The 72,089-nt window shown below is 45.0% G+C and overlaps 1 protein-coding gene and 2 pseudogenes across 1 annotated transcript in view; 1 reads left to right on the top strand and 2 right to left on the bottom strand.

Annotated features, from left to right (window-relative positions):
• Positions 1–15,916: 15,916 nt before the first annotated feature.
• LOC129151405 (GTPase IMAP family member 2-like) lies at positions 15,917–32,389 on the bottom strand (annotated as a pseudogene).
• Positions 32,390–43,949: 11,560 nt separating this feature from the next.
• On the bottom strand, positions 43,950–46,109 carry LOC129151489 (GTPase IMAP family member 2-like; annotated as a pseudogene).
• Positions 46,110–60,120: 14,011 nt separating this feature from the next.
• The window catches only part of LOC103304936 (GTPase IMAP family member 6-like), a 13,359-nt gene continuing 1,390 nt past the window's right edge, over positions 60,121–72,089 (top strand). Inside the window, exons 1-3 of the mRNA XM_054726140.1 lie at positions 60,121–60,294; positions 62,279–62,363; positions 70,887–72,089. The exon at positions 70,887–72,089 is cut by the window's right edge and continues 1,390 nt beyond it. Coding sequence (XP_054582115.1) covers positions 60,175–60,294; positions 62,279–62,363; positions 70,887–71,680 — 999 coding nt within the window. The 5' untranslated portion in view covers positions 60,121–60,174 and the 3' untranslated portion in view covers positions 71,681–72,089. The remainder of the gene's footprint in view (positions 60,295–62,278; positions 62,364–70,886) is intronic.

Raw genomic sequence — 72,089 nt, 5'->3', positions numbered from 1 at the left:
CAGTGGCTGCGCCTGTGCCTGTGGCCCAGGAGAGGGACAAGTCACCTGCCCACAGTCCCCTGCAGCTGCGGCCAGCCCAGGCAAAGCCGGACCAGGTGCTGGGTGCTGGGTGAGGCAGAGGTGGTTAGGGGAGATCAGGCCAGCATGGGAGTAGTTAGGGGCAATAAGGCAGGCAGGAAGGTGAGCAGTTAGGAGCCAGTGGTTCTTGATTGCAAGAGGCAGTTGGACATCTCCCAGGGGTCCTGGATTGGAGAGGGTGCAGGCTGGGCTAAGAGACCTCCCCCCATGCACAAATTTTGTGCACCGGGCCTCAAGTATATCCCAAGAAACCAAAAATACCAATCAGAAAGACTATATACAGCACACTTTACAATAGCTAAGATCTGGAGATGGCTCAGGTGCCCATCAACAGATGAATGGATTAAAAAAACTGGTACACTTACACAATGGAATACTATGCAGCTTTCAAGAAGAAAGAACTCTTAACATTTGTAACAGCATGGAGTGACCTGGAGAGTATTATGCTAAGCAAAATAAGCCAGTCAGAGAATGATAAGTGTCAAATGATCTTACTCACATGTGAAATCTAATGAACAAAATACACTGATGAACAAAATAGATACAGAGGCATAGAACCATGGAACAGAATATTGATTCTCAGAAGGAAGGTGGTGGGTGGGGGTGAGTGGGACAAAATTAACCAAAGAACTTGTATGCATAAATGGATAACCTATAGACACAGAAAATAGTGTGTTGAAGGCCTGGGATGGGTGGCAGTGTCAAGCTGGAAGGGATCAATGGGGAAAAAACATTACTAATGTAATATTTTCAACAGTAAAGATTTAAAAAAAAATCCCTTTAACATATGGATAACAGTAGGCAAAGAGTATGCTTTTTCTACTGCATACTCCTACCCTAACAATTTATAGAATTCCACAAAGCACATTTCCACATTCTACCAGCATGTCTTGATGGTCACATGCCATTGTCCTTGCTCTTCCCACTTGAAATTGATTTTTCATGCTCCACCCCATTTTCCCCCCAATAGGATATAGTATATCACTCCCTTACTTCCCTCAAAGACAAATCAATTTCGTCTGTACATTTATCAAAAGTTAGCAAAGGCTCAAGAATAAGAGAAGCACCACAGAAAGAAGCTCATCATTCAGAAATAGTCGCTCCCAGTGAGACAGATTTGGCTTCACTGCAGAATATGGGGCCCACTCTGTCTATTGATTTCATCATTGGAGTTCCAGACAATATTCTAAAACTCCAATGATGAAACATCCTATTGTATCACTAACTTATAGAAGCACATAATGAACCAAAGAGCCACACATACCTTGCAAGAAAAAAATATAAATAAAGGTTTAATATAAAAAAATGTCTTTAACTGCTTTGTAGTTACATTCTTGTAAATGCACTCACTTATTCTTACCCTTGCATTCAGGTTAATGCTGTAGATGAGGCAAAGTAACAAGTTCTGCTCTTGAGAAGCCGTCTTAGGTCGCTGCGCAGAGCCACCCACCCGCCATCCCACCAGCTGCTCCAAATATCTAAGTGAGATTTCGGTTTTGGGTTGCTCTTCCCTTGTGTATTGTGAGCAGCCAGCCACCATCTTGGCGTGGCAAGTCCCACCCCTCTCTGGCCCCATGATCTGCCGTGGTGGCCACCATTTTGAACCAGTAAGTCCCGATCCCGCAGGCCCGGCCTGGTGTGGCCACCAGCCGCTATGCTCCTTCTCCTCTTCTGGCAAACGGCCCGCCACCTGCTCCACCAGCCCCCTCCCTTAATTCCTTCTCAGACCCAGGTCCAAGATCCATACATGGCATTTAAGCTTTTAATGCCCAGGAGGAGCAGGCAGAGTAAACCCACCTTCGATAGGAGATGAGTCTGCAAACCCAAGCCTTGCTACCTTTGAGGCCGATGGAAGCCATAAATGGTCCAAAGGGGACTGTGCGTGGTGGGGGTGCAATGAGAGGACATATTCCAACTGGAAGATGCTTCCAATGCGGAAATGAAGGCCACTGGGCAAAGCAGTGCCCTGGCCCCTAGCTCCAACCAAGCCCTGCCTGACGTGCGGTCAAAACAGCCACTGGAAAAGTGACTGTCCCAGGAAAAGTGAGGGGCCTACTGCATCTCAGTGTAGAGGGGCCGTCCTTCCAGGTCATGACCCACCGCTGGCCATGCTGGAACTGGCTGAAGATGCCAGGACTCGACGACACCCATCACCCTCGCTGAGCTCAGGGTAATGCTCAAGGTAGCGGATAAGCAGGTCTCCTTTTTGGTGGATATGGGGGCTACCTTCTTTGTCCTGCCCTCCTTTTCTGGGCCATTGTCCCTTCAACAATCTCGGACATGAGTATTGATGGCACAAATGCTCTGGCCTCAGCGCCTTCTCACCCTGCCCTCTCCCCCTCTCCACCCTCCCTAGAGAACAACTTTCTTGCTGGCACAAGAAACTTAGATCTTTATCTCTAGGAGAAAAAAAAGTGTCAGTTTTGAACTCAAGCAGTTAGAGGCCTGTTACCTCCTCTCCCTGCCTTTTCTAAATATTTTAAATAGCATACAATTTTGAAACATTAATTGCTAGACATGTTCAGAAATATTTAATGGAAGAAAGGAAGAAAGAAAGAAGTTCTAAAGTTAACTGTTGACAAGAATTGTAAAAGAATTGTAAACACTTGGACGGTCCTGCCCCAGGGGTTCACAGACAGTCTTCATCTTTTTGACCAGGCCTTATCCAGAGACCTCCAACAATGCTCATTAGAACCCAGCGCTCTTCTCCAGTAAGTAGATGATCTCCTTCTCTGCAGCCCCTCCCTGGTCATGTCTCAGAGGCATACAGCTGGCCTCCGCTGGTACGATTCTTCCACCATTAGGTCCCAAACTTTGCTCTCCTAGCTAAGCCCTTATACTAGGCCACTAAAGAAACACCAGTAGACCCCCCTCTCCTCACCCTCCCTTGTTCGCCAAGCTTTTTCTAACTCTGGGATACTATTCTGGCTTTTCTCTCTCTCTCTCTCTCTCTCTCTCTCTCTCTCTCTCTCTCTCTCTCTCTCTCCATCTCTCTCTCTCTCTCTTTCCCCTGGACATTACTAAGCCTTTACAACTATTTACTGATGAAAGACAGGGAATAGCTATGGGGGTCCTCACCCAGCCCCTAGGGCCAGCCTTGGACCTTGTAGCCTACCTATACAGACAGCTTGATCCCATAGATTTGGGGATGTCAGCCCTGCCTCCGGGCTCTGGCTGCAGCTGCTGTTCCCATCAAGGAGGCCCAGAAGATTTGCCTCCAGCAACCCTTACAGTTCTTCTCCACCCATAGACTACAGGATCTTCTGTCACACCAATCCTTATCTCTCCTTGCCCCCTCTCGCATGTAGGAACTCCATCTCCTGTTTCTTGAGAATCCTGACATGTCCCTAACTCAGTCCCCAGCCCTGAACCCAGCCACTCTCCTTCCCACTGCCTCCACCCAACCTGTGGCAACACACTCCTGCCCTGAGGTCCTCAAGGCCCTCACGCAACCTCAGGCAGGACTCTCAAATCTTCCTATCTCTAATCCTGACTTAACTCTGTTTGTGGATGGAAGCTCATGCCTAGACCCCCAGGGATGTCAGAAAGCTTCCTATGTGGTAGTAACACTCCAGCGGACACTGGAGGCGCCCTTCATAAATAACAAGATCGCCCTTCCCAAGGCTCAGGTAGAGGGCCATTGCCAAACAGGTCCACAGGTCTTTGAACATTGGACTGCTGACACTTTGGAGGTTCCTTGAACCCCTCTTTACCTTGCCCACACTGCGAGAAGCAGTCATGAGTGCCTGCTCCTCCTGCTCCACATGTGCAGCTGTCTCACCCCAGGGAGGAATGCGCCCCAACTTTCCTACCCATCAAATGAGGGGATACCTTCCAGGACAGGACTGGCAGGTAGACTTCACCCATATGCCTTCTTCCCCACAAGAAGACCAAATATCTGCTTACTATGGTAGATACCCTGACAGGGTGGGTAGAGGCTTTCCCTACCTGCAAGGAAACTGCTGAGGTTGTGGCTGAGACCTTGATAACACACACAATCCCTAGGTTCGACCTCCACACCTCCATACAATCAGACAATGGCCCAGCTTTTATATCAAGGGTCGTTCAACAGGTTAGCACCTCACTTGGCATCTCCTGGAAACTTCACATACCCTACTGCGCACAATCATCAGGTAAGATAGAGAGGATCAACAGCCTCCTTAAAGACCATCTAACTAAACTCTCTCTAGAAATTTTCAGCTCATGGCCAGACCTTCTGCCCATGGCCCTGACCGGGATCCGGGCTACACCAAGGAGCCCCACCTTTTTACCTGCCCTTACTCAGGCAACTGCTCCAGGAACACGCTGACAGCTGACAAAGACTCCTGAGGACCAGCCCTCAAGCTGCAAGACTCATTCCTCCTCAAGAACCTTACCCCCCAGGTTGTATTTCAGCTCCAGGCCCAGAAAAGCAGAAAAACCAGACAAGTGACACTGTGGCAGCCTCAGGACCAGCCTTTACCTCCCAAGTGACTCAACAGGATCACTCTCGAGACTTCACCAACCAGTCCCTTGGGAAATTATGCTACTGCACTCCTTGTCCAGCCTCCCATCATTAGGCAAACTGGTGTCTATTCCTTTAATTTTGCTCTTTAGCCCCTTTCTCATGTGCTGTTTCACTAGTCTTTTGCAAAATAGAATGCAGGCGTTCACCAACCAGAATGTGGGATAGATCTGGCCCTGAATTCAGAACCTAGCATCAGAATCCTTGAGACTCCAGGTAGATGCCCCTAACGAAGCCCCCTCTCAGCAGGAAGTAGCTATGGAAAATGGACCTTCAGCCCCTGACCTTGCCCAGACTCTCAATTTTTTTATAATATCATAAAAAGCCTGGAATGTGAGATCTTCCCTCCCCGCAACTGGTGGGCAGAGTTATGATGTTACCAACAACTGCTGCTGAGACATCCCCAAACATTGAACCACCAATCAGCGCATGCTGAGTGGCCCGGGACCCTCCATTCCCATTCCACCCTGGGCCCAATCCCTTCCTGTTCCCTTCTATTAAAGGATTCTTCACCCCTCCACCTGTGCTGCTCTCCTCTCTCTCTCTCTCTCTCTCTCTCTCTCTCTCTCTCTCTCTCTCTCTTTCTCTATCCCCTCATCTCTCTCCGTTTCTCCATCTGTAAAGACAGCCCAGTTGGGTCCCTCATTCTCTTCCTCCTACTCTAATCTTGGTTTCTATCTCCTCCGTAATGAATCTCGCTCGTTACTGCAGAATAAACATCCCTTTTAATATGTTTTGGCTTCCGACTCCCGTTTACTGTGCCTCAAACCTTACAGTAACTAAAACCAGATAGAAACATAAGGTGCACCCATCCTTAAAGAAAGAACCACATAAGGTGACACCCATATTGAAAAAACATTTTCCTTGAGGGCACTCCCCAAACCACAGCTCAGGAAGTGACCAGAAGTTCATTATCGAAAATACTTCTTGTTTCCCGAACTTGGAGAGACAACTTTTTGCTCTATCCTTATTGCTCTATCCTTCTGCTTCCTTTCTACTATAAGATGAGGGGTGTTCCCCACTCTGAGGATCTAGACTTCCACTGTATAATATGTTAGTTCCTAGCAAATAAAGGGGGGCCTTGTCCTGCAAATTGGAGAAATGATAGAATATAGACAATCTATTCTAAAGAACATACCTAAGTTTTGGTGCGATGGTAAATGGGATTGCTTATTAGTCTCTGTCTGTAAGTTCACTATTGGTGTATAGAAAGGCCATATATTTCTTGGTGTTAATTTTGTATCCTGCTACATTGCTGAATTCATTTATTAAGTCTATTAGTTTTTTGATGGGGTCTTTCGGATTTTTTATGTACAATATCATGTCGTCTGCAAATAAAGACAGCTTTACTTGTTCTTTTCCAATTTGGATGCCATTTATTTCTTCTTCTTGTCTAATTGCAATGGCTAATCCTTCCAGTATTATGTTGAACAGGAGTGGTGAGAGTGGGCATCCCTGTCTTGTTCCTGTTCTTAGGTGAAATGTTTTTAGTTTTTGTCCATTGAGTATGAAGTTTGCTGTGGGTTTATCATATGTAGCTTTTATTATGTTGAGGTATGAGCCTTCTATTCCCACCTTGTTGAGAGTTTTTATCAAGAAAGGGTGTTGGATTTTGTCAAATGCGTTTTCTGCATCAATTGATATGAGTATGTGATTTTTATCTCTCAATTTGTTTATGTAATGCATCACATTGATTTGCGGATATTGTAACATCCTTGCATTCCTGGTATAAATCCTACTCGGTCATGGTGTATGATCTTTCTGATGTACTGCTGGAGCCGATTTGCTAGAATTTTGTTGAGGATTTTGGCATCTATGTTCATGAGGGATATTGGTCTGTAATTCTCTTTCATTGTGTTGTCTTTATCTGGTTTTGGTTTTAGGGTGATGCTGGCTTCGTAGAATGAGCTTGGAAGTGTTCCTTCCTCTTGCATTTTTTGGAATAGTCTGAGGAGGATAGGTTTTAGTTCTTCCTTGAATGTTTGGTAAAACTCCTGTGAAGCCGTCAGGCCCCGGGCTTTTGTTTGCCGGAAGCTTTTTGATGACTGCTTCAATTTTGTCCATAGTTACTGGCCTGTTGAGCTGTTTAGATTCTTCCTGATTAATTTTTGAAAGGTTATATTTTTCTAGGAATATGTCCATTTCCTGCAGGTTTTCCAGTTTCTTGGTACAGAGATGTTCGTAGTATTTTGTAACAATCCTTTGTATCTCAGGGGGTCTGTTGTTATTTCACCTCTTTCATTTCTGATTTTGTTTATTTGGGTCCTTTCTCTTTGCTTCTTGGTGAACCTGGCTAGAAGTCCATCAATCTTGCTTATCCTTTTAAAGAACCAGCTCTTGGTTTTGTTGATCTTTTGTATTGTTTCTTTGGTCTCTATGTCATTTATCTCCACTCTGATCTTTGTTATTTCCTTCTTTCTGGTTACACTGGGTTTTTCTTGCAGCTCTTTTTCTAACACTTTGAGTTGTAGCGTTAAGTAATTTATTATCATTGTTTCTTGTTTTTTTGCAATAGGCTTGTAGAGCTATGAACTTCCCACTGAAGACTGCTTTCTCTGTGTCCCATAGATTTTGGATTGTTGTGTTTTCATTGTCATTTGTTGCCATGATGTTTTTTATTTCTTCCTTGATCTCTCTTGTGACCCAGTCCTTGTTTAATAGCATGCTGTTTAGTCTCCATGTGTTTGATTTCTTTGGATTGTATTTATTGTAGTTGATTTCCAGTTTTATGCCACTGTGATCTGAGAAGATGCTTGATATAATTTCTATCTTCTTGAATTTGAAGAGACTTTTCCTGTGACCCAGCATATGGTCTATCTTTGAAAATGACCCAAATGCACTTGAGAATAATGGATATTCTGTGGCTTTGGGGTGAAATGTTCTGAAGATGTCAATTAATTCCATCTGGTCTTGTGAGTCATTTAGGGTTGATGTTTCTTTGCTGATTTTTTGTTTAGAGGATTTGTCCAATGGTGATAGTGGGGTATTAAAGTCTCCTACTATGATTGTATTGCTATTAATCTCTCCCTTGATATCCTCCAGGAGTCTTTTTAGGTATTAGGATGCTCCTATATTGGGAGCGTATATGTTTACCAGAATTATTTCTTCTTGTTGGATTTCTCCCTTTAGTATTATGAAGTGGCCTTCCTTATCTCTTGTTATGGCTTTCACTTTGAGGTCTATTTTGTCAGATATAAGTATTGCTACCCCAGATTTTTTTTCACTTAAATTTGCCTGAAAGATATTTTTCCATCCCTTCTCTTTCAATCTGTGTGAGTCTCTTTTTCTGAGGTGGGTCTCTTGTAGACAGCATATATGTATGGGTCATGGTTTTTTTTCTTCCATTCAGCCACTCGCTGTCTTTTGATGGAAGCATTTAGTCCATTTACATTTAAATTTATTACTGAAAGGTATTTGTTTGTAGTCATATCTATTTTTGTGTCTGTATTCCTTCTTAACTGTTTATTTCTTCTTTTTACAGTATTCCCTTTAGCATTTCTTGCATTGCTGGTTTGGGGGTGAGAAACTCCCTGAGCCTTTTTTTGTCTTCGAAAGAACCTGATTTTCTCCTTCAATTTTGACTGATAGCCTTGCTGGATATAGTATTCTTGGATTCAGTCCTAGGAATAAACTTAACTAAGGAGGTAAAAGACCTATATGCGGAAAACTACAGGGCACTGAAAAAAGAGATAGAGGAAGATGTAAACAGATGGAAGAACATACCATGTTCATGGATTGGTAGAACCAACACCATTAAAATGTCCATACTTCCCAAAGCAATCTATAGATTCAATGCACTCCCCATTAAAATACCAATGACATATTTCACAGACCTTGAAAGAACTCTCCAAAAATTCATCTGGAATAAAAAAAGACCCCGAATAGCCACAGCAATCCTGAGAAAGAAGAATAAAGTAGGAGGGATCTCAATACCAGATTTCAAGCTGTATTACAAAGCCACTGTTCTCAAAACAGCATGGTACTGGCAAAAGAACAGACATATAGATCAATGAAATAGAATAGAATATCCAGATATTGACCCAAACTACTATGCTCAATTAATATTCAACAAAGTAGGCATGAACATACAATGGGATAAAGACAGTCTCTTCAATAAATGGTGTTGGGAAAATTGGACAGATACATGCAAAACAATGAAGCTAGATCACCAACTTACACCATACACAAAAATAAACTCAAAATGGATACAGGACTTAACCATAAGATGGGAAACCATAAAAATACTAGAGGAATCCACAGGCAGCAAAATCTCAGACATATGTCAAAAGAACTTCTTCACCGATACTGCCCGTAGGGCAATGGAAGCCAAAGAGAAAATAAACAAATGGGACTACATCAAAATAAAAAGCTTTTTTACAGAAAAAGAAACCATCAACAAAACAACAAGAAAGCACACTGCATGGGAGAACATAATTGCAAATGGTATCACTGATAAAGGTTTAATCTCCGACATTTACAGGCAGCTTATACAACTTAATAAAAGGAAGATAAATGATCCAATGAAAAAATGGGCAACGTACCTAAATAGAATCTTTTCAAAAGAAGACAGAAGGAAGGCCAAGAGACACATGAAAACATGCTCAAAGTCACTAATTATCCAAGAGATGCAAATCAAAAAAATAATGTGGTACCATCTCACACCTGTCAGAATGGCTATCATCAACAAATCAACAAAAGACAAGCGTTGGCGAGGATGCGGAGAAAAAGGAACCCTCGTGCACTGCTGCTGGGAATGCAGACTGGTGCAGCCACTGTGGAGAACAGTATGGAGTTTCCTCAAAAAACTAAAAATGGAACCCCCATTTGACCCAGTAATCCCACTCCTGGGAATATATCCAAAGAAACTAGAAACACCAATCGGAAATGATATATGCACCCCTATGTTCATAGCAGCACAATTTACAGTAGCTAAGATTTGAAACAACCTAGGTGCCCGTCAGTAGATGACTGGATCAGAACTGTGATACATCTACACAATGGAATACTATACTGCCATAAAAAAGAAGGAATTCTCATCATTTGCAGCAACCTGGATGGAATTGGAGAACATTATGCTAGGTGAAATAAGCCACTCAATGAAAGAAAAATACCACATGATCTCACTCATTTATGGATACTAAAGAACATTATAAACTGATGAACAAAAAGATAGATATAGAGACAGTAAAGCATCAAACAGACTGTCAATTTACAGGGGGAAGGTTAGGGAGAGGTGGGGGAGATAAGAGATCAACCGAAGGACTTGTATGCATGCATATAAGCAAAACCAAAGAACACAAAACTCTGGGGGGTGAGGGCATGTATGGTGTGGGGTGGGGGGACAATGGTAATATATGTATACATATAATACCTAAATTTAAAAAAAAGTGAAATGAAAATAAAGAACATACCTAAGTTGATAAGTTTGCCATCTGTGGACAAAGCCCTAGGTATAGTTATAATATGAGAAGTTGATTCTTTAGGATGTTATTTTTCTCCTGTATTTTATGAGGCATGGGCATGCTTCACAGACACCTGGAAGGCTTGTTAAAATCAGTTTCTCATTCAGGAGGTGTGGGATGAGACCAAGCCTCTGCGTTTCTAACTAGTTCCCGGGCATTGATGCTGTTCAGGGACCACACTTGGAGAGCAGCTGCACTCGAGCCAATATCCAGTGTGTGAAAAGTAAAAAGGGAAAATCACTTCATAATCTTTCGACATTTCCCAGTGTTACCAGCTGCTCCCAGGACTCTAAAGACCCTTCTCGCCTCCAGGAATCTGGAGGGAAAGCTGACACACTAAAGTCTAGGATGGCCTAGTAAAGGGGAGTGGAAACCACAGCAGGGACCAGAGGCCAAAGTTAGAGGTCTTTATCCTTCTGTCTGGATGGAAGGGAGCCATATGGGGCCACCTGACAACCAAAGATAAGAGGCCAAAGGAGTCAGACAGCAGATTCCCTCCCTGTGCCGCCCCCTACACCCCCCCGCCCCGCCCACACACACACACACACACACACACACACATACACACCCTAAAGAGAACTTCCTGGTCTGCCTAGAGAATGAAACAGAAAAGAAAATGCAGGTAAGGTCTAGTCTCCACTGGCTAAAAGTCTGTTTCCTCTGCTTCAGAAAGAGGAAATAATATTAGAAAGTGGTCACAACTGGCCCAAGGGAGAGAGGACAGTCTGTTTCCTGTGTTTCCAAAGAAAAACATATTAGTATGAAGTGCGTACAATAGGCCAAAATTGAGAGAGGGCAGTTTGTTTCCTTTTTTTGAAAAATAAAAAATAATAGTAGGGAATGGTTTCCCATCCTGAAAGAGACCAGCCCCTTTCCTTTTGGAGAAGGAGTTAATTGATGAAGTGTCACCCAGGGTTTCTCCCTCCTGGGTGTGGGGAGATAAGCTCTTCCTCTTCTAAAGGTCAACAGTCAGCTTGGTGCAGTACTGCTCAGGGCTGCCTGTGGGACCCTCCCTATGACTTCCCAAATCTCCACTGAGGAAGCTAAAAGCCACAGAATGCTTTATACACATTGTCATAGTGGAAACCAGCTAGAGAAGTGAAGTTCAAATTTATATGAAATGGGGTGAAACACAGAGAGGGCAGTGACACATGATTGAGAACATAAAGCAAGAGGAAGTGAGCTCAGGTAGTTCCCGAAAAGAAGAGAGATATTTGGGACTCTCTATGCTGTGGAACTGTCCCTCGAACCAAGTGTCCCAAATCTCCACAGGGTAGGGTGACACATATTTATTGAGTGCCTCCTGTACACCAGGAATGTAGTCCAAAATGCTGAGCAAGGAGGAGCCCCCTGGCACCCACTATGGTGGCAACATATTTTAGTCCACTGAGACAGCAAATGATCCTTTATAATAAAAGCTTAATATACAAATTGCCCCTTGACTGGGAATTTCACCAGGAGTTCAAATGGGAGTTGGACTTGGGGTTGGGGCTGGCCCACCAACCACCCGAGGCCCCTCCTCCCCCCGGACAGGCCTGCCCTGATCTCCCCCCTCCCTACCCCTAACAACCACAATCAGGGACAAGGCCAGCTTTCCAACCACAGGGAGGCCCTGGCTGGTGGCAGCACGCATGCAGCCAGGGGAAGGGAGGCCCCAGCTGGCAGCCAGCACCCACTAGGGACCCTACTGGTGCACGAATTTCATGCACTGGGCCTCTAGTCAAAGTATAAGTAATATATTAATACATTGCTGTGGGAATACTCAGAATGAAATTGGTGTAAATTTTATTGATGTCTTGAATGAGATAGAAATGTTTCTATAATAAAGGTCAGATAAAAGGTGAATTCTCACATGGATTATTTGGCTGCTCTGAATCCTCTGTTGTAAACAGGCACCATGGATTTTCCCCACTGTGTTCTCTGCATCATAGGGAAGGGCCTGTAGGCATTCCTATCACCCCTTCTCGAACAGGTTCCAGTTTGGGTTTGCCCCTGGGGTCTTCAGCTGGTACTCCATCATGAGAGGTTTAGGCCAAATATGGATTAAAATTCTTACCTGACATGTTCAAAGATTTAAAAATATCTTTACCACCAACTTGAAATTTCCCCCCTGAGTTTACAACATTTCTTCATAGATTCGGGAATTCTTTTATACATACAACTGGAGGCCCAGTGCACGAAATTCGTGCACGGAGGGGGGTTGTCCCTCAGCCCAGCCTGTACCCTCTCCAATATGGGACCCCTCAAGGGATGTCTGACTGCCCAGTGGGATTGGGCCTAAACGGGCAGTCGGACATCCCTCTCCTAATCTAGGACTGCTGGCTCCCAACTGCTTGCCTGCCTGCCTTCCTGATTGCCCCTAACCGCTTCTGCCTGCCAGCCTGATCACCCCCTATCCACTCTGCTGCCAGTCTGTTTGCCCCCAACTTCCCTCCTCTGCTGGCCTGGTCACCCCTAACTGCCCTCTCCTGCAGGGTTGATCACCTCCAAGCGCCCTCCCTTGCAGGCCTGGTCCTTCTCAACTGCCCTCCCTTGCAGGCCGGGTGCCTCCCAACTGCCCTCTCCTGCTCGCCATCTTGTGGTGGCCATCTTGTGTCCACGTGGGGGTCAGGATCTTTGACCACATAGGGGCAGCTATATTGTGTCTTGCAGTGACGATCAATCTGTATATTACTCTTTTATTAGATAGGATAGAGGCCTAGTACAGGGGTGGGGGCCAGCTGGTTTGCCCTGAAGGGTGTCCCTGATCAGGTGGGGGTTCCCTTGGGGTGTGGGGCGGCCTTAGCAAGGTGCCTGTGGTGGTTTGCAGGCTGGCCACGACCCCTGGCAACCCAAGTGGAGGCCCTAGTATCTGGAATTTATTTTCCTTCTACAATTGAAACTTTGTAGCCTGGAGCGGAGCCATGCCTGGGGCTCCCTCTGAGGCCGGCAGCCATTTCTGTTGGGGTTATAATTGGAATTCTGTTGCCTTAAGCGGGTGGGCCTGGCCAGCTTGTGCGGAAAGCTTTGCTTCCCCTGTTGCGGCCAGCAACCCTGGCCTGCTCTCTCAAGCTCCATTCTGCCGCCATTTGTTTGAATTTGTTTACCTTCTATAATTGAAACTTTGTAGCTTGAGTGGAGGCTTAGGAATGGAAAGGGCAGGTGGAAAGCTTGGCTTCTCCTGTTACCTAGGAAACCTTGCTCTCTGTGGCTGTAGCTATTTTGGATTGGGTTAATTTGCATGCTCGCTCTCATTGGATGGTGGGTGTGTCGGAGGTATGGCCAATTTGCATATTTGTCTATTATTAGGTAGGATGCTCTCTGGGCAGTGTCTTATATCTCACTTTTCTTATAGCTCTAAAGAAAACTACTTGGGGAAAGGTTTGCAGATGGGGGGTGCACTGAGAAAAGAGCAGGGAGAGGAGGAACCATAATTGACACTACCAGGAACCCCAGATTCACCCCAAATGCTCACTATGAGACGCCACACTTCCTGTGGGAGTCCCAAGTGGAAAACATCAGATGGAGGAACTGAATAAAAATAAGAGGGAGAAGAGGAATCTGTAATGAAACAAATTTCTTGAGTAATCTTTTTGGGAGGAAAGAGAGGAATTTCAACTCAGATGCTGCTCCCATATGGTCACCTGAACACAGCTGCATTCCTGGGCACTTGGAACTCCTTAGACAATGGAGACTAAAAGTATTTTTAAAATCTAATTTAATTAGCCCTTTTGTTTGTTTTGTATGTGCCCCTCATTTCAGACAATGAAAGGACATTCTTTAATCCTCTTCCTGTTTGCCATACACAATAATAAACTCAAAATGGATAAAAGACTTAAATGTAAGGCATGAAACCATAAAAATCTTAGAGGAGAATATTGGCAGTAAAATCTCAGACATTTCCTATAGCAATATATTATGGATACATCTCCTAGGATAAAGGAAATTAGGGAGAAAATAAACAAATGTGACTACATAAAAATAAAAAGCTTCTGCACAGCAAAATAAACCACCATCAAAATGAAAAGTAAACCACTGTATGGGAGAACATATTTGCCAGTGATGCACCTGATAAGGGGGTAATATCTAACATATATAATGTACTCATACAACTCAACAAAAGGAAGGCAAATTAAAAAACGGGCAGTAGACTTGAAGAGACATTTCTTCAAAGAGGACATACAAATGGACAAGAGACACAAAAATGCTCAAAGTTACTAGTCATCAGAGAAATGCAAATTAAAACCACACTTGTCAGAATAGCTATCATAAAAAAAATTAACAAACAACAAGTGTTGGCAAGGATGTGGATAAAAGGGAACACTAGCTCACTTCTGGTAGGGATGCAGATTGGAGCAGCCACTATGGAAAACAGTATGGGATTTCTTAAGAAAATTAAAACTAGAACTTCCTTTTTTCCCACTGATCCCACTTTTGGGAATATACCCTAAAAATCTCAAAACACCAATCAGAAAAAATGTATGCATCCTTATGTTCAGAGCAGTGTTATTTACAATAGCTAAGACATGGAAACAGCCTAAGTCCCTAATCAGTAGATGAGTGGATAAAAATGCTGTGGGACATTTACACTGTGGCAGTCTATACAGCTGTAAAAAGGAAAGATCTCTTACCCTTTGGGACAGCATGCAGAGACCTAGAAAATATTATGCTAAGTGAAATAAGCCAAACCGAGAAAGACAAATATCATATAATATCACTTATTTGTGGAATCTAATGAACAAAATGAATTGACCAACAAAATAAGACCTGAAACATGGAGGCATGGAACAAACTGACATACCTTGATGTGGGATTGGGGGATGAAAAGAGATAAAATAAAGAACTCATATACTTATTTTGATAGCCATGGACACAGACAATAGGGTAGTGAAGACATGGGTGGGTAGGGGAGGAAGGGAGGGGGAAATTGGAGATATCTGTAATACTATCAAAAATAAAAATATATTAAAATAAATAAATAAATAAAACTGTGTACATATAATCAAAAGGGAGACATAATAATTTAATAAGTGCACTTTAGGCCTTTGCAAAGTTGATTATATTCAGTTTTATGTGTCTTTAAAACTCTTCTGAAGCCACAGGATTCCTGTGGAAGGAAGTTTTAGTTGCTGCTCAGCTGCAGGTTCCTTTCTTGCCAGGCTACCTGCATGTTTAGACCTGCACTGTGGGTCCTGCCTGGCCTGAGTTGGAGCCTGGCAAGTAGCAGCAGAACAGGACTGAATTCTCTCCTGTTGGCACCTCACAAGGAGAAGCCAAAGGGAGACAAATTGAAAAATGTGTTGAATACCATGTCTCTGGTCAAAGGACTTAGATGATGAGCTGGTCCTCAATCCAAAAGTGTTCAAGTTTCTGCAGGAAACCCTCCATCCCACCCCAAAGCCTTCAGAATATCTCCCCTGGGGCTTATGTGATTAATTGTTTTGTGTGTAGAAATCAACTCTTATGACTGATGCCAGATGTGTGAGTGTGTCTGCGTGTAGTTAGTGGGCATAATTGGTGTCATTGTTGAAAGGACAGAATTAAAGACATGGGATCTCAGGAGCTTTACAGCTTATTTATTGTTGTTATTTTATTACATTCAGTAGCAATCATAGTATTTTAAAGAAGAAAAGTTTTCAGGAAAATAAGTCTGCTTTAGACAGTTTCAAACAGGAGAAATTTTATGTTTACAGCTTTCAAAAGGTGTTGGTATTATATGTCAAAACAAACAGTAACTTAAAATAATTTGGCTCATTAATAAATTGAGCAATGTTAAGAAATAACACTTTGCAGAATCTCAGATATTTACTCGTTTCAGGCACTGCATTACACAGAGGAGGCCCTGTGATTCACCATTGTATTCCAGTGATGAATAATTACTGATCCATCACTGTCATCTAGGAGTCTTGCATTCTGCAACAATGGTCTTTCTGGGAAATATCAATAATTTTCTGAGGATAATGGACAAATTGCACATACTACAGAATAAGCAGTAAAAAAATTGCATATTCTGAGCAATACATAAAATATCAGAATTAGAAATCTGACAAACAACCAAATAAAATTTAGGCCTCTTTTCAGGCAATTTTCCTTGGCCATGGTTGTGCGAGGTCTCTGAATTCCCATGTACTTTTTAAGACTCCCTTTGAAATCCTTTAATCCTTCCTCTGACCGCTCAGGTCCACATTCTGACCCTGTCACTAGGCTGTAAAGCTCATTGGTATAGTGGTCACCTTTTTTCTCCATCATCAGGCCCTCAATCAAGTCCATTAGCTCCTTCACTTGGTTATCCCGATCACTCCCTTTTGCTCGGTTATTAAAGCCACATGCTCACCTCCCACACGCTGTCACCAGCTTGCCTAGAGCTTTATTTTCTGAGTTGTAGATGTAATACATCAAGGATTCTCCACCGAGGTCTTCCTTGTGGGTGAAGAGGATAATTGTGTGTCTCATGGCATCCTCTCCAAAGATCTCCTTGACCCTCTGTGCGGCCTGCTGGTCCTGGGTGGTGAATCGGCCCCACTGCGTCACCAGGAGTAGCACATGGGGTCCTGGGCCAACAGCAGGTAGCACCTGTGCACGTCTGTGTACAGGAGATTAGAGTGGTCCTTCCCAGAAAACATATCTGGCATGTCAATAATGACCATCTCTCTCTCACCCCAGCTTCCTCGACTTTCACTAGAGGCCTTAGTGAAGGTATGGGGGCACAGCTGGGACACAAAGGCTCGCTTCCCCAGGATGCTGTTCCCTGTGGCACTTTTACCAGTTCAGGTTTGCTGACCAGGATGATTCTCAGCTCTGATCCTCTGCTGGGTTGGTCCTGTTGAGAGCAAGTTTACTGTGTTATTATTGTACTGATCATGCCAATGGAATATTTTTAATGATCATGAGTTAGTCTCACATTATAAGAAAATATACTCTCGCATATATTGCATTTGTGAAATAGAAGCTAACTAACTCCTTATCAAATAAAATAAATTAATCATGGAAATTTTTGTTTTTATTAGAGCTGTTCCTTCTAGAAAAAAGACATGGGGGGGTGTTTATAAGGTTTTATTTCCCATATTTTTTTTCTGAATAGACTGTAATAATATGAGATTTTAAAAACAGAAACAAACAAATATTAAAAAAATCCCTACAGTAAATAAATGAGTACTTTCAAAAGGATGGACAGGGACATTAGTCTTAGAGTCATAGAATCTTAACTCAACACAGCAAAATGACATTTGTTCTAGTGGCACAAAGCCCACTCAACTCAGAGACAGAAGATTTCCTATGTTCATAAAACTGCAAAGAGTGAATGATGTTAGCAAAGAACATTAGTAACCAAAGTTACATTACAGACACACAGACAAAAAGTCTCTTAAAATTCAAACCCTGAGTTTCTGGCTGTTGATGTATAAATGTTCCTGCAATCCCTGACACATGTTCAGCCTGCCCACAAACAGCTGGGCCCCCTGCAAAGTGGGACGTGCCCCATCTTTAAACAGATTGATCCAAACAATAAAGACATAAAAAAATTAACAGAAACACTCTTATATATAATATTTACAAGCGTGTATGACCCACAGACACCACAGAATGCTCTGTATTAAAGGAAAGTACTAAACCAGAGTAATGTCTCCTGTTCCTGAATTGGGGGCTGTTCCTCCCCAGAACCTCAGCATTTTCCCAATAGACTATTTTGGGAGAACGTGTTCCCTAGATCTAGAATTTCTGTTTTCCACCCTTGGCAGGTCTTTTGTGAGCTTTTGTGTTCAACCTCCCTTTGTCCAGGGGAATCTTTCTGGAACATGTGTTATCAGCCACCTGTATTGTTCATACCCTCTTCCCACCCCCCACATCCTGTTTCTTCTGAGGAAATTCAGTAATGTTCTGGCCACCTATTGTTTTTGTGTGTGTTTTTTTCCTATAGGCATATTTCCTGGGGTGAGGGGTTCGGGGAGGAATGGAGTGGAGGCATTTATTAACTTCAAAATAGTTTTGAGAGAGACTCTAAAATTTCTTATTTATTTTCATTTTTTTGGAAGAATTTTTTATACTTTTCATTATAAGTTTCTTATTTACAAATTAAGATATGCTTCCCATATAGTCATTTAGTTTAATTTCAAAGCAGGCATTTTCTAATTTCTGCATGCAAAATATTAATGTAGGTACCCAAAACAACTGCATTTTGGCCATTTTGAAGTTGATATTTTCTAGTTAAATCTTCCCATTTCTGTAAAGCACTTGCAAGTAAAGACTTCCTATTAGGAGTATTAAATGAGGGCTGGGGTTTGGGACCTTCTGGCCTTGGAGGCACAATTTCCCATGCTAATTGTTTTATTTTTATTTTATTTTTGGATATCTTAGTCTGAGCAACTTTTCTAGACATGTTATGTAGTGGTTCAAGTGTGGCCTTATTTTCCCTCCTGGTTGTCTAAAACAACAGGAAGGGTTTGGGTCCCTGGCAGACCAAGCCTTATGGTGGCCCCCAAGATAAGCCATTTAGTTAATTACAGTTGCATTGGGATTTCCCTATGGGTCTCCTGCATTTCTGATCCTCCACAAAGATTCTTAGTCACCTAAAAAGACCCCAGAATCAGACTGGAGGGAGGATGTGGCCTTTATTTTCAGAGCTGAACAAGTTTAGCTCATTTATATGGTGAAAGTTTTTTGCTCAGACTCTTAGAAAGCAATTCCAATTGAAAAATCAAAATGAAAACCAGCCATCCATTTTTATTTCTCCAGTCCTGCCTTAGCCTGGGTTCTGTCAACCCTTAACCTGCATTGTGTCAACACTTAACCTGGGTTCTGTTAACCCAGGTTCTACCTCAAGTATTTTAAAACACAGCTCAAATAAAGTCAGATCATATACCAAAAGTAAGGGAAGGTCCTGGATCCAAGAGACAACTCAACCAAGTTCACCCAATGGGCAGGGAGCCAGTGGGCTCAATGTGACCTTTACTGGATCCTAGCACTGGGTCTGAGACCTCTGGATGGTCCTGGATGAGCTTCTTTGAAATCCTGCCAACTATGCCAAGTAATGTTAACATAAACACATTGAAATCTGTAAATAACTTTTGTGAGCTTATTTGAGCCAAACTGTCGACAATTGCTGGGAAGCAGTATCTCAACGGATTGGGATAAGTGCTCCAGAGAATGGCAAGCTTTCATCTATTTTTATACATTGCAATCAAAGGAGGAGACATAGGTGGCTTACATGAAATCCATTGGTGATAGATTAAAGAGGCAGAAGAAAGCAAAGCGGGAAAATGCTGGGATTGGATAAAAAGTACAATGATAGACATATTCTTACGTAGGCACAGAATAGTCAACAGTCAACAATTAACATGATAACAATAACAACGAAGGACACCAAGGGGTCTAGAAAAAGGTAAGTTACAAGTTACACAGACATTTCAAGGATATGTTATCTTAGATGCCAAAAGATAGATAGGCTCAGTTGATCTTGTCAGTGAAGATACCAGCTTAGGATGTAACTACCCACCATAACTGCTTTTAGTTAAAGTTTAATTTCAGACCATTTTTGTGGTTACTTTAGGTCTCTGAGTTTGCAAGACTGCCATGCAGACCTTCCCTGAGATTGTCAGGTTAACATGTGTCCTCTTCTGTGCAGTTTCAATCAAGTTTTTAACTACTTTTCCCTGTATAAAGACCACAGTCTTCCTGGATTTATTCATTATGTGCTGAAAGAAATTATGTGTAACCAAGGTTTCTGAGACCTTTGTGTGCTTTCTGGTATAAAAAATAAAAATCCCTTTAGAGATCCCAAAATGGGAGCAGAATTAATGGAAGCTACACTGACACTCTCCCAGGACCAAACTGGAATTACAACTAAAATACAGAAAAACATCCTGAATAATGAACTGAAGACTAGCTGGAGAGAACCCTAATAACCAAGGATGGGAAATGAAGACCACATCAAGATTGGTAGGAATCAAGAAGATATAAGAGGCCTGGATGGGCTCCCACAGAAAGCAGCTGAAGAAAATTTAGCTATGTGGTTTTCTCAGCTAAGAACTCTGTCGTCTAAACCCCAAGCTGGTTCCCCCAGCCCAGAGCACCAGAACTGAGAAAAGTGCCCACATAAAAACTGGTTGTGAAAAGCAGTGGGGTTTCTGTCTGTGAGGGAGACACAGCTGGACATGCAGGCATCCTCTTAAAGGGCCAACACAAAATTTTGTATGCAGCCATTCATTCACCTTGGGCTTCGGCAGAGGAAGGGCAGAGTGGACTAGAGCCGTGTGAGCAGAATCCAGGGTTGGGACTCTGGGGTAAGAGCTCAGAAGGCAGCTGCCCTGGTTTCCTGTGCTGAGTCATTCCCTCATACTGCAGAGGACATCTTTCTCAGGCAGACATTTACAATCCAGGAAGCTTTTGCATGGAGAGCAAGCAATTCACCCACCTGTTAGAAAACCTCTCTTCCCACACTGAGGTTCACCAGGACTGAACAATGATCAGACTGCAAGCAGAAGTGGGACTTGGCAGGTTTGAATATTTGCCTGATGTAATTCTGGGCCCAAGCTAAGAAAATCAAACCTTGGTGCATATCTTGGTCCATTCCAAAGGCACCCAGCCCCAGCAGAGGGAGACACAAACTGTGGGTTGCTGATAGCTCCTAACAGGGTACTCAGGATCAGTCACAAACAATGTCTGACATTGTCCTGTCATAGAGATTGGGAGTCATGGGTGATCTACCTAATACATAAACACAAACACAAACAGGCAGCCAAAATGGGGAGACAAAAATACAAGCCCCAAATGAAAGAACAAGGGAATTCTCCAGAAGAAGAGCTAAATTAAATGGAGATGAGAAATTTATTACATATAGAGTTTATAATAATGATTGCAAGGATGCTCAACAGCATGAGAAAAGATTTAGAAACTATGAAATATGACCAATCAGAAATGAAGAATTACATAGCACTAATAAATGACAAATTAGAAGGAATGCCCAGCAGATTAGGAAAAACCAAAGATCAGGTCAGTAAGTTAGAAGACACGGTAAAAAAAAAAAAAAAAATCACTCTCAACCAGAGAACCAAAAAGAAAAACAATAATAAAAAAAATAAACAGGAAAATAACTTAAGGGAGCTATGGGACAACGTGAACCATATCAATATTCATATCATAGGACTGCCAGGAGATGAAGTAAGTGAGTAAGAGATAGAGAACCTGATTGAAGAAATAATGGCAGAAAACTTCCCTAACTTGGAGAAGGAAAAAGTCACACAATTTCAGGAGGCACAGTGAGTTCTAAGTGAGAAGATCCCAAAGAGGCCCACACCCAGACACATTATAATTAAAATGCCAAAGGAGAGAATCTTAAAGGCAGTAAGAGAAAAGCAATTTGTTACCTACAAAGAAGCTCCCAAAAGGCTGTCAGCTGAGTTTTCATCAGAAACTCTATAGGCCAGAAGAGAATGGCATGAAGTATTCAAGGTAATGAAATGCAAGGATCTAAAACCAAGATTGCTATATCCAGCAAGGCTATCATTCAAAATAGGTAGTAAAACAAAGAGTTTCCCAGAGGAAAAAAAAAGTCTAAATGAGTTTATTGTAGAGAGTGCTGGGAAGGCACATGAGCATTTCTTTAATTATTGTCAGCTGAGTCCAGTGGCGTTGGCAGAGCCATGTCCTGAAGACATACCATGCCAGGTACGTCGTTGTCAGCTTGACCCTTAGCTTAGGTGCCAGGGGGTGGGTTTTATTATCTAAGTTCAGCCAGATGCAAGGAACAGACACAATTATCTGGGCTTAGCCAGGAGTGACTATTACAAAGAAGCCACTAAAATGAACAGTTATAGCTTGATCTTTAACCATGATTTCACATAATTTTCTTTGTTTTAAACCCTAATAAAACTTCCTAGAATTATACTGTATATAATAAATGGGCTGCACCAGCTCTGGGTCACTGTCTCTCCATCAGAGGGCCAGCTGTCCCACCCGGTCCCAGCTTTCTCTACTGTCTCTGTGTCTGTCTCTCTCAATTCCCTGTCACCCCTACTCAGACTCCTGTCTGCTCTCTAGCTGCCCTGGATGCAATAAAGAGAGAAATACTTAATAGTTTATCTCCAGCAAACTAGCACTGGAAGAAATGCTAAAGGGACTGCAGTAATGAGGAGAGACAGAGAGAGAGAGAGAGAGAGAGAGAGAGAGAGAGAGAGAGAGAGAGAGAGATAGGTATAAAAAAAATCATCCCTGGCTGGTTTGGCTCAGTTACTAGAGTGTCGGCCTGTGGACTGAAGGATTTTGGGTTTGAAATTGGTCAAAGGCATATGCCTGGGTTTCAGGAGGCAGCAGATCAATGATTCTCTCTCATCATTGATGTTTCTCTCTCTTTCTATCCCTCTCCCTTCCCCTCTGAAGTCAATAAAGATATATTTTAAAAAATAAATCAAATGGCAATAAGTACCTATCAATAATAACTTTAAATGTAAATGGATTAAATGCTCCAATTTAGATACATAAGGTAGCTGAATGGATACAAAAACATGATCCTAATATATGCTGTCTAAATGAGACCCACCTCAGAACAAAAGACCCACATAAGGTGAGAGTTAAGGGATGGAAAAATTTTTCCATGCAAATGGAAATGAAAAAACAAAACCAAAACACAGACTGAAGTAGCAGTGTCATATCTGACAAAATAGACTTCATAATAAAGGCCATCAAAAGAGATAATAAAGGTCACTACATAATATTAAGGAATTGATTTAACAAGAGTATATAATCATGATAAACATATATGCACCTAATATAAGAGCACATAACTATATATATATATATATATATATATATATATATATATAAATATATATATAAAACTTCTGGAGAACTTTAAGGGAGAGATTGACAACTTTACAGTCATAGGAGACTTTAACACCCCACTGACTTCACTGGATAGATCTTCCAGACAAAAAATTAACAAGGAAATAGTGACTCACTAGGACACACTGGATCAGATGGATTTAATTGGCATTTATAAAACATTTCATCCCAAAGCTGCAGAACATACATTCTTCTCAAGTGCACATGAGTCATTCTCAAAGATCGACTACATGTTAGGACACAGAATAAATTTCTACAAGTTCAAAAAGATTGAAATAATATCAAGCATCTTCTCAGATCACAATGGAATGAAGTTAGAAGTCAAGTACAGTAAAAACACTTAAAAACATTCAAACACATGGAGGCTAAATAACATGTTATGAAATAATGAATGGGCTACCAATGAGATTAAGAGAGAAATTGAAAAAAAAACAAAAACAAAAAACTTCCTGGAAACAAATGAAAATGAACACACACCAAGCCAACATCTCTAGGACCCAGCAAAAGCATTCCTTAGAGAGAAATTCATTTTTCTTTTCTTTTTTTTTTTAAATATATTTTATTGATTTTTTACAGAGAGGAAGAAAGAGGGATAGAGAGTTAGAAACATCGATGAGAGAGAAACATCGATCAGCTGCCTCTTGCACACCCCCTACTGGGGATGTGCCCACAACCAAGGTACATGCCCTTGACCGGAATCGAACCTGGGACCCTTGAGTCTGCAGGTCGATGCTCTATCCACTGAGCCAAACCGGTTTCGGCTTAAATGGATTTTATTGATTTTTTTTACAGAGAGAAAGGGAGAGGGATAAAGAGTTAGAAATATCCATCAGCTGCCTCCTGCACACCCCCTACTGGGGATGTGCCTGCAACCAAGGCACATGCCCTTGACCGGAATCGAACCTGGGACCCTTCAGTCCCCAGGCTGACGCTCTATCCACTGAGCCAAACCGGTTTCATTTTTCTCTAACAACAAAATCATTTTTCCCCAAAACAAGAAAAATTATTAATAAACGATTTAACCCTACAACTTAAAGAATTAGAAAGAGAACAAGAAAATTCCAGAGTAATTAGAAGTAAGGACATAATAATGATTATATCAGAATTAAATGACACAGAGACAAAAAAAAAAAAAAAAAACGGAACAAAAGATCAATGAATCCAAGAACTTGTTGTTTGAAAAGATAAATAAGATTGATGAAACTTTAGCCAGACCCATCAAGAAACAAAGAGAACTCAAAATAAATAAAATCAGAAATGAAAGCAATGAAGTAACAGCTGGCACCACAGACGTACAAAGGATTATAAGATAATACTGGGAACAAGTATATTCCAACAAGCTGCACAATGTGGATAAAATGGACAAATTTGTAGAAAAATACACTCTTCCAAAACTAAATCAGGAAGAACTAGAAAACCTGATTAGGCCAATAACAACTGATGGAATTGAAGAAGGATTAAAAAACTCCCAGCAAACAAAAATCCTGGTCTGGACTGAGATTCACAGAGGAGTTTTACCAAACATTCATCGATGAACTGGCACCACCTATCCTTCTCAAACCATTCCAAGAAATCCAAGAGAAAGGAACACTTCTAACCCATTTCTACGAGGCCACCATTATCCTAATTCCAAAACTGGACAGAAACTCTACAAAAAAAGATAATTACCAGAAATATTCCTGATAAACATAGATGCTAAAATATTAGCAAGTTGTACCAGCAATGTATTTAAAAGACAATACCCCATGACCAAGTAGATTTTATCCCAGGAATGCCAGGCTGGTACAATATTCACAAATCAATAAGCATGATACATCACATAAACAAAATGAAAGACAAAACCACATGATCTTATCAATAGATACAGAAAAAGCTTTTGACAAAATCCAACACCCATTTTGACAAAAACTCTCATCAAAATGGGAACAGAGAAATCATACCTCAATATAATAAAGGCTATATATATCAAACGTACAGCCAACATCATACTCAATGGGCAAAAACGAAAAACATTTTTCCCTAAGAACAAGAACAAGGCAGGAATGTCCACTTTCACCACTGGTATTCAACCTAATACTAGAAGTGCTAGCAACAGTGACCACACAAGAAGAAAGCATAAAAGGCATCCAAATTGGAAAGGATGAAGTAAAACTCACCTTATTTGAAGATAGCATAATACTGTACATAAGTATTAGAGGGAAATTCATTTTTCTCTAACAACAAAAACATTTTTCCACCAAAGACTCCACCAAAGAACTGCTAGATTTAATAAATGAATTTGGTAATGTTGCAGGATGCAAAATTATCACCCATAAATCGATGGCATTTTTATACCCAATAATGTAGTCTCTAAAAGAAAAACTAAACAAACTTTTCCATCTACCATTGAAATAAAAAATTAATATACTTAGGAATAAACTTAACCAAGGAGGTAAAAGACTTGTACTCAGAAAACTACAGGACATTGAAAAGAAAGAGATACAGGAACATATAAACAAGTGGAAGAATACACGATTTTCATGGATTGGTATAATTAACATCATTAAAATGTCCATACTACCAAAAGAAATCTATATATTCTATGCAATCTCTACTAAAATGCTAATGGTATGTTTCGTTGCATAGAACTAGTACTCCAAAAATTCACAGAGAACAAAAAGACTGAATAGCCACAGCAATCTCGATAAGGAGGATATTAGCGGGGTCACAATACCACCTATCAAGTTCTACTACAAAGTCACTGCAATTCAATCATCCTGGTTCTGGCACAAAAACAGGCATATAGATCAATGGAACAGCACAGAGAACCCAGAAATAGACCCAAGCCATTACATTCAACTAATACTTGACAAAGGAGATAAGAACATACAATGGAATCAAGACAATATTTTCAATAAATGGTGTTGGGAAAATTAGACATATAGATGCAAAACAAACAAACAAAAAAAACAAAACACAAATGGAACTAGATCACCAACTTACACCATATACAAGAATAAACTCAAAAGACTTAAATGTAAGTCTGGAAACCATAAAAATCCTAGAAGGAACTATAGGCAGCAAAATCTCAGATATCTCTCATAGCAATGTATTTACAGATACATCTCCTAGGGCAAAAGAAATGAAGAAAATAAACAAATGGGATGACATAAAAATAAACAGTTTCTGCACAACAAAAGAAACCGTCACAAAAAGAAAGGAGAGTCTACTACATGGGAGAACTTATTTGCCAATGACACATCTGATAAGGGGTTAATTTCCAAAATATATCAGGAATTCATACAACTTAACAAAAGGAGGACAAGCAATCCAATTATAAAATGGGCAAAGGACCTAATTAGACACTTCTTCAAAGTGAGCATGCAGAAGGCCAGGAGACATAAAAAAATGCTCAGAGTCACTAATCATCTGAGAGAGGCAAATTAAAATGACACTGAGCTATCACCTACACCTGTCTGAATGGCTACCATCAACAAAGCAGCAAACAAGGGTTGGTGAGGATATGGAGAAAGGGGAACCCTAGTACACTGCTGGTGGGAATGCAGACTGGTGCAGCCACTATGGAAAACAGAAATGAGTTTCTAAAAAAATTAAAAATGGAAATCCCACCCTAGCCAGTTGGGCTCAGTTGATAGAGTTTTGGCCTGCAAACTGAAGAGTCCCAGGTTTGATTCCAGCCAAAGGGATATGTCCGGGTTTCAGACTCAATCTCCAGTTGGGGGTGGGCAGGAGGCAGCTGATCAATGATTCTCTCTCATCATTGATGTTTCTATATCTCTCTCCATCTCCCTTTCTCTCTGAAATCAATCAATAAATATATTTTTAAAAATATGGAAATACCATTTGATCAAGGGATTCCACTTCTAAGAATCATCCTACCTTATAATAGAGAAACATGCAAATTGACCGCACCTCCACTATGCCCATGATTGGGCCTGCAAGAGGCTGGGGGCGGGACTCCGGGTGGCCTATCTGGCCATTGAGAAAACCAAGATGGTGGCGCCAAATCCTCTTAGTTGCGGGGGTCCCGGGGAGCTATGGCAACCCTAGAGGGACGTGGCCGGGCCCAGCCAGGCGCCTCCCGGGGGTCCCGGGGTGGATCGTGAGGGGGGGGCGTGGCCTGGCCCAGCCAGTCGCCTCCTGGGGGTCCCGGGGTGGATCGGGACCCCGGGGGGCGTGGCCGGGCCCAGCCAGCCGCTCCAGGGGCGGGGTCCCCCAGCGATCGCCACCCTGGCCTAAATGGCTGGTGCTGAGAGGGAACAATGGGGCCAGTGGAAGGAGCAGGTGGCAGTTGACCACCGAGGCCATCTGCAGCAGCCGGATGCAGAGCTGGGGTGCACGTCCTCCAGATTGGCCTCCGTGGGGCCCGTGTCGCACCCATAGTAGCCGAGTGGGCATGCTGGCATAGTAGCCCCAGCATGAGGCCAGCTTCCCAAGCCAGGCTGCAGAGGAAGGGAGGGCCTCTGGGCTGGGAGCACTCCCCCACCCCAGAGGACAGGGCACAGCGAGGGAGCAGCAGAGAGCTACTAGAGGTGGTGGGTGTGGTGGCCTGGCTTCCAAGAGGCTAGCTTCAGCTGCTGTGGGCTGCGCTGAGGTGGCTGGTGGTGGGGGCAACTGCTTGGGCGCATCCGAGGCTGGGGCACTGGGAGACGTGGGACTGCAGCCCAGAAAGTGAGGCTCCAGAGGACCTGGTCACCGACCCCCGGCATTAAAGCCGCCTCCTACAAGATGTATCCTAGCCTAGGTGTGTGGGAAGCAGGTTCAGGAACCTCAGCAGAAACACCCTGCCCACCTGGGCGGGTACTGCTATAGTCCACGTGGCCTGGGCAGTGTAGAAAGCGCTACCTTCTCCCAGGTCCTGTGCTGGCACCGCCGCCTCGCTCACCCTCAAGCCCCCCTGAGTCCTGACAGCAAAGTGTGTGGGGCATTCTGCAGGAGTTGTGCCATTCTGGGTGTTTTTGCCCAAAGACACACTTTGGGATGAATTCAGAGCCACATCTCACTTCCCATGAGACTGGAAGAACCATGTAAAAGGATTTTGACAAAAGCTTTCCACATCTCTGTTTATTCTTTTGAATCCATAAAACGACCTTAAAAAAAGCATCCGGGCCACCTAAGAAAGAATGCTCTTTCTGGCCAGAGCACGCAGGATTCTTTTGCCCAACAGGTTAAAGGGAGCAGAGCTGGCACAGTGGGAATGGCCCTGGTGCCCTATGAGGAGACCTGGGGAATGGGGTTCCCAAAATTCCACAAGCCTCTTGCCACCTTCTCCTTTGCAAACCACACCATCCAGATCCACCAGGACTGGAGGCAACTGGGAATCACAGCCATGATTTGGGACATGGTGAGCAAATCTTGAGGGGCCTCTGAAAACATCTGCAATTGATTATAAGACTGGTCTTTATTTAAAAAGAAATAAAAGAACAGCTTTGTGGAGATATAACCCATATACTGTACATGTCACCTAAAGTGTACAATGAACTGGTTTTTTAAAGTAAATTCAGAGTGGTACAACCATCACCATGCTCAATTTTTAAATATCTTCATGACCCATCCCCTCCAAAAAAAACTTCTACCCACTGTAATCACTTTCCTGATCATCTTCCCCAAAATAGATTGCACTTTAAAGGTGGGTAAAGGAAAGTTGAGGGAAGTTAAAACACTGCACAAAGGATATTGTAAGATGACAAAGCCCAAAGTGAAGATTATGTTTTTTTTTTTTTTAATATATATTTTTAAAATTTGAGAAAAGGAGAGGGAGAGAGAGATAAAAACATCAATGATAAGAATCACTGATCAGCCGAAACCGGTTTGGCTCAGTGGATAGAGCATCGGTCTGCGGAGTGGAAGGTCCCAGGTTCGATTCCGGTTAAGGGCATGTACATTGGTTGCTGGCACATATCCCGGTGGGGGGTGTGCAGGAAGCAGCTGGTCGATGTTTCTCTCTTATCGATGTTTCTAGCTCTCTATCCCTCTCTCTTCCTCTCTGTGAAAATTCAATAAAATATATTAAAAAAAAAAAAAAAAGAATCAGTGATCAGCTGCCGCCCACAGGCCCCCTACTGGGGATTGAGCCCGAAACCCAGGCATGTGTGCTCCTGATCAGAATCAAACCTGGACTCTTCAGTCCACAGGCCGATGTTCTCTCCATTAAGCCAAATTGACCAGGGCCATGTGTTTTCTTCAAGTTCTGCATGGTTGTAATGGTCCCCAAATCTATACTAAAAAAAGGGTAATATGCTAATTAGAGTGGTTGTCTTCCAGACATCTTTCCAGACAAAGCCGCAGTGGCTACAAAGGCCAAGGCTCAGGCAGCCATAACCAGCTGCAGTGGCAGCAGCATTGGGGTTATGGGGCTGGTGCCTCCAGAGGGAGGCCAGACTGGGGGCCAAGGCACAGGCAGTTTGGGGTGATCAGACTGATAGGGGAGGGCAAGGTAGGGGCAATCAGGCTGGCAGGATATCAAGGTAGGGGCGAGCAGGCAGGCAGGCAGTGGGGTTAGGGACAATCAGGGAGGCAGGCAGGTGAGTGGTTAGGAGCCAGCAGTTCCGGATTGTGAGAGGGATGTCCGACTGCTGGAATTTGGACATCCCCTGAGGGGTCCCAGATTGAAGAGGGTGCAGATTGGGCTGAGGGCCACACCCCACCCCCCCACCCCCAGTGCACGGATTTCGTGCACCGGGCCTCTAGTATATAATAAAGAGCTAACATGCAAATGGTTGTCATGCCCTTGCACCCTCATGCCAGAACTGTTCAGACACTCAAGACTGGAGAGAGAGGAATGGGGACTAGCCAGGCACAAATGAGCTTTGGAGAGAGGAATGGGGACTAGCGAGGCACAAGTGAGCTTGCAAGAGAGGAATGGGGACCAGTCAGGCTGCGGCCCAGGAGAGGGACAAGCTGCATGCCCCACAGTCCGGGGCGCCAGTGGCTGCACCTGTGCCTGTGGCCCAGGAGAGGGACAAGTCACCTGCCCACAGTCCCCTGCAGCTGTGGCCAGCCCAGGCAGAGCCAGATCAGGTCCTGGGTGCTGGGTGAGGCAGAGGTGGTTAGGGGCGATCAGGCCAGCAGGGGAGCAGTTAGGGGTGATCAGGCAGGCAGGCAGGTGAGCAGTAGCAGCCAGTGGTCCCGGATTGCAAGAGTCAGTTGGACATCCCCCAGGGGTCCTGGATTGGAGAGGGTGCAGGCAGGCTAAGGGACCGCTCCCCCCACCTGCCATGCACAAATTTCATGCACCGGGCCTCAATTATATCCTAAGAAACCAGAAACACCAATCAGAAAGACTATATGCAGCACAATTTACAATAGCTAAGATCTGGAGATGGCTCAGGTGCCCATCAATAGATGAATGGATTAAAAAAACTGGTACATTTACACAATGGAATACTAAGCAGCTTTCAAGAAGAAAGAACTCTTAACATTTGTAACAGCATGGAGTGACCTGGAGAGTATTATGCTAAGCAAAATCATCCAGTCAGAAAATGATAAGTGTCAAATGATCTCACTCACATGTGAAATCTAATGAACAAAATACACTGATGAACAAAATAGATCCAGAGGCATAGAACCATGGAACAGAATGTTGATTCTCAGAAGGAAGGTGGTGGGTGGGGGTGCGTGGGACAAGATGAACCAAAGAACTTGTATGCATAAGTGGATAACCTATTGACAGAGAACATAGTGTGTTGAAGGCCTGGGATGGGGGGAAGTGTCGAGTGGAAGGGATCAATGGGGAAAAAACATTACAAATGTAATATTTTCAACAGTAAAGATTAAAAAAAATTCCCTTTAATATATGGATAACAGTAGGTAAAGTTTATGCCTTTTCTACTGCATACTCCTACCCTAACAATTTATAGAATTCCACAAAGCACATTTCCACATTCTACCAGCATGTCTTTTTTTTTTTAATTTCTTTATGGATTAAAGTGTCACATATTTGTCCTCATCCCCCCATTCCCATCCCACACCCCTCCCCATGGATGCCCCAACCCCCTGTTGAACTTAACCGTTGGATAGGCTCATATGCATGCACACAAGTCCTTTGGTTGATCTCTCCCCCCTCCCCCCAACCTCCCCTATCCTCCCTCCGAGGCCCGATAGTCCGATCGATGCCTCCTTGTTTCTGGTTCTGTTCTTGTTCAACAGTCTATGTTGTTCATCATTTCCCCTAGATGAGCGAGATCATGTGTCACTAGAGATATATTTATAAGAACTGAATGTGAGACGAGCAATAATAGTTATGCTGACAGGCAGATGAATAAGTCTGTAGTGAGTTTCTTTCTGTACCAACAGTTCTTTAGAGACCCAATTTCAATGTCCACCAGTTCCTTATGTGTACATGTCAGCACTGACCCCTCAGCTCTGGATGGTGGACAAATGGTGGTGATCAGGCAGGCAGAGCTCCGACTCCCTCTGGATGGTGGACAAATGGTGGTGATCAGGCAGGCAGAGCTCCGACTCCCTCTAGTTTGGTCTCGGCCGGACCCAGGGGCACGGCTTCACCCGGACTCAGGTGAACGTGGCCTCACCCAGACCCAGGGGCGCATGTCCTCTCCCAGACCCAGGGGCGCGTGGCCTCACCCGGACCTAGGTGCGCGAGGCCTCACCCGGATCCAGGGACACATGGCCTCACCCAGACCCGGGGGCGTGTGGCCTCTCCCAGACCCAGGGGCACGTGGCCTCACCTGGAGCTAGGTGCGCGAGGCCTCACCTGGACCCGGGACCCAGCCTCACCTGGATCCAGGGACACATGGCCTCACCCGGACCCAGGGGCACTTGGCCTCTCCCAGACCCAGGGGCACATGACCTCAGCCAGACCAGGGCCCCAACCTCACCCGGATCCAGGAACATGTCTTGATGGTCACATGCTATTGTCCTTGCTCTGCCCACTTGAAATTGACTTTTCATGCAGCATCACATTTTTCCCCCAATAGGATATAGTGTATCACTCCCTTACTTCCCTCAAAGACAAATCAGTTTCGTCTGTACATTTATCAAAAGTTAGCAAAGGCTCAAGGATAAGAGAAGCACCACAGAAAGAAGCTCATCATTCAGTGAGATAGGTTTGGCTTAACTGCAGAATATGGGCCCACTCTGTCTTTTGTTTTCATCATTAGAGTATCAGACAATATTCTAAAACTCCAATGATGAAAGATCCTATTGTATCACTAACTTATAGAAGCACATAATGAACCAAAGAGCCACACATACCTTGCAAGAAAAATATAAATACAGGTTTAATATGAAAAAATGTCTTTAACTGCTTTGTAGTTACTTTCTTGTAAATGCACTCACTTATTGTTACCCGTGCATTCAGGTTAATGCTGTAGATGAGGCAAAGTAACAGGTTCTGCTCTTGAGAAGCCGCCTCAGGTCGCCTTGCAGAGCCACCCACCTGCCATCCCGTCAGCCAAATGAGGTTTCTGTTTTGGGTTGCTCTTCCCTTGTGTATTGTGAGCAGCCAGCTGCCATCTTTGCGTGGCAAGTCCCGCCCCTCTCTGGCCAGGTGGGCTGCCATGGTGGCCGCCATTTTGAACCAATAAGTCCCGCTCCCTCAGGCCCGGCCTGGTGTGGCCACCAGCCGCCACGCTCCTCCTCCTCCTCCTCTGGCCCATGGCCCAACTCCTGCTCTGCAAGCCCCCTCCCCTAAGGCCTTCTCAGACCCAGGTCCAAGATCTATACACGGCATTTAATGTTTTAATGCCCAGGAGGAGCAGGCCTTCGACAGGAGATGAGTCTGCAAACCCAAACCTTGCTACCTTTGAGGCTGATGGCAGCCATAAATGGTCCAGAGGGGACTGTGCGTGGTGGGGGTGAAATAAGAGGACGAACACTGACTGGAAGATGCTTCCAATGCAGAAATGAAGGCCACTGGGCAAAGCAGTGCCCCAGCCCCTGGCTCCAACCAAGCCCTGCCTGGCATGCGGTCAAAACAGCCACTGGAAAAGTGACTGCCCCAGGAAAAGTGATGGGCCTTCTGCGTCTCAGTGTAGAGGGGCCGTCCTTCCAGGTCATGACCCACTGCTGGCCATGCTGGAACTGTCTGAAGATGCCAGGACTCGCTGACCCCCATCACCCTCGCCGAGCCCAGGGTAATGCTCAAGATAGTGGGTAAAGCAGATCTCTTTTCTGGTGGATATGGGGGCTACCTTCTCTGTCCTGAACTCCTTTTCTGGGCTATTATCCCTTCTACAATCTCGGTCATGGGTATTGACAGCAAAAATACTCTGGCCTCAGCACCTTCTCACCCCACCCTCTCCCCCTCTCCACCCTCCCTAGAGAACAACTTTCTTGCTGGCCCAGACTTATCAGAAACTTAGATATTTATCTCTAGGAGAAAAAAAAAAGTGTCAAGCAGTTAGAAGCCTGTTCCCTCCTCCCCCTGCCTTTTCTAAATATTTTAAATAGCATACAATTTTGAAACATTAATTGCTAGACATATTCAGAAATATTTAATGGAAGAAAGAAAGAAAGAAAGAAAGAAAGAAAGAAAGAAAGAAAGAAAGAAAGAAAGAAAGAAAGGAAGAAAGAAAGAAAGAAAGAAAGAAGTTCTAAAGTTAACTGTTGACAAGAACTGTAAAAGGACCCACTCACTTGGAGGTCCTGTCCCAGAGGTTCAGAGACAGTTCTCATCTGTTTGGCCAGGCCGTACCCAGAGACCTCTGACAATGCTCGTTAAACCCAACACTCTTCTCCAGTAAGTAGATGATCTCCTTCTCTGCAGCCCCTCCCTGGTCATGTCTCAGAGGCATATAGCTGGCCTCCGCTGGTACCATTCTTCCACCATTGGGTCCCAAACTTTGCTCTCCTAGCTAAGCCCTTATACCAGTCCACTAAAGAAACACCAGTAGGCCCCCCTCTCCTCACTCTCCCTCGTTCGCCAAGCTTTTTCTAACTCTGGGATACTATTTTGGCTTCTCTCTCTCTCTCTCTCTCTCTCTCTCTCTCTCTCTCTCTCTCTCTCTCTCTCTCTCCCTCTCTCTATCTCTTTTCTGGACATTTCTAAGCTTTTCCAACTATTTACTGATGAAAGACAGGGAATAGCTATGGGGTCCTCACCCAGCCCCTAGGGCCAGCCTTGACCCTGTAGCCTACCTATACAGACAGCTTGATCCCATAGATTTGGGAATGTCAGCCCTGCCTCCGGGCTCTGGCTGCAGCTGCTGTTCCCATCAAGGAGGCCCAGAAGATTTGCCTCCAGCAACCCTTACAGTTCTTCTCCACCCATAGACTACAGGATCTTCTGTCACACCAATTCTTATCTCTCCTTGCCCCCTCTCGCATGTAGGAACTCCATCTCCTGTTTCTTGAGAATCCTGACATGTCCCTAACTCAGTCCCCAGCCCTGAACCCAGCCACTCTCCTTCCCACTGCCTCCACCCAACCTGTGGCAACACACTCCTGCCCTGAGGTCCTCAAGGCCCTCACTCAACCTCAGGCAGGACTCTCAAATCTTTCTATCTCTAATCCTGACTTAACTCTGTGTGTGGATGGAAGCTCGTGCCTAGAGCCCCAGGGTTGTCAGAAAGCTTCCTATGTGGTAGTAACACTTGAGCGGACCCTGGAGGAGGCCTTCATAAATAACAAGATCGCCCTTCCAAAGGCTCAGGTAGGGGGCCATTGCCAAACAGGTCCACTGGTCTTTGCACATTAGACTGCTGACACTTTGGAGGTTCCTTGAACCCCTCTTCACCTTGCCCACACTGCGAGAAGCAGTCATGAGTGCCTGCTCCTCCTGCTCCACTTGTGCAGCTGTCTCACCCCAGGGAGGAATGCGCCCCAACTTTCCTACCCATCAAATGAGGGGATACCTTCCAGGACAGGACTGGCAGGTAGACTTCACCCATATGCCTTCTTCCCCACAAGAAGACCAAATATCTGCTTACCATGATAGATACCCTGACAGGGTGGGTAGAGGCTTTCCCTACCTGCAAGGAAACTGCTGAGGTTGTGGCTGAGACCTTGATAACACACATAATCCATAGGTTAGACCTCCACACCTCCATACAATCAGACAATGGCCCAGCTTTTATATCAAGGGTCGTTCAACAGGTTAGCACCTCACTTGGCATCTCCTGGAAACTTCACATAGCCCACCACCCACAGTCATCGGGTAAGATAGAGAGGATCAACAGCCTCCTTAAAGACCATCTAACTAAACGCTCTCTAGAAATTCGAAGCTCCTGGCAGGACCTTCTGCCCATGGCCCTGACTGGAATCCGGGCTACACCAAGGAGCCCCACCTTTTTACCTGCCCTTACTCAAGCAACTGCTCTGGGAACATGCTGACAGCAGACCAAGACTCCTGAGGACAAGCCCTCAAGCTGTGGGACTCATTCCTCCTCAAGAACCTTACCCCCCAGGTTGTATTTCAGCTCCAGGCCCAGAAAAGCAGCAAAACCAGACAAGTGACGCTGTGGCAGCCTCAGGACCAGCCTTTACCTCCCAAGTGACTCAACAGGATCACTCTCGAGACTTCACCAACCAGTCCCTTGGGAAATTATGCTACTGCACTCCTTGTCCAGCCTCCCATCATTAGGCCAACTGGTGTCTATTCCTTTAATTTTGCTCTTTAGCCCCTTTCTCATGTGCTGTTTCACTAGCCTTTGCAGAATAGAATGCAGGCGTTCACCAACCAGAATGTGGGATAGATCTGGCCCTCAATTCAGAACCTTGCATCAGAATCCTTGAGACTCCAGGTAGATGCCCCTAAAGATGCCCCCTCTCAGCAGGACGTAGCTATGGAAAACGGACCTTCAGCCCCTGACCTTGCCCATACTAACAATTTTTTTATAATATCAAAACAAGAGAGATATTTGGGACTCTCTATACTGTGGAACTGTACCTTGAAACAAGTGCCCCAAATCTCCACAGGGTAGGGTGACACATATTTAGTGAATACCTCCTGTACACCAGGAATGTAGTCCAAAATGCTGAGCAAGGAGAAGCCTCTTGGCACCCACTATGGTGGCAACATATGTTAGTCCACTGAGACAGCAAATGATCCTTTATAATAAAAGCTTAATATGCAAATTGCCCCCTTAACTGGGAATTTGACCGGGAGTTCAAATGCGAGTTGAACCTAGGGGTGGGGCTGGCCCACCAACCACCCGAGGCCCCTCCTTCCCCCGGCCATCCCTGCCCTGATCTCCCCCCTCCCTGCCCCCTGAAACCCCAATCAGGTGCAGGGCCAGCTGACCAACCACAGGGAGTCCCTGGCTGGTGGCGGCAGGCAGGCAGCCAGGGAAAGGGAGGCCCCAGCTGGCAGCCAGCACCCACTAGGGACCCTACTGGTGCACGAATTTCATGCACTGGGCCTCTAGTCAAAGCATAAGTAATATATTAATACATTGCTGTGGGAATACTCAGAATGAAATTGGTGTAAATTTTATTGATGTCTTGAATGAGATAGAAATGTTTCTATAATAAAGGTCAGATAAAAGGTGAATTCTCACATGGATTATTTGGCTGCTCTGAATCCTCTGTTGTAAACAGGCACCATGGAGTTTCCCCACTGTGTTCTCTGCATCATAGGGAAGGGCCAGTAGGCATTCCTATCACCCCTTCTCGCTCAGGTTCCAGTTCGGGTTTGCCCCTGGGGTCTTCAGCTGGTACTCCATCATGAGAGGTTTAGGCCAAATATGGATTAAAATTCTTACCTGACATGTTCAAAGATTTAAAAATATCTTTACCACCAACTTGAAATTTCCCCCCTGAGTTTACAACATTTCTTCATAGATTCGGGAATTCTTTTATACATACAACTGGAGGCCCAGTGCACGAAATTCGTGCACAGAGGGGGGTTGTCCCTCAGCCCAGCCTGTACCCTCTCCAATATGGGACCCCTCAAGGGATGTCTGACTGCCCAGTGGGATTGGGCCTAAACGGGCAGTCGGACATCCCTCTCCTAATCTAGGACTGCTGGCTCCCAACTGCTTGCCTGCCTGCCTTCCTGATTGCCCCTAACCGCTTCTGCCTGCCAGCCTGATCACCCCCTATCCACTCTGCTGCCAGTCTGTTTGCCCCCAACTTCCCTCCTCTGCTGGCCTGGTCACCCCTAACTGCCCTCTCCTGCAGGGTTGATCACCTCCAAGTGCCCTCCCTTGCAGGCCTGGTCCTTCTCAACTGCCCTCCCTTGCAGGCCGGGTGCCTCCCAACTGCCCTCTCCTGCTCGCCATCTTGTGGTGGCCATCTTGTGTCCACGTGGGGGTCAGGATCTTTGACCACATGGGGGCAGCTATATTGTGTGTTGCAGTGACGATCAATCTGTATATTACTCTTTTATTAGATAGGATAGAGGCCTAGTACAGGGGTGGGGGCCAGCTGGTTTGCCCTGAAGGGTGTCCCTGATCAGGTGGGGGTTCCCTTGGGGTGTGGGGCGGCCTTAGCAAGGTGCCTGTGGTGGTTTGCAGGCTGGCCACGACCCCTGGCAACCCAAGTGGAGGCCCTAGTATCTGGAATTTATTTTCCTTCTACAATTGAAACTTTGTAGCCTGGAGTGGAGCCATGCCTGGGGCTCCCTCTGAGGCCGGCAGCCATTTCTGTTGGGGTTATAATTGGAATTCTGTTGCCTTAAGCGGGTGGGCCCGGCCAGCTTGTGCGGAAAGCTTTGCTTCCCCTGTTGCGGCCAGCAACCCTGGCCTGCTCTCTCAAGCTCCATTCTGCTGCCATTTGTTTGAATTTGTTTACCTTCTATAATTGAAACTTTGTAGCTTGAGTGGAGGCTTAGGAATGGAAAGGGCAGGTGGAAAGCTTGGCTTCTCCTGTTACCTAGGAAACCTTGCTCTCTGTGGCTGTAGCTATTTTGGATTGGGTTAATTTGCATGCTCGCTGTCATTGGATGGTGGGTGTGTCGGAGGTATGGCCAATTTGCATATTTGTCTATTATTAGGTAGGATGCTCTCTGGGCAGTGTCTTATATCTCACTTTTCTTATAGCTCTAAAGAAAACTACTTGGGGAAAGGTTTGCATATGGGGGGTGCACTGAGAAAAGAGCAGGGAGAGGAGGAACCATAATTGACACTTCCAGGAACCCCAGATTCACCCCAAATGCTCACTATGAGACGCCACACTTCCTGTGGGAGTCCCAAGTGGAAAACATCAGATGGAGGAACTGAACAAAAATAAGAGGGAGAAGAAGAATCTGTAATGAAACAAATTTCTTGAGTAATCTTTTTGGGAAGAAAGAGAGGAATTTCAACTCAGATGCTACTCCCATATGGTCACCTGAACACAGCTGCATTCCTGGGCACTTGGAACTCCTTAGACAATGGAGACTAAAAGTATTTTTAAAATCTAATTTAATTAGCCCTTTTGTTTGTTTTGTATGTGTCCCTCATTTCAGACAATAAAAGGACATTCTTTAATCCTCTTCCTGTTTGCCATACACAATAATAAACTCAAAATAGGTAAAAGACTTAAATGTAAGGCATGAAACCATAAAAATCTTAGAGGAGAATATTGGCAGTAAAATCTCTGACATTTCCTGTAGCAATATGTTATGGATACATCTCCTAGGATAAAGGAAATTAGGGAGAAAATAAACAAATGTGACTACATAAAAATAAAAAGCTTCTGCACAGCAAAATAAACCACCATCAAAATGAAAAGAAAACCACTGTATGGGAAAACATATTTGCCAGTGATGCATCTGATAAGGGGTTAATATCTAAAATATATAAAGTACTCATACAACTCAATTAAAGGAAGACAAATTAAAAAATGGGCAGTAGACTTGAATAGACATTTCTTCAAAGAGGACATACAAATGGACAAGAGACATATAAAAAATGCTCAAAGTTATTAGTCATCATAGAAATGCAAATTAAAACCACACTTGTCAGAATAGCTATCATAAAAAAAAATAACAAACAACAAGTGTTGGCAAGGATGTAGAGAAAAGGGAACACTATCTCACTTCTGGTGGGGATGCAAATTGGTGCAGCCACTATGGAAAACAGTATGGGATTTCTTTAGAAAATTAAAAATGGAACTTCCTTTTTTCCCACCAATCCCACTTTTGGGAATATATCCTAAAAATCTCAAAACACCAATCAGACAGAGACCTAGAAAGATGGCGGCAGAGGTGAAAGGCTGATCTGTTGCCTCGCATGGCAGTTTCGGAAATACAACTGAAACATGGACTTGTGAGGGTGGCGACTGCTGCTCATGTCTCCCCAGACCGGGCGGCTGCTCCTCTCAGTAAGCACCGCAGCCGGGGCCATGGGCTCATGGGCGCCGCGGCAGCTGCTGTGGCGGCGGCCGCGGACTCGGCGCAGCGGCTCTCGGTGAAGGAAGAGACCATCTTTCTGCAGGAGGGGCTCATCCGCATCACCGACCTGGCCGAGCTGCCCAGAGAGATCCTCGGGGCCCCGGAGGCCGCCAACACCGATTTGGAGGATTCTTAGGATTTCCCATCTTACATTCAAGTCCTCTAGCCATTTTGACAGAGGAGAACCAAGAAGGCGGCAAAGTTAAACAAAGGAACTGCGAACTGCGCCGCGCACAGCAATTTCAGGGGCAGGACTGGAGGACGGAGCTTCTGCCACCCAGAACTACAGGAGAGATGGCTGAATGGTAGATTTACAGCTAAGAGGGAAGAGGAAACCAGCGAAATCAGAGGAGATGAGGTGCGGAGGCGCGTTGGTCGGGCTGGCAGTGGGGGAAGAGGGCTTTTGTTCCAAACCTAAGGGAGATTAGCTCCCCATCACCCTGAAATCCAGCTTCTGGGGACGCGAGGGAGACCCAGACGCCTGCGGGGAGAGGCGGGACTCTTGCGGAGGTGCGCCCAGCAATCAGTGTTTGCTGTGCTGGAGTGCGGAACAAGGGGGCTTAGAAACATGGAAGGCAGAAGGAGCAGACTCGCAGCCATTGGGGTTCGCCGTGCCATGGCCTGTTGGTGCCCTGAGACTCCACCCCGCCCTGGGACCTACCCCGCCCTGGGACCCGCCCTGCACCTTTTGAAGACCCGCCCCGCAAGTCTTGCAGGCGCATCTGCGCTCCAAGCAACGGCTTATGCATGTGGGTGGCCTGCCCTCTGGCAGCGTGATCAGATGAACTGCTGTTCTAGTCGGACTGCTCCAGGGCCACTCAGACAGGCGGAGGAATCTACAGTTTTTGCTGTAATCCCTGCTGAGTGCCTAAGGCAGTAGCTGATCTACACCCCATTGGAGGCCCAGAGGCGAGGGCATCTAGTGGTCTGTGGGAGATGGTACCGGATTTCAACCGCACGCATAAGGGACACATTCCACAGGCAGATTCAGTGAGCGCCGAAGCCTTGCTGCACCAAGGCCCGGCCCATGGACTTGTCTCCTGCATGGCAACTCTTCCTTTGTAGACATTGAGGGCCCTCCCGGTGACACCAACAACAATCGGGACTTGGATATGCAGGGGAGGGCCAAGATGGAGGCGTGGGGCGGAGGCCTGATTGTTGCCTACCATGACAACTTTGAGACTGCGATGGGAGAGCGGAGCGGACACCATCCAGAACCACCAGAGGTCTGGCTGAGTGGATGCTCTACAATTAGAATAAAAGAGGGGTATGCGGGATGATGCTGATGCCGGTGTCCCAAAGACCACACTTTAAGAACTGCGGCTCGGGCGACACAATGGCGGCCTGGAACGTGCTCGGCGCGGTTCCCCCGGTGGTCTCTGGCTGAGGGGACGGCTCCGCTGGCTGCCGAGCACGGACAGACGAGCCCCTATGAGACATGGGGTGGAAGACTCCGCGCTTGCTGGCCTCCGAGTCCTTCAAGAATCTCAATGCCCCGGAGGCGGCCCGGTGCGCATGCTCAGCGACCGGCCGCCGCTGCAGACCTAAGGGACGACGCAGCGACACTGGACTAGCCCGCTGCCGCGCACCGGGCACACCGGAGCTTCGCTGAGCCGCCGCCCAACGAGTTCTGCAGCGGCCGTCCTGGAGCTCTGGGAAAATGGCTGAAGGAATTGCTGAGAGGGAATTGACCAACAGGAATTGGGATCAAGAAGACGAAACCCCGCTGGGACCCGGGTGCGGGCGAGGTTGCGCCCCTCTGGGCTCGGGTGTGGTCACTCGCCTCTGGGTCTAGGTGAGGCCTCACGTCCCTGGGTCTGGGTGAGGCCACGTGCCCCTGGGTCCAAGTGAAGCCGGATTCCGGGTCAGGGTGAGGCCATGTGCCACTGGACCCGGATGACGCTGGGTCCCGTGCCCAGGTGAGGCCACGCGCCCCTGGGTCTGGGAGAGGCCACGCGCCCCTGGATCCGGGTGAGGCCATGTGTCCCTGGATCCGGGTGAGGCCTCGCGCTCCTGGGACCGGGTGAGGCCACGTGCCCCTGGGTCTGGGAGAGGCCACGCGCCCCTGGGTCCAGGTGAGGCCACGTGTCCCTGGATCCGGGTGAGGCCTCGCGCGCCTAGGCCCGGGAGAGGCCACGTGCCCCTGGGTCTGGGAGAGGCCACGCGCCCCTGGTTCCGGGTGAGGCCATGTGTCCCTGGATCCGGGTGAGGCCTCGCGCGCCTAGGTCCAGGTGAGGCAACGTGCCCCTGGGTCTGGGAGAGGCCACGCGCCCCTGGTTCCGGGTGAGGCCATGTGTCCCTGGATCCGGGTGAGGCCTCGCGCACCTAGGTCCAGGTGAGGCCACGCGCCCCTGGGTCTGGGAGAGGCCACGAGCTCCTGGGTCCGGGTGAGGCCTCGCGCACCTAGGCCCGGGTGAGGCCACGTGCTCCTGGGTCTGGGAGAGGCCACGCGCCCCTGGGTCCGGGTGAGTCCATGTGTCCCTGGGTATGGGAGAGGCCACGCGCCCCCGGGTCCGGGTGAGGCCATGTGTCCCTGGATCCGGGTGAGGCCTCGTGCACCTAGGCCCGGGCGTGGCCACGTGCCCCTGGGTCTGGGTGAGGCCACGCTCCCCTGGGTCTGGGTGAGGCCATGTGTCCCTGGATCCGGGTGAGGCCTCGCGCACTTAGGCCCGGGTGAGGCCACGTGCCCCTGGGTCTGGGTGAGGCCACGCACCCCTGGGTCTGGGTGAGGCCATGTGTCCCTGGATCTGGGTGAGGCCTCGCGCACTTAGGCCCGGGTGAGGCCACGTGCCCCTGGGTCTGGGAGAGGCCACGTGCCCCTTAGTCCAGGTGAAGCCGTGCCCCTGGGTCCGGCCGAGACCAAACCGGAGGGAGTCGGACCTCCGTTACCACCATTTGTCCACCATCCAGAGCTGAGGGGTCAGTGCTGACATGTACACATAAGGAACTGGTGGACATTGAAATTGGGTCTCAAAAGTACTGTTGGTCCAGAAAGAAACTCACTACAGACTGATTCATTTGCCTGTCAGCATAACCATTATTGCTCATCTCACATTCAGTTCTTATAAGTATATATCTAGTGACATATGATCTCGCTCATCTAGGGTAAATGATGAACAACATAGACTGAGGAACAAGAACAGAACCACAAACAAGGAGGCATCGATTGGACTATCAGGCCTCAGAGGGAGGATAGGGGAGGGTGGGGGGAGGGGGAGAGTTCTACCAAAGGACTTGTGTGCATGCATATGAGCCTATCCAACGGTTAAGTTCAACAGGGGGTTGGGGCATGCGTGGGGAGGGGGATGGGATGGGAATGGGCGGATGAGGACAAATATGTGACACCTTAATCAATAAAGAAATAAAAAAAAAACAATCAGAAAAAATGTATGCATCCTTATGTTCAGAGCAGTGTTATTTACAATAGCTAAGACATGGAAACAGCCTAAGTCCCCAATCAGTAGATGAGTGGATAAAAATGCTGTTGACATTTACACTGTGGCAGTCTATAAAAAAGAGGAATCTCTTACCCTTTGGGACAGCATGGATAGACCTAGAAAATATTATGCTAAGTGAAATAAGCCAAACTGAGAAAGTCAAATACCATATAACCTCACTTATTTGTGGAATATAATGAACAAAATTAATTGACCAACCCAATAAGACATGAAACATGGAGGCATGGAACAAACTGACATACCTTGATGTGGGGTTGGAGGGATTAAAAGAGATAAACCAAAGAACTCATATACTTATATTTGTAGCCCATAGACACAGGCAAAGGGGTAGTGAAGATGTGGGTGGGGAGGGGCTTGAAGGACGGGAGAAAAGGGGGGAAATAGGAGATATCTGTAATACTATCAAAAATAAAAATATATTAAAATAAACAAACAAATAAATAAATAATAAAACTGTGTACGTATAATCAAAAGGGAGACATAATAATGTAATAAGTGCACTTTAGGCCTTTGCAAAGTTGATTATATTCAGTTTTATGTGTCTTTAAAACTCTTCTGAAGTCACAGGATTCCTGTGGAAGGAAGTTTTAGTTGCTGCTCAGCTGCAGGTTCCTTTCTTGCCAGGCTACCTGCATGTTTAGATCTGCACTGTGGGTCCTGCCTGGCCTGAGTTGGAGTCTGGCAAGTAGCAGCAGAACAGGACTGAATTCTCTCCCTGTTGGCACCTCACAAGGAGAAGCCAAGGGAGACAAATTGAAAAATGTGTTGAATACCATGTCTCTGGTCAAAGGACTTACATGATGAGCTGGTCCTCAATCCAAAAGTGTTCAAGTTTCTGCAGGAAACCCTCCATCCCACCCCAAAGCCTTCAGAATATCTACCCTGGGGCTTATGTGATTAATTGTTTTGTGTGTAGAAATCAACTCTTATGACTGATGCCAGATGTGTGAGTGTGTCTGCGTATAGTTAGTGGGCATAATTGGTGTCATTGTTGAAAAGACAGAATTAAAGACATGGGATCTCAGGAGCTTTACAGATTATTTATTATTGTTATTTTATTACATTCAGTAGCAATCATAGTATTTTAAAGAAGAAAAGGAGTTTTCAGGAACATAAGTCTGCTTTAGACAGTTTCAAACAGGAGAAATTTTATGTTTACAGCTTTCAAAAGGTTTTGGTATTATATGTCAAAACAAACAGTAACTTAAAATAAGTTGGCTCATTAATAAATTGAGCAATGTTAAGAAATAACACTTTGCAGAATCTCAGATATTTACTCGTTTCAGGCACTGCATTACACAGAGGAGGCCCTGTGATTCACCACTGTATTCCAGTGATGAATAATTACTGATCCATCACTGTCATCTAGGAGTCTTGCATTCTGCAACAATGGTCTTTCTGGGAAATATCAATAATTTTCTGAGGATAATGGACAAATTGCACATACTACAGAATAAGCAGTAAAAAAATTTGAATATTTTGAGCAATACACAAAATATCAGAATTAGCAATCTGACAAACAAGCAAATGCAAATTAGGGCTATTTTTTAGGCAATTTTCCTTCGCCATGGTTATGCAAGGTCTCTGAATTTCCATGTACTTTTTAAGACTCCCTTTGAAATCCTTTAATCTTTCCTCTGACCGCTCAGGTCCACATTCTGACCCTGTCACTAGGCTGTAAAGCTAATTGGTATAGTGGTCACTTTTTTTCTCCATTATCAGGCCCTCAATCAAGTCCATTAGCTCCTTCACTTGGTTATCCCGATCACTCCCTTTTGCTCATTTATTAAAGCCACATGCTCACCCCCCACACGCTGTCACCAGCTTGCCTAGAGCTTTATTTTCTGAGTCGTCGATGTAATACATCAAGGATTCTCCACCAAGGTCTTCCTTGTGGGTGGACAATTGTGTGTCTCATGGCATCCTCTCCAAAGATCTCCTTGACTCTCTGTGCGGCCTGCTGGTCCTGGGTGGTGAATCGGTCCCACTGCGTCATCAGGAGTAGCACATGGGGTCCTGGGGCCAACAGCAGGTAGCACCTGTGCACCTCTGTGTACAGGAGATCAGAGTGGTCCTTCCCAGAAAACATATCTGGCATGTCAATAATGACCATCTCTCTCTCACCCCAGCTTCCTCGACTTTCACTGCAGGTCTTAGTGAAGGTCTGGGCGCAGAGCTGGGACACAAAGGCTCGCTTCCCCAAGATGCTGTTCCCTGTGGCACTTTTACCAGTTCAGGTTTGCTGACCAGAATGATTCTCAGCTCTGATCCTCTGCTGGGTTGGTCCTGTTGAGAGCAAGTTTACTGTGTTATTACTGTACTGATCATGCCAATGGAATATTTTTAATGATCATATGTTAGTCTCACATTATGGGAAAATACACTCTCGCATATATTGCACTTGTGAAATAGAAGCTAACTAACTCCTTATCAAATAAAATAAATTAATCATGGGAATTTTTGTTTTCATTTTTATAAATTTAATTTATTTTTCCCATCGCCATTTATCCCCTCTATGGGTTTCTCTAGGACTATAGCATAATGCCATGTTGGATACTAGACAAATATACTTGAGGAGGGGGGATTAAGATGTATTTAGAAACACATTTCATTATGCAAGGTTTGCCTGAATCACTCTGTTCTGGCGCCTCTGAAAGACTAACTTTTTGAGGATCAGAGAAGTGGTGCCAAACTGTGGGTCCAACCTCCATGGGGGTTAAGTACCCTGACTCTGTTCCAAAGCCAGAAAAAGCTCCTCTGCTCTCCACTGGGCAGAGGTGTGGTCATGACCACCACTGAAATGGCTGGACCAGGGAAATAGGGCATGAGCAGTATAAAACTATTCTGTAATGCAGGAGTGGGGAACTTTTTCTCTGCCCAGGGCCATTTGGATATTTAAGCATCATTATCAGGCCATATAAAATTACCAACTTAAAAATTAGCATGCTTTATTTGGTCAAACATTTAATTAACTCATTCCTAATGCCTTGGCAGGGCCAGACCAAATGATTTTGAGGGCCTTATATGGCCCACCCTGCTCTAATGAAGAAACAGCTCATCTGCACTAATAAAAGAGAAAGATGCAAATTGACCATACCTTCGCAATGGCCACCAGCCAATCAGGAGTGGGCATGCAAATTAACCCAACAAAGATGGTGGGTTAATTTGCATACACAGGTGCTGAGCGGCTGGTGGCGGGACACTTGTGTCGTCACCATGGCGACAATGCAGGCATTCCGCACCACCCAGCCACTCAGGGCCTCTGGACAGCATGGGAAGGTGGAAAGGAGGCTCTGGAGCAAAGGCAGAAAGGTGGCTCCAGGCTGAGTAAAGGCTGTGCCAGCAGCCAAAGGAAGGAAGCCTCTTCTTGCACGAATCTTACATCGGGCCTCTAGTAGCTTATATTTTGCCTAGAGAGGACAGCATGATTTTTACATAAAGTAGACACAGAATATGGCAGAACAGACACATACACCGGAAGTCACTTTCTTATCCGAGTAGCTGCATTCATTTTGGTCCATTGCAGCTCCTGAGGGATAGAGAGATAGGAGACCAATAAAACAGCAACAACAACCTGTTATTGTTAGTTCTGAATCATGAAAGACCCTTATATTCCTAGAGCAGGTTCTACAGCCATGCCTCATTTGTTTACACGAAGCTGATAAGGTGAATGGAAAGAGAATTACTCGGTATTTTATAGAGAAATCAGGTCATTTGTCTAAAGTCACCCAAAGAGTATCTTGTTTGAATCTGGCAGCATATCCAAAGGGACAAGGCACAGAAAACGTAGGCTACACATTAATGCCCAAACTCTTCCCAGTGCGCACAATTTATTGGCTTTGTGCTAAGGAACCCCTCTTTGCCAGTAATGTGTAAACTAAGTTACATGAAGTTTACTGTTCTTGTAAACTGGTTTCTGTTCAACCAAGGGCAGTCATTCTAAACCATTTCCCTTAAAATAGGATGAATTTGTTGTTAAAATGTCTTTTTTGAGCACAGCCTGGGAACTGCAGAACTTTTCCCAAATGTGGGCTTACCTGACTGACTGATAAGACACACAAGGCTCCCTGTTCAAACTTGTGCATTGGCAGTTCAGCTCCAAGAGTAAAAGAAAACAAAACAAAAACCTGCTTCTGTCTTCTTCTCTGTCATCTCTGTGGATGGGAAAGATGTCAATAGAGAAAACAATCTTAACTGGAAATAAAGGCAGGGGCCCCAGGGAAGTTGGTCCATTCGATTCCTTGCCACTGGGGCTGTGTCCTCACACTCTCAAGCCTCCTAAATGTGAAGTCACCTGAGAAAGAATTCAACCTCATTCACACCTGATAGCATTAACTGTTGTAAAGGCAGCCACTTGGGGGAGGAGAGAGAGCATGGGTCAGGAGACACCTCTGTGAGGGGACAATACAGAGGGAGACAACAGAAGGGGAAGCCTGAGAAAAGCTGTGTTGTTAGAGTCAGATGGAGAGTAACAGACACTAACCACCCAGCACTGTGAGCTCACTCACTGGTGGCGTCCCTGGCACCCCTGCTTTTCTTTCCCATCCAGCTCTGTCATTTCAGGGAACACACCTGTCGGGGACAACGATGTACGTAGTGTCTCCAATAATAATGTGCAGTGTCTGCATTCAGGATGATCAATTCACAGAGACAAGTTAAAATTCTTCAAATGCTCTCTTTCCTTGTTTTCGTGACAATCATCAAAGCAGGGGAGACTGCCTTTGAATTCCCAGACTAGTAGTGAGGTGTGTTGCTCTCTGTCCCCAGCCATCCATGAGGTATAATCACGGGGCTCTAACCTCACTATCAGGGGGCCTGGGACATGCAGGGGAACCGTGGACATGGGTGAACACCACTTTTGTTTCACACTGTTATCACCTTGTTTTGAATTCTTCCTTGGGTCTTCACTGGGCAGCCTCTTAAGTGTGCTTAAAGTACAAAACAATATGGCCAACTCCCGATTAATGTCAGTTCTCTATTTCTAAAAACACAACCATCTGTGTCAAAGTACCAACAGGGACCTATTTCCTAACTTTAATATGTAAAACAAAAATAATGCAATATACATCAAACCCAAAGCTCATCAATTTCTTACATCATATATAAAATTCACGAAGCACCCATTCAATTTTGCTTTAAATACAGGATATTTAAAACAATGCTTTTCTGAATACCAAAAAATACTTTTGGTTTATAAAAAAAATCCTGTTCGGATGGCTAGTATAAAAAATTCATGTTGCAACAGCATGGAGACTACAGTTAAATACTGTGGTGTGTACTTGAAATTTGCTAAGACAGCAGGTCTTAAGGGTTCTCACACATACAAATAAGATAATTATGTGAGTTGATGAGAGTGTCAATTAACCTGATGGTGATAATCATAAAATATATGTACATCAAATCATTGCATTATGCACTCTAAATAAATAATTTTGTTTGCCAATTATACCTCAATAGAGCTGGAGGGAAAATAAAAAGACAGCAAGTGAGGCTGGGGAGCAACCAAAACATTGCTGATGACTATAAAATATTAGATCATTTTGGGACAATGTCTGGCAGTTTCTATGCCCTTTATTAGAATACTGGAAGCCCGATGCATGAAATTCGTGCAAGAGTAGGCCTTCCTTCCCCCTGTGCCAGCACTGGCATCCCTCTGGCACCTGGGACTCAGGCTTCACTCACAGCCCTGGCTATGTCTGGAAGGACATCTGGTCTAATTAGCATATTATGCTTTTATTATTATAGATAAGGTCTTTCTCCATGTAGAGTACACACATTTCTTGCCAAGTTTATTCCTGAGAATCTAACTTTTTGTATTGCCATTCCACATCAGAATTTTTCCTTGAAAAAAGAGTTTTCTAAAGAGTTTTTATTTTGTATGAAGGAATAAAAAATTTTTAATTACATTAATTTTAAAACCATCCAATTTACTTATTTTAGCATTTCTAAAAAATAGTGTTTTATTTCCTTTTGATTATCTTGGAAATTTTAGGTTGATCATAGACTTGGTTGCAAATAATGATACTTGATTCCCCTATTTCCAAATATGTACCTCTTACTGCTTTTTTGTTTGTTTCTTTAATTACATTGGTTGTTACCTTTTATTTATTTAATTTTTAAATATGTTTTCATTGGTTTGAGAGAGAGAGAGAGAGAGAGAGAGAGAGAGAGAAAGACAGGGAAAGAGAAATATCAATGGAAACCCAGTGACCTGTTGTTGGCACATGGTCAACCAACGAAGCCACCCTGGCCAGGCTGGTTGTTATCTTATAAAACGTGAGCTAATGTGCATTTATTTTCCTTTTAAGGCATCTAAAAATCTTATCACTAACAGTGATGCTGATTATGGGAATTTAATTAATTTATTTTCAAATCCGTGTAGTACACTTTGTTTAGCCCTGGGCTGTGGGCGCAGGGCAAGTGATTCCCACTGTTTTCCCCACTATCCACCTGCTGTGACCCTCAGCGCCACCATCATTGTCCTGTTTCAGGGATGGGTGAGCCTAGAAGTAGGGTAACCTGTGTAAGATCATCCGGCAGTGAGTGGCTGTGGTTGGGCCACGGCCTCTCAGACTCCTCGGTGTCCCCTTACCTGTCAGGCTCTGCGAGTGGGGCTCTGCGGACCCAGGAAGGTGCTCTGAGGCCTCAGGAAGATGCAGATGGGCGTGTGGGAAGCCAGGCAGAAGCTGTTACACAGGAGCCCTCTGCAGGTCCAGTGTTTCAGGACATTTAGCCATCCAGAACCAAGGAGAAGGGGGTTGCTGAGCACCCCGTGGCCCCGTTAGATGGGAACAGGCCCTCTGGATGGGAGGGAAAACTGCTGTAAACAGGACCTGGAGACCAGTGAGCTGCCCCTTGCTGTGTGTCCCCTTAATGGGACACTTCCTGTCAGAGCCTGCCAGCTGCCAGGCACCTCTCATTTCCTTTTTGTGACTTGTTAAAATAAGCAATATGTGGAGGAAGAGGCTATACAGGCAGTGATGGACCCCCTTCCATCATCAGAAACAGCCCCTGTGACACAGGAAAGTTCCCATGGGCACCTCCTCCCCAACACCCTCCTCGGTACCCATCCCAGGAGCACCCACCTGGCCCTATCCCCCACTGCCCTTCTCCAGGCTCTGCTTCTAGAATGTTCCTGCTCTCTAGGGACAGACAGACACTGCTGGTCCACAGAGGGCCTGGAAGACCAACTCTAAGGACATGACTTTGATGGGCTCCCCAGCCACAGGTGCTGCCTGCCCCCTCTCTGCCATCAGACAGAGCAGCCTGTGGGACTCATAAGGACTGGAGCTTTATGTATGGACAACTGGGAGCAGAGCTGATGATCTTCTATTCATCAACTGACTGCACATTTAAGGCTGGAGCAGTGAACACAGAACAAAGCGAGATGGAGAACACAATATGGGCTTAGGCTCCCACATTCTGTTGGTCAATTCCAATAGTTTTATTTGGTATATTTGCAAATCAAGGAAGCTCTTCTTATAGGTGCTGTTTTATACTGGTCATTAAACAAGAAATTGATTCATAGCATCAAACTACTGGATTTACATAAGTGAGGTCAGAGAGCCTAACCTTGAACTCAGGGGGAAGAAGTCCTTTCAGCCACAGCCTGAAAGAACAATTTACAAGATAGAATAGTGTATTGCAGCTGTTTTATAAAGAAGACTAGAGGCCTGGTGCATGAAATTCATGCATGGGGGGGGGCTGTCCCTCACCCCAGCCTGCACCCTCTCCAATCTGGGACATCCTTCTCACAATCCAGGACTGCTGGCTCCCAACCGCTCTCCTGCCTGACTGCCTGCCTGATTGCCCCTAAACGCTTCTTCCTGCCAGTCTGATCACCCCCTAACCACACCCCTGCCAGCCTGATTGATGCATAACTGCTGCCCTGCTGGTCAGATTGCCCCTAACTGCCCTACCCTGCTGGCCTGCTGGCCTCTAACTGTCCTCCCCTGCTGGGTCGGTCAACCTTAACTGCCCTCCCTTGCCAGCCTGGTCACCCCTAACGGCCCTCCCCTTCAGGCCTGGTCCCCCCCAACTTCCCTCCCCTGCAGACCTTGTCTCCCCCAAGTGCCCACCCCTGTTGGCCTGGTCCCCCCCCCGCCAACTGCCTTCCCTTGCTGGCCTGGTAACCCCTAACTGCCCTCCCCTACGGGCCTGATCACCCCAAACTGTCCTCTCCTGAAAGCCTGGTCCCCCCAACTTCCCTCCCCTGCAGATCTGGTTGCCCCCAACTGCCCTCCCCTGAAGGCATGGTTCCTCACAACTTCCCTCCCCTCTAGGCCTGGTCCCTCCCAACTGCCCTCCCCTGCAGCCCTGGGCCCCCCCCCCCCAGCTGTCCTCCCTTGCAGGCCTGGTCCCTCCCAACTGCCCTTCCCTGCTGGCCTAGGCTCCCCCAAGTGCCCTCCTCTGCCAGCTTGGTCACCCCAAACTGCCCTCCTCTGCTGGCCTGGCCATTCCTAACTGCCCTCCCCTGCTGGCCTGATCGCCCACAACTGCCCTCCTCTGCAAGCCTTCTTGTGGCAGCATCTTTGACAATATGGGGGCGGCCATCTTGTGTGTTGGTGTGATGATCAATTTGCATATTACTTTTTTATTAGATAGGATGGGGACAAAGAACTAAAGGTCAGAATCAAAGGAAAAATTATTAAACCTCTCTAAGAATATATGCTTTAATTGTTGAGAGCACATTTTGAAAATCAGATTGGGGATGTCATATTTTTAGTAGTGAAAATGGCACTAGGTTTAGATCCCAGTTCAACAACATCGGTACTTGAGCTCTGTCTTAGAAAGAATTCAAAACCAAGACTGAAATTATAAGAAAAAAGTTTATTTAGGGAGACATATAAGTAGAAGAAGTGAAGTGAACCGTAGAAGAAATGGGTTCAGGATACAAATTACACAGACAAAAGATGCACCCTTATAGAGGCAAAAGTAGGACCTCGGAGCCTAGAGATGCACCTTGAGAGACGAAAGAAGGGAATAGGAAAGGCATGGTGTGCTCTGTGGAGAGAGCCATGCTGGGTCCTACGCCCTGAGGGCTCTTATCTGAGGCTTCAGGGGAGGATCTCAATAGAATATTCATCAGCTTTCCAGGCATGTCTCCTCAGGGTCCTGGTCTCAGCTGGTTGTTGGTGCCTGGCAGAGGGTCATTAGTCAATGCAGCTGGTCCTAAGGTCAGCCACGGCTCACTTGTCTGGTTTTGCTGCTTTGCTGGGCCTGGAGCTGAAATACAGCTGAGGCTTAGATGTCATCTCTAGGGGTCAGTGCTTAAGTGAGTGGTCATGCAAGTGGTCATTGTGGTTTTTCCCATTGCTAGGCACCCAGGGCTCTCTACCTTGGGAACTTTCTGCACTATGTCCATCATTCCTGCTCTGTTCATGCCTATCCAACTGCCTACTACATTTCCCCCTCCCCACAAGGAATCTTGGCTCTGAATTCTTTAAGGGAATAGTGGCGCAGGGTCCCGCCTGTAGCTGCTTCTTGCTGAAGAGGAATGACATTTACCTTCAGAGCCAAGATATCCTTGCTCTTGATCAGAGGGAGATGAAGCCTGGGGACAGAAGGAGGTTGCAATGGTGTCTAGTGTCAGCAATGGTGTCTAGTACAAGTAGGGCTCATAACCTGGTGGAGACAAATTATATTATAAATCTTAATATTGGGGCAAAAGCCACAATGGCAAGAATTTTGACAAATGGTCCAATGAAAGAGAGCATTGCAGCAAGTATTTGTTTCTAAGAGTAAGTATGCCTTGAGCCTTACCTTAGAAATTGTAAAGCTTGGGAAAAGGTTTAGTAAGACAACTAACTGAACTAGAATCTAATGTATGCCATAAAAAACAGAATTTCTCTCCCTAAATTCACTCTCATTTCAATCAAAAGAGCCAGATTAAGACTAATCTGTTTACCACATTAAGTTCTAGTTTCAATTTGGCCTGATTATTTTCATGAATATAAGAATAGCAATTGATCATGTAGGCTTTTAAAAATCTGCTTTGCTGGAATCTCATAAGAAATCTCCAGATTAAGCTTTAATTAGCCTCTCAGGGCAAAGAAGCAAAGCCACAGTTGCCATCAGGCTTTTCCTACAATACCTATAGATGTGGGTGAATTCCTCAAGTTCCCAAGGTTCCCCAAAATGTCTTTGTGTCCTTTATTTGTCATCTCCCAGGAAAGCAACCTTCAGTCCTTAGCTGAAAAGACTGCCATGAACCACGTAAATAAGCAAGGCTCCAGTCTGTTTATAAAAAGGGCTTTTATCGGCTGCCAAAATCAACCTTAATTTGTTAAAGTTTTCTAGTGACATCCAGAGTCTAGGCATGTTTCTCTCAACCATGACAGTCCAGTCAAAGTCTTGGTTAATAAACCCAGCTTCTAACTGTGTCCTGTTATAAAGAGCACAGATTCCTAGATACTACACGGAGTTTCCCAAAGTGATCCTGCCTATGTACACTTTCAAAAACATTATGTGAGAGTTCTGCTCCATATCCTCAGAAGTTTCTTAAAGTTTTCTCTATATAGATTTTTTTTACACAATTGTAGGTTCATTCTTAGGCATTTTATTTTTGTTACCTTTTTTGTTTAAATTACTTTATTGATTAAGGTATCACATATTTGTCATCAACCCCCTCCCCCCGTTCCCCTCCCAATCCCCCCCACACACAAGCCCCCCTCCCCCTGTTGTCCGTGATCATTGGTTAGGCTCATATGCAAGCACACAAGTCCCTTGGTTGATCTATCTCCCTTGTCCCCACCCTCCCCTACTTTCCCTCTGAGGTCCGACAGTCTGATCATTGCTGTTCTTGTTCCTCAGTCTATGCTGTTCATCATTTCCCTTAGATGAGCGAGCTCATGTGATACTAGGAATACACTTATAGGGACTGAAAACGAGACAAGCAATAATGGTTATGCTGAGAGGCAAATGAATCAGTCTGTAGTGAGCCTCCCTCTGGGCCAACAGTTCTTTTGAGTCCCGGTTTCCATGTCCAGCAGTTGTTAATGTGTTCATAACAGCAATGATATTTCAGCTCTGGATGGTGGACAAAGGGTGGTATTGCAGGTCCGACCCTCTCTGGTTTGGTCCTGGGCAATCTGCAGTGACGCATATCTGCTGACTGCTAGTATGGCAAGGCATCGTCAGCGTCTTCCATCTCTGGACTGTTTCTCTTCTGACTTCATGGCTGGAGCACTCCTGTCAATTCCTCTCTGTTGCAGGAATCCACATGTCTCGGAGTTGTTTTCTGAAAATATACAAACATATTCTCGACCAAAAGTTAATAAAGGAATATTTTCTATAAATTTGACTTGTGATCCTTTTTTCATTTTTTTTGCCCAAATGATTTTCCTTTGGCTTGTTTTGACACCATGTATGTTTTACCTGGGTGACTTGCTGTTAGCATTACAAATGAAAGTTAATTTTCTAAAGTAAAAATGTTCTAGATGTAATTTATTTGCAGGATATTTTTCCTTACATGATATTCTTCTACTATCCCCCCTTTTTTGGTTTAAATATTGGGAGGCTTTTGGAAATTTTATGCTGTAATCTTGATAGCTTTTAAATTTTACTTTTTTGCACTAAAATGTGACTGCTTTAAGTTCATTATATGTTATGCAATTTTACCATGAGATGAAAAATCACAAGTTGTATCTAATTGGCTATTGTTTGTATGTTAGTTAACTTTTATGGTTTTCATTTAATGTTGTGCCCATCACATTTCTTATCAGAAAACTTATCAGTTAATTCTCTTGATTTCATAGGTGATGATAATTTTACATACATCTTTATGTGTCATATGCATACAATTTTGTTGTCTTTAATGGTTTTATTATATACAGTCATGCATCACTTAATGACAGGGATCCATTATGAGAAATGCATCCTTAGGTTATTTTCTCATTGTGCAAATGTCATAGCATGCACTTATAAAAACCTAGATGGTCAGCCTACTACACCCTTAGGCTGTATGGTATAGCCTATTACTTCTGGGCTACAAGACTGTACAGCAGGATACTGTACTGAATACTGTAGGCAATTGTAACACAACTAGAGGCCTGGTGCATGAAATTCATGCATGGGGGTGGGGGTGAAATGTCGTTATGCGACACATGATTGTATTTCCTGCAGAAAAAAGCCCAGCCTGCACCCTCTCCAATCTGGGACACCCCTCTCACAATCCAGAACTGCTGGCTCCAAACTGCTCACCTGTCTGCCTGCCTGATTGCCCCTAACTGCTTCTGCCTGCCAGCCTGATCACCCCCTAACCACTCCCCTGCCAGCCTGATCAATGCCTAACTACTGCCCTGCTGTCCAGATTGCCTCTAACTTCCCTCCCCTGCTGGCCTGGTCGCCCTCGACTGCCCTCCTCTGCAGGCCTGGGTCCCCCACAACTGTCCTCCCCTACAGGCCTGGTTATCCCACAACTTTCTTCCCCTGCAGGCCTGGTTACCCCTAGTTGTCCTCCCCTGCAGGCCTGTTTGCCCCCAACTGCCCTCCTCTGCCAGCCCAGTCACCCCTAACTGCCCTCCCCTGCAGGCCTGATTGCCCCCAACTGCCCTCCTTTGCAGGCCTGGTCCTCCCAACTACCCTCCCCTGGTGGCTTGATCACCCACAACTGCCCTCCCCTGTGGGCCATCTTGTGGAAGGCCTCTTTGACCACATGGGGGTGGCCATCTTGTGTGTTGGAGTGATGGTCAATTTGCATATTACCTCTTTATTATATAGGATGTAACTACTTAAGTATCTAAACATAGGAAAGGTATAGTATATGTATGGTACACTGTTCTTTCATATGCAGTGCAGTGATTGTCAATTTGCATATTACCTCTTTATTATATAGGACGTAACTACTTAAGTATCTAAACATAGGAAAGGTATAGTATATGTATGGTACACTGTTCTTTCATATGCAGTGCAGTGAGTTTGTTTACACCAGCATCACCAGAAACATATCAGTAATGTGTGCACTACAGTGGTACAACAGCTATGACATCACAACAGCTATGATGTCACAACAACTACGACATCATTATGTGATAAAACTATTTCACCTCCAGTGAAATCCTGTGGGGCCACCATTGTATGTGCTGTTTCTCATTGACTGAAATGTCGTTATGCGACACATGATTGTATTTCCTGCAGAAAAAAAACATTTAAAATAGTGTTAATGGTGAACATTTTAAACCTCCAACTTCATTAAACCTTCAAAATATTTATCAGAATCTTTTTATGATAGAATAAACTCCCTGAGGAACATTTTGGTTCCATCTCTTCACAGCTATTCCAGAGCAAAAAGACAAGATGAAGCATTCAAGTAACTGAGGGGGTCCTTCCAGGCCAAGGCATAGGGGAGAAAAAAGACTCTGTAATAAAATGAGGAGGAAAATCCAGGAAGTAATTATATTTGGCTGTGTCACCTAAAAGGGGTAAGGGGAAGGGAAAGCAAAAAAAAACAACAAACTGTGATGATCACAGCCTCAGGACACAGACCCACTAAGAGGGTGTGATTTAACTCCAAGACCACGCTGCCCCTCCCTCACGCCTGACCACCACATCGACAGGGCTCTGGGATGGCAACAGTAAATTGAAGCTGCAGAACTATGAGGGACAGACTATATTTATGAAGGAGTCCTTTAAGAAGTACAAATTGGCAGTTACAAAGTAGTCACAGGGATGAAGAGCACAGCATAGAGAATATAGTCAATAATCTATACTAATAAAAGACAAACAAGCAAATTACCATCACTCCACTACACCCAACAGCCAATCAGAGTGAGTATGCAAATTGAACTGAAAACATGGCAGCATCCCCGCCCCCCAGCTGCTCTGGGCCTGTGGGAGTCGGAGAAGTCAGGCACCAGAGCCTGTGGCTGGCTGCAGCGACGGAGACCAAGAAGCTGCCTGCCCCATGATCCCAGACCGCAGCCAGCCTCAGAAGCCTCATGTCCGCCTGCCCCACGACCTTGGGGAGACTGAGAAACCGGGCCCCAGCACCTGAGGCTGAATGTGGCCCAGGAGACAAAGAAGCCTCCTGCCCTGTGATCCCAGGCTACAGCCAGCTGGAGATGCCGCCCTCCCCATGTCCGCCTGCCCCATGTCCGCCTGCCCCATGTCCGCCTGCCCCATGTTTTCCCGCCCCACATCCCGGGGGAGACAGAGAAACCGGGCCTCAGTACCTGTGGCTGGCTGCAGCGACGGAGACCAAGAAGCCGTGTGCCCTGTGATCCCAGGCTGCAGCCAGCAGCAGAAACCTCACGTCCGCCTGCCCCATGTCCTGGGGGAGACTGAGAAACCAGGCCCAAGTGCCTGAGGCTGGATGTGACCAGGAAGACGAAGAAGCCACCTGCCCCGTGATCCCAGGCCACAGCCAGCTAGAGAAGCCACCCACCCCACATCCTGGGGGAGACAAGAAACCGGGTGCCAGTGCCTGAGGCTGGCTGCAGCCCGGGAGATGAAGAAAACGCCTGCCCTGTGATCCCAGGCTGCAGCCAGCCGGAGAAGTTGCCCCCACTGCATCCGAGGGAAGATGGAGAAGCTGCCCACCCCGCAGTCCCAGGCACCAGCACCTGTGGCTGGCTGTGGCCTGGGAGATGGAGAAGCTGCCCACCCCACGGTCCCGGGCACCAGCACCTGCAGCTGGTTGTGGCCTGGGAGATGGAGAAGCCACCCACCCTGCAGTCCTGGGCACCAGCACTTGCGGCTGCAGCACAGGCAAAGCCACCTGCCCACCATCCCCTGAAGCTGCAGCCAGCCTGGGTGCCTATGGCTGACCAGAGGGAAGGAAGCCCAGATCCTGGGTGCCTGTGGTTGGCTGGAGGAGGGAATCCTGGGTCCCGGGTGTGGGGCCAAGGCAGAGGTGGTTAGGGGCAATCAAGCCAGCAGGGGAGCAGTTAGAGACGATCAGGCTGGCAGGTAGAGCAGTTAGGGGCAATCAGGCAGGCAGGGGAGTGGTTAGGAGTCAGCAGTTCTGGATTGTGAGAGGGATGTACAACTGCCAGTTATCCCAAGAGGGGTCCCAGATTGGAGAGGGTGCAGGCCAGGCTGAGGGACACCCTCCCCGCCACCCCCCCGTGCACGAATTTTGTGCACCGGGCCTCTGGTATCCTACCTAATAAAATAGTAATATGCAAATTGACTGCACCTTTGCTATGCCCAAATCACGCCCACTAGCCAAAGCCATGCCCACCAGCCAATCAGGGCGAGTATGCAAATTAGCCAACAAATATGGCGGTTAATTTGCATACGGTGAGTGCGGGAGGAGTGAAGACTGAAGACAACTTAGAAGGAAGAGGGAGGAAAAGCGGAAAGCAAGGTGGCTGCCAGAGGGAAAACCTGGGCAGGGTGGATGGGGGTGGAGCGGGGTGGAATGGGGCGGAGCAGGGTGGGCGGCAGTGGCCGCAATAGCCGCTTGCAGGATTTTCCTGCAAATGGGCTACTAGTATACTAATAAAAGCCTATGTGGTCGTCACGCCCTCATGCCATGATGCCTGCCTCACGCCATAACAATCCATCACCAGGAGGCTCAGGCCAGGCTGCGGACTGCCCCTTGAGTGCACGAATTTCGTGCACTGGGCCTCTAGTATTATAATAAGTATGTATGGTTCCAGGTGGGTACTGGATCATGTCGTAAGGTATACAGGTGTTTAATTACTATGCTGTACACCTGAAACTAATATAATATTGAATGTCAATTGTAACTGAAAAAAAATTTAATAAAGTTTTCAAAGCTCTAAAAAAGGGGGTCCTTAGGGAAACCCACAGACAATAGGTGAGAACAAAATTCTACAGGCCTATTCACTTTAGTTCTTAATATCTGATGTATCACGTCCAGCTTTCACCATTACAAGGCCTAGTAATAGGCAGGAAAAAAAAAGTCTGAAGACACAAAGAAAATATTAGAGGCACTCAGATATGACACAGATTTTGGAAATGTTAGACACAGGATGTGTGTGTGTGTGTGCGTATGTGTGGGTGTGTGTGTTTGTGTACACACACATATATGAAGAGATTTCTTTATTATAAAGAATATTTATTTATTATAAAAATTGGTTCACATGATTTATTATAAGGAATTGGCCCATCTGAAGATGGAGTTCATAGTCACAAATTCTAGTCTGCATACCAGAGGCCCTGGAGAGCCAGTGATGCAGTTCTCATCTGAAAACATTCAGTTCAAGACTCAGGAAAGCGGATGTTTCAGTTCAAGTCCAAGGCCTTTTCCTGAGAGAAAATATTTAAAGGAAGGATGAGTTAGGGGAAGCAAAAAGACAATGAATTTCTGTCGCAATGGTGAAGGCATAGGATAGTTGCAGGAATTGGGCTGTTCTCAAAGAAGGGAGATTAGTAAAAATAAATAAATAAATAATTCTTCCAGCCAGCAATTTTTAAAAATATATATATTTTATTGATTTTTTACAGAGAGGAAGATAGAGGGATAGAGTTAGAAACATCGATGAAAGAGAAACATCGATCAGCTGCCTCCTGCACACCTCCTACAGGGGATGTGCCCACAACCAAGGTACATGCCCTTGACCGAAATCAAACCTGGGACCTTTCAGTCCGCAGGCCGATGCTCTATCCACTGAGCCAAACCTCTTTTGGCCCAGCACAGCAATTTTTAACTGGCGTGCCACAAGAACTTTTAAAACATATAACAGCTAGCTATTTAGTCAGGGGCCCTGACTGTATTCCCTTAGACCAGTGGTCGGCAAACTGCGGTTCGCGAGTCACATGCGGCTCTTTGGCCCCTTGAGTTTTTAGCAAAGGCCAGCTTAGGAGTACCCTAATTAAGTTAATAACAATGTACCTACCTATATAGTTTAAGTTTAAAAATTTTGACTCTCAAAAGAAATTTCAATCGTTGTACTGTTGATATTTGGCTCTGTTGACTAATGAGTTTGCTGACCACTGCCTTAGACCAGTGGTTCTCAACCTTCCTAATGCTGCGACCTCTTTAATACAGTTCCTCACATTGTGGTGACCCCCAACTATAAAACTATTTTTGTTGCTACTTCATAACTGTAATTTTGCTACTGTTATGAATCATTATGTAAATATCTATGTTTTCCGATGGTCTTAGGCGACCCCTGTGAAAGGGTCGTTCGACCCCCAAAGGGGTCGCAACCCACAGGTTGAGAACCGCTGCCTTAGACGGTCAAATAAAAAAAAATAACAAGTTATTCACAACAATAGCCATCTGGTGTGAATGAATAAAAATGACACCTATTTTTTTTTTGTCAGATTGGCAAAACATATATGTTTTTTTGTAATTAGTTTATGTGTACAATGAGATGAAAAAGGTTGAAAATTATTGCCCTGGCATAAAATTTTCTGAAGGGTCTGCTGCCTTTTGTTCAGCCTCTAAATTCTGGGTGTGCTGGTCAGGATAAAAATAATAACAGTCTCGTGCTCTTGTTCTTCCTGTTTATATCACTAAGGCTGCACAGTGCACACAGCATAGGTTCTCACTCAGGAAGGCCTGGCCCCAGAGCTCACTCCCACTTCCTGCTTCTCCACCACAGCAGACAGCCGCTTTCCTAGAGCAGTTCTCAGCTGAGCTTTCAGTCACATTTTGCTGAAAAAATATAAGCAATGTTGTCTTTCTGTTCCAGAGCCTACAGTGCTTTATTCAATTTCCTCCCGTCAAGGCCCCCAGACACCTACAATGTGTCGACCCCAAAAGGAAAAGCCAAGAACTCACAGGAGCACATGGTAAGTCTCTGAGTATATCTGTGTGTTGTGTGTATTTGTGTGTCATGGTTGTATATATTTTGTGTACGTATGTTTGGTTTGTATTTGTGAGTGTATGTGTGTGAGTTGTGTGTATTGTGTTTTTGTATGTGTTAAGCTTGTATTTATATATTTGTGAGTATAATATGTGTGCACTGTGTTTGAGTGTATACAGGGTTGTGCAAAAGTAGGTTTACAGTTGTTCATATGGAAAATAGTACAATAATAAGTAATACAAGAATAAGCTGTACTCATAACTATAAACCTACTTTTAGCCAACCCTCTTTGTGTGGCTGGTGTGTGCTGTGCTTTTGTGAGTATTGTGTTTGTGTGTATGAATGTGTGTTGGGTAAATATGTATTTCTGTGTTTGAATGTTTGTGAGCATGTGTGTTTGAGTATATTATTGAGTGGTATATGTTGTGTTTTTGTGTGTGTTATGTTTGTGTGCATGTGTGTGTGTTGTGTATATGTATGTTCGTATATTTGTGAGTGTGTGTGTTGTGTTTGAGTGTATATGTGTGGATGGTGTGTGTCATGTTTCTATGTGTATGTTTGTGTGTATGCATGTTTGTTATGTATATTTGTGTTTCCATCCCTGTGGGTGTATGTGTACTGTGTTTGAGTGTATGTGTGAGTGGTATATGTCATGTTTCTGTATGTGTTATGTTTGTGTGTATGCATGTGTGTTTGTGTGTATGTGTGTGTTGTGGTTATATTGTGTGAGTGTTGTATGTGTGTGTTGTGAGTGTGTGTGTTTGTGGTATAGTAGAAAGGGCTGTGACTATAAAGGAGAACTTAGTACGCCTTGTGCCCTGGGCAAACTCCCTGCTTATATGGGATCGATGCTTCCGTGAAACTCACTCTCTTCCGGAGAAACATATCAGGCCGATGTATCTGCTCAGAGTTCTATGTTGGAGACAAAACTACTGAGTGCGGCAAAGGTGTGAGGCACTGTTCAGGGCTGGATCTAGGGGCCTGCGAGTCAGGGATCCCCACACCCCGGAGTCTTCATCTGGAGATGGTCCCTGACTGTGAACGTCTCCAAGGTCCTGTGTGTCCTGGCACTTTCCTTCCCAAACCCACACACCAGCATGGACACCTGGAACAGGGAACAATGTTAGTCCCTGAGGTGAGGAGGTGCGGGTGGCAACAGGGTGCACTGCTCTCTCACCTGAAGGATGATGGGAGTTTCTGGCGGGTGACACGGCCCTCTTTGCAAAGGCTAGGACTTGCAATAGAAAATGTCATAAAATGTGCTGGAATGTTATAGGGATGACAGGCCATCTAGTTCAGGTCCAGCATTCACACTTAGGGGACACTGAGGCTCAGACAGTGTGACCTTGGAGGGGGGCCCTGAGGTCTCCTGGCTCCAGCAGGATTGTCCCGGAGCCATGAAGTTCCTGTGCTGAGGCTATTGGCCATCTAGCACAGCACCCGACCACCCACCTCTGAGCCGTCTGCCATCCTCACTGCCAGGCCTTCCTCAGGGATCATCCTGGCTCCAGGACCCCACCGCACCCCCAGCCAGCCCCTCACCACAGTGTCCTGCTCCCACACTGTCAGACCTGCCTCTGTGTCTCTGCTCCCAGGACACTGTCAGACCTGCCTCTGTGTCTCTGCTCCTTTCTCCTCCTCACATGACAGCTCCAGGACCTTCTGTCCATCCAAACGCCATTCGTTCCTCAGGCTGCAGGCCATCTGCACCTTCTCCATGAAATTGCTTAAACTTCCAATGGAGACATCAAAGGAGAGAGAGAGAGAGAGAGAGAGAGAGAGAGAGAGAGAGAGAGAGAGAGAGAGAGAGAGAAACAGGGTCTCTAAAGGAGATAGTGTCTCAGACCTTCCTCCCCTCTCCTCACTACAGCCATACCCCTCCCCACAAAGCAATGTAAAAATACTTTCTTCTGACAAGAGAAAGGTGCCTCCTGAACTGGTTAAAAAATCAGACATACTATTTTCTCTAGGTGGAGGAAGAAGAATTCGAGCTGATTGTCCCAGACAATCCCTCAGGAGAGCTGGCCCAGCATCCTAAACAAGATGTGTCTGGAGGTAAAATGACTTCCTAGTGTACTTGAACCTGAGGCAAGTGTGGACGCGGACTGTGATGTGCAGGGAGAGGCAGCAGAGTGCAGCCCATTCAGAGCTGCACCAGCAGATGGCCCTTGGGTGGGGCCTTGCTTAAACCCACCGAATAAGAGGGAAAGGCCCCCAACAGGCACAGTGGGAGAAAGGTGAGAAGAAAGAGAGGGACTCACGGAAAAAATACTCAGGAATTACCCAGGGATACCTGTACTCACCTTGGTGGGGGCTTGCAATCGAACAGACCCTATGTGGATGCTTGCTGGTTCAGATGTGGGAGCACTGAGGTTCAGAAAGGCTGCAAAGCACCAGGTGAGTGAGCAGCTGCCTTAGAACTGGGCTGGCCCTTCTCAAGGGGTTCTCCCCGCAAAAGCTCTTGCATTGGGGTCAGGTACTTAACAGTCATGGGCTCAAATTCATCATTTAACCCAGGGGGACAGAGGTTAGGAGTGCTCGCAATCCATCCATTTTCCTGGCCAGGATAAATTATTTCTGATTCACCATGTATTTGAACACAAATGATTTTTATACTACATGGACTTCAATGACCTAAGCCATTGGAAGCAAGCCGTATTAATAAACATGCCAACAATGATTTTCCCTTTCTCATGGCAATCAAAGTTAAATATTACTTTTAAAATCCTCTCTAGCATTTGAGTGATGTACTTGGCTTGCACTGGCTCCAGGCTTGCCCAGAGGGGAGTTGGTACTGTCTTCACCCAGCTTCAGTTTGGCTGGGAGGGCAGGAATGAACATTCCACCTTCCTTGCTTCCTTGGAACTCCCACCCATTCACTCATTCCTTTCAAAGCCAAGTGGGGGAAGCTGGAGGGAGCCAAAGTCAACAGTCAGAATTGGTTGGTGTCCGCCAGCCAAGGATCCTAATCCTGTCTCTATGAGGTAGATTTAGGGCTCTGTCATTGAGACATATCAATGTCTTTAATGTGGAACAGACCTGGAAACCAGAGCTGCCATTTGGGACCTCTTTATGTGCTCTGGGTCTGTGACTGCAAAGGCCAGGAGATGGAATTCTCTTTCTGTCCTTCAGCCCCAGTCATTTCCAAAATTTTAACATTAGATTTTAAATATTAGTTGGCATCTCTAAGTGTTCTCTTGACCAATAGTTCCTGTATTCAGCTGGGTGGGAATATTTGGCCCAAATTTCAAGCATATAGACAAAGAATGTGACCCCAGTGTGCCTCTGTGCTATTGACCCCGGGATCTTGTTGAAAGATCCAATACTCCCCATATTTCATGAACAGCTGAAGGAGGTAATGTGGTTCAGTCACTTCAGGGATAAGACATAGACACAGACTCACACACTTCTATCCTCACCACCCAGGGATACCTAGGAAAGCTCAGGGTGCCATATTCACAAAGGACATATTCACGATGCCAATTAATCTTTCCATCTGGTGAGAACAAGTGACCCTGAAAAGAAGTTTCAAAAACTGAACATAAAATGTGGTATTCTACCATGTGATCCAGCATTTCCACTTCTGGATATATGCCCCAAAGAAGTCAAAGCAGGGACTTAAATAGTCATGTGTACACTAATGTTCATAGCTGCATTATTCACAATAGTGGATATTGGGGACAACTCATGTCCATATATAAGAATAAACAAAATGTGGTCCATCCATATGATGGAATGTTTTTCAGCCTTGAAAAAGAAGGAAATTTTGACACATGCTACAGTATGGGTGAATCTTGAAAACACTATGTCAAGTGAAATAAACCAGACACAAAAGGTCAAATTTGCAGGAACTTATTCTAGTTCTCTAAAATAGTAAAATTCACTGAGACAGAAAGTAGAATGGTGGCTAGCAGGTGTTTGGGGAAGGTAGGCATGAGAAGTTATTGTTTCATTGCCACAAAGTTTCTGTTTGGGGTGATTTTCTTTCTTTCTTTCTTTCTTTCTTTCTTTCTTTCTTTCTTTCTTTCTTTCTTTCTTTCTTTCTTTCTTCTTTCTTTCAATGTCTTTATTGATTAAGGTATTACAAATGTGTCCTCATCCCTCCATTAACCCTCCAGCCCCCTCGCCCCCCACTCATGTCCTCACCAACCTGGTATTCATGTCCATTGATTAGGCTTATATTCATGCATACAAGTCCTTTAGTTGATCTCCTTTCACCCACCCTCCCCTACCTTCCCTCTGAGGTCTGGCAGACTGATCGATGCTTCTCTGCCTCTGGATCTGTCCCTGTTCGTCAGTTTATATTGCTCATTATATTCCACAAATGAGTGAGATCATGTGGTATTTCTCTTTCACTGACTGGCTTATTTCACTTAGCATAATGCTCTCCACGTGGTTCAGTCACTTCAGGGATAAGAGCTCCATGCAGTTGCAATGATAAGAGCTCCTTTTTTACAGCAGCGTAGTATTCCATTGTGTAGATATACCACAGTTTTTTAATCCACTCATCTGCTGATGGGCACTTAGGCTGTTTTCAAATCTTAACTATGGTGAATTGTGCTGCTATGAATATAGGGGTGCATAAATCCTTTCTGATTGGTGTTTCTAGAGTCTTGGGATATATTCCTAGAAGCGGGATCACTGGGTCAAATGGGAGTTCTATTTTTAGTTTTTTGAGGAAACCCCATACTGTTCTCCACAGTGGCTGCACCAGTCTGTATTCCAACCAGCAGTGCAAAAGAGCTCCTTTTTCTCCGCATCCTCGCCAACATTTGTCGTTTGTTGATTTGTTGATGATAGCCATTCTCAAGGGTGTGAGATGATACTGCATTGTTATTTTGATTTGCATCTCTCAGATAATTAGTGACTTTGAGCATGTTTTCATATGTCTCTTAGCCTTCCTTCTGTCCTCCTTCGAAAAGTGTCTATTTAGGTCCGTTGCCTATTTCTTGATTAGATTGTTAAGTTGTATGAGTTCCCTGTAAATGTTGGAGATTAAACCCTTATGGGTGATGTCATTGGCAAATACGTTCTCCCATGTAGTGGGCTTTCTTGTTGTTTTATTGACGGTTCCTTTTGCTGTGCAAAAGCTTTCTATTTTGATGTAGTCCCATTTGTTTATTTTCTCTTTAGTTTCCATTGCCCTAGGAGCAGTATCAGTGAAGTAATTCCTTTGGCATGTGTCTGAGATTTTTGCCTGTAGATTCCTCTAGTATTTTTATGGTTTCCCATCTTATGTTTAAGTCCTGTATCCATTTTGAGTTTATTTTTGTGTATGGTGTAAGTTGGTAGCCCAGTTTCATTTTTGTGCATGTATCTGTCCAATTTTCCCAACACCATTTGTTGAAGAGACCATCTTGACTCCATTTTATGTTCATGCCTCCTTTGTCAAATATTAATTGGGCATAGTGATTTGGGTCGATTTCTGGGTTCTCTATTCTATTCCATTGTTCTATATGTCTGTTCTTGTGCCAGTACCAGGCTGTTTTAAGAGCAGTGGCTTTGTAATAGAGCTTGATGTCTGGTATTGAGATCCCACCTACTGTGTTCTTCTTTCTTAAGATTGCTGCAGCTATTCAGGGTCTTTTTTTTATTCCAGATGAATTTTTGGAAAGTTTGTTCTAGGTCTGTGAAATATGCTGTTGGTATTTTAATGGGGATTGCATTGAATCTGTAGATTGCCCTGGGTAGTATGGACATTTTGTTGATGTTGATTCTACCAATCCATGAACACGATATGTTCTTCAATCTGTTTATGTCTTCCTCTATCTCTTTTATCAGTGTCCTGTAGTTTTTTGCACATAGGTCTTTTACCACCTTAGTTAACTTTATTCCCAGGTATCTAAAAATTTTTGGTGTGATGGGATTGCTTTTTCAGTCTCTATTTCTATAAGTTCACTATTGGTGTAAAGAATTGCCATAGATTTCTTGGCATTAATTTTGTATCCTGCTACATTGCTGAATTCATTTATTAAGTCTAATAGTTTTTTGATGGTGTCTTTTGGGTTTTCTATGTACAATATCATGACATCTGCAAATAAGGACAGTTTTACTTCTTCTTTTCCAATTTGGATGACTTTTATTTCTTCTTCTTGTCTGATTGCAATGACTAGTACTTCCAGTACTATGTTGAACAGGAGTGGTGAGAGTGGGCATCCTTGTCTTGTTCCTGTTTTTAGGGGAAATGGTTTTAGTTTTTGTCCATTGAGTATGATGTTGGCTGTGGGTTTGTCATATATGGCTTTTATTATGTTGAGGTATGATCCTTCTATTCCCACCTTGCTGAATGTTTTGATCAAGAAGGGTGTTGGATTTTGTCAAATGCTTTTTCTGGGCCAATTGATATGATTATGTGATTTTTATCTTTCACTTGGTTTATGTGATGTATCACATTTATTGATTTGCAAATATTGTACCATTTTTGCATCCCTGGGATAAATCCTACTTGATCATGGTGTATGATCTTTCTGATATACTGTTGGATCCGATTTGCTAGAATTTTGTTGAGGATTTTGGCATCTATGTTCATGAGGGATATTGGTCTGTAATTCACATTCATTGTGTTGTCTTTCTCTGGTTTTGGTATTAGGGTGGTTCTGGCTTCATAGAAGGAGCTTGGAAGTGTTCGTTCCTCTTGGATTTTTTGGAATAGTCTGAGGAGGATAGGTTTTAGTTCTTCCTTGAATATTTGGTATAACTCTCCTGTGAAGTCATCTGCCCCCAGGCTTTTGTTTGCTGGGAGCTTTTTGATGACTGCTTCAATTTCTTTCATAGTTATCTACCTATTGAGATTTTTAGAACCTTCCCAATTGAGTTTTGGAAAGTTGTATTTTTCTAGGAACATGTCCATCTCCTCTAGGTTGTCCAGTTTGTTGGAGCAGAGTTGCTCATAGTATTTTTTAACAATCTTTTGTATTTTGGTGGGGTCTGTTGTTATTTTGCCTCTCTCATTTCTGATTTTGTTTATTTGAGTCTGCTCTCTTTGCTTCTTGGTGAGCCTGGCTAGAGGTTCATCCATCTTGTTTATACTTTCAAAGAACCAACTCTTGGTTTCATTGATCTTTTGTATTATTTTTTTGTGTGTCTGTTATTTATTTCTGCTCTGATTTTTATTATTTCCTTCCTTCTGCTCACTCTGCACTTGTTGCTCTCTTTCTAATTCTTTGAGTTGTAGAGTTAGATGATTTACTACCATTTTTTCTTGTTTTTTGAGGTAGGCTTGTACAGCTATAAACTTCCCTCTCAGGACTGCTTTCATTGTGTCCCATAGATTTTGGATTGTTGTGTTTTCGTTGTCATTATTTTCCAGGATGTTTTTAATTTCTTCTTTGATCTCTTTGGTAACCAAGTCATTATTTAATAGCATGCTATTCAGCTTCCAAGTGTTTGAGATTTTTGGATTGTTTTTATTGTAGTTTATTTCTAATATTATGGCATTGTGGTCTGAGAAGATGCTTGGTATAATTTCAATCGTCTTGAATTTGGCAAGACTTTGCTTGTGACCCTATATGTGGTCTATTTTTGAAAATGTCCCATGTGCACTTGAGAAGTATATATTCCATGGCTTTGGGGTGAAATGTTCTAAAGATGTCAGTTAAGTCCATCTGATCTAGTGAGTCATTTAGGATTGCTGATTTTTTTTTTACTCGAGGCTTTATCCAGTGATGTCAGTGATGTATTAAAGTCCACTACTATGATTGTGTTGTTGTCAATCTCTCCCTTGATATCTTCCAGTAGTTTTGTTATGTATTTGGTGCTCCTGCGTTGGGTGCATATAAGTTTATCAGGGTTATATCTTCTTGTTGAATTGCTCCCTTTAGTATTATGTAGTGGCCTTCCTTATCTCTTGTTATGGCCTTTACTTTGAGGTCTATTTTGTCAGATATAAGTATTCCTACCTCAGCTTTTTTTTTCACTTCCATTTGCCTGAAAGATATTTTTCCATCCCTTCACTTTTAATCTGTGTGAGTCTCTTGTTATGAGGTGGGTCTCTTATAGATAGCATATATATGGGTCATGTTTTTTTTTTTTTTTTCCATCCAGCCACTTGATGTCTTTTGATTGGAGCATTTAGTCCATTTATGTTTAAAGTTATTGCTGAAAGGTATTTGTTTGTAGTCATATCTATTTTTGTGTCTGTGTTCCTTCTTATCTGTTTAATTCTTCTTTTTACAGTATTCCCTTTAGTATTTCTTGCATTGCTGGTTTGGTGGTGATACACTCTCTTAGCCTTTTTTTTTTTTTTGTCTGTGAAACTCCTGATTTCCCCTTCAATTTTGATTGATAGTCTTGCTGGATAGAGTATTCTTGGATTCAGTCATTTGCTTCGCAACACTTTATATACCTCCTTCCATTCCATTCTAGCTTGATGTGTTTCTGTTGAGTAATCATTTGATAATCTGATCAATGTTCCTTTGTAGGTAACTCTCTGTCTCTCTCTTGCCGCCTTTAAGATTCTCTCTTTGTCATTTATATTTGCCATTGAAGTTATGACGTGTCTTGGTGTGTTTTCTGGGGTTGATTCTGCTAGGGACTCTCTGTACTTGTGTAACTTTTTTCTTCCCCATATCCAGGAAGTTTTCGGTCTTTACTTCTTCAAATAGATTTTCTAATCCCTGCTGCTCTTCTTGTCCTTCTGCCAGCCCTATTTACATATGTTACTTCATTTCATGTCATCCCAAAGCTCCCTTAGGCTTTCCTCCTGCTTTTTAATTTTTTTTTTCCAATTGCTGTTCAGATTAAGCTTGTTTCTGTACCTGATCTTCTAACTCACTAATTCGGTCCTCTGCTTCTTGTAGTCTACTGTTAAAACTTTCCATGGTGTTTTTTATTGTAGCTATATCACTTTTCATTTCTTCCTGTTTCTTGCATAAGTTGTTGATTTTCTCATCCATCCATGTATAAATTCCACGACCATTACTCTGAACTCTTTTTCAGTCATGTTGCATGCTTCAGTTTCACTAATTTCCTTTCTTGGTGACTCCTCATTTTCTTTCCTCTGTGGATTGTGTTGTCTCCCTATTCTGACTATCACCAGAAGGTTCAAGCTTCAATTTGCATGGACCTGGGCCGTGTGCTGTGGGAACTTCGCACCACCCAAGTTTCACTGAGGTGTTCTGACACTAGGATGTGTGGCTGCCATGGATTGGTGGGAACCAGGCTTGCCCAGGGTCAGTGTCCCCAGTGTTCCGTGTGGTCTTGTGTGCGCACTTAGAATCAGGGACCCTGCCTGCACCACACACTTGGTATGTGTCAAAAATGAGTCCCTTAGCGCATGCCAAGAGTCAGTTTCCTTGTGTCTGCACCAAGAATCAAGTGTCAGAGTCTCTGTTGCCTCATGCGGCTTCTCGCTGAGAATCAGGATCCCTGTTTCTGCATGCACCAAGAATTGGAGTCACTGGCTCTTAGTGTGAATGCGCTGTGAGTCCGGGATCCCAGATGCACAAGGTAAGAAACAGAGTCAAGTTGGTGGTGCTCACTGGGTTGCACAATATCTCTGTGGCATGCCTGCGCTGCAGAAACCTGACTTCCATGTGCACTTGTCCAGAGTCAAAGTCAGGTGTTAGTGCCGCCCTGCGTGGGGTTCTGGTTTGTTCGCCTGATTGCATTACAGGGAAGCAGATTTCAGTCTCTCAAATTCCAGTAGCAGTGCTGGGGTCTGTGCACACACTCTCTCTCTACTGAGCCAAACTGGCTAGGGCTTCATGCACTCTCAAATTCCCCGCAGGGCAGCTGTGTCCCGCGTGTGTTCTCAAATTCCCCAAAGGGGCGCGGAGTGTCGTGTGCATTCTCAGATTCCCCATAAGGGCCTTGCAGCTTGGGCGAGAGGCGGATCTATTAGTTACTATAGCGCTATCCAGGAGCCTGTGGGGAAGGGGGATTGGGTCTTTAACTCACAGAAATCTGCTGCCAGGAAGTCTGGATTCTTAGTGTTTGTGGGTCTGAAGCTGTGGTTGCAGTTCTCTGTCCCCAGTGGCTGCAGGGTCCTGGTTTGTGTCTGAGGCCAGGATCCTAGTCTCAAGCAGCTCTGTTTTTCAAGATGGAGTGATCTCCATTTCTGCACCAGCCGCCCACCCAGAAGTGTCTGCTTTGTGCGTGTTTAAGACTGCCCGATTTGGCAGCCCCTTGGAGGACCTGCAGAATCTAACTGTCCCTAGCTCATACACACACACCACACACATCTACACTCTCTTCTATGGGTTCCTCACTCTCTCACACTCTCTCCCTCCCTACCTTCCTGCCACTTGCCATCTTCCAAGTCCCTGTTTGGGGTGATTTTAACATTAGATTTTTAAATATTAAATATCTCCAAGTCTTGAGATGCGTTAACAGTGATGATTGCACAAAAATGTGAAGGTATTCAATGTCACTGAGTTGTACACCTAAAAATAGTGAAAACAGTCATTTTAGGTTATGTATATTTTACCACAATAAAAAAAAATTAAAAAGAATGGAATGTGAGCCCAGGGCAGGTCTCAGGTGCAGATTTTAATCTGTCCTTCCTCAGAGGACAGTCTGCTCTGAGGTCATGGATGAGTTTCTAACCCCAATCTCTCTGCTTTCTCTTGATGCTTCTAGATCTCAGGGAGAAGGAACAAGCCCCAAAGAGGCTGAGGCTCATCCTGGTGGGGAAAACCGGAAGTGGGAAAAGTGCAACAGGAAACAGTATCCTTGGCCGGGAAGTGTTCCAGTCTAAGCTCAGTGCTAGACCAGTGACCAAGACCTTCCAGATAGAGAGCCGAGACTGGGCCGGGAAGGAACTTGAGGTGATTGACACCCCCGATATTTTGTCCCCTGGAGGTCCACAAGAAGTGGCAGGTAGGAGCTCCTGGGAAGCCATCGCCTTCTCCTCCCCAGGGCCACACGCAGTGCTCCTGGTGACAGAGCTGGGCAGGTTCACAAAAGAGGACCAGTTGGTGGTCAGGCGCCTCCAGGAGGTCTTTGGAGTGGGAGTCCTGGCCTATACCATCCTGGTGTTCACCCGGAAGGAAGACCTGGATGGTGGCTCTCTGGATGAATATGTGCAACAGACTGACAACCGGGAGCTTGCCCAGCTGGATGTTTTTTGTGCCAGGCGCCACTGTGGTTTCAACAACAGGGCAGAGGGGACAGAGCAGGAGTCCCAACTGAAGGAGCTCATGGACAAAATCGAGGGTGTTCTGTGGGAAAATGAAGGCCATCATTACACCAACAAGGCTTACCAATACTCCCAGCAAAACCTTCTGCTCAGAGATGTGCAGGGAAGGCAGATGATCCAGGGACAAGACTCTGGGGAAGGGCCCAGTGAGGAGTCCTGGCTGGAGGGACTGCGCAGAATCCAGAAGGCATCTGAGGAATCTCACAAACGTCTCCTGAAGTGGGCACCTATCTGAGCATATGCTGGACTCCACTGAGGGACAGCTGTTTCTTATGAGCTCCTTTCAGCCCTGTGCCAGTTTCCAGCCAGTCACGTGTCCTTTCCATCCCATGGGTCACTGACCATGCCAGTCTCCAGATGGTAAGAGAGTGTGTGTTCCTGAGTGCTCAGCTTCCATCCAGGTCCTTCATTGCATCTGGACCCTCCCTCCTCTCTACTCTCTGCCTCCAACAGCTTTCTCATATGGAACCTCTCATTGCATTAGCATTGCATTTCTTGAAGTTCTTATCTTTACCCTGATAGAACTAAAGTTCCTGAGGGTATATCATTCTCATTCTTCCATTTAACTCCCCACTTTCGCCGCCCCGCCCCCCACCCCGCCCCCAGCATCCTGGTCACTGGAGTCACTCCTTAAATGATGATAG

The sequence above is a fragment of the Eptesicus fuscus genome, chromosome 14, assembly GCF_027574615.1.
Source record: "Eptesicus fuscus isolate TK198812 chromosome 14, DD_ASM_mEF_20220401, whole genome shotgun sequence".
NCBI lineage: Eukaryota > Metazoa > Chordata > Mammalia > Chiroptera > Vespertilionidae > Eptesicus > Eptesicus fuscus.
The sequence above is the reverse complement of the archived record's forward strand: the minus strand, read 5'-3'. Positions and strand labels throughout refer to the sequence as shown.